Source organism: Coregonus clupeaformis, unplaced genomic scaffold, assembly GCF_020615455.1.
Source record: "Coregonus clupeaformis isolate EN_2021a unplaced genomic scaffold, ASM2061545v1 scaf2109, whole genome shotgun sequence".
In the NCBI taxonomy this organism is placed as follows: domain Eukaryota; kingdom Metazoa; phylum Chordata; class Actinopteri; order Salmoniformes; family Salmonidae; genus Coregonus; species Coregonus clupeaformis.
In genome coordinates this window covers 5932-78020 of record NW_025535563.1, presented here as the reverse complement: position 1 = coordinate 78020, position 72089 = coordinate 5932, and the positions used below count along the sequence as shown (strand labels likewise).

At 44.1% G+C, this 72089-nt stretch overlaps 2 pseudogenes; both read right to left on the bottom strand.

Moving 5' to 3' along the window:
• Window positions 1-5094: 5094 nt before the first annotated feature.
• LOC123488271 lies at window positions 5095-7917 on the bottom strand (annotated as a pseudogene).
• Window positions 7918-37544: 29627 nt separating this feature from the next.
• Window positions 37545-69474, bottom strand: LOC121565212 (annotated as a pseudogene).
• Between the last annotated feature and the right edge of the window lie 2615 nt (window positions 69475-72089).

Here is a 72089-nt window from a genome sequence, read left to right as displayed (position 1 = left end):
TATAGGGTGTAATCATTAGTAGTCCAACAGTTGCAAACTAGAGTTTCTATTGGACAAATTCATGTATGTTTATCCCTGTTTTGTTCCATTTGCTTCCGTTTATGAAACCATTTTCAACAGAATCGGCGGAATGAATACACCCCTGAAACACGTAAACAGAGTTCACTTTCATAACAGACACGTTGTTTTTCCTTCTCTTCCCTTCGCTTGTGGAATTCAATGCACAACACATCAGCTGTATGTGACCAGGCGAAGAAACCTTTCCAAGCCAAACCGCTAAACCCAGCCTACATTGTTGTCCCCATAAGTAACGTCATAGTCAGCATAGCTAATAGAACTAACGCATTAGTAAACACGCTACAATCATGCAGTAACATTAGTGTACAGTCAGTAAGCAGTTACACCGGCGGACCCCAGTGGCAATAAATTAGTAATACCAAAAGCTTATCTTGACTTGGAAGAGTTCCAGTGTTGTGTTGGAAAGTCATAGCCACCTAGCTAACATAGCATCCCTCTGTTTGAGCAGGGTGTTTCAGTATGCTAAACTAGCAAGCTGCATTTCCTAGCTAAGTAAGTGAAAGTGAAAAAGAAATGATGAAATCTCTCTCTCGCTATTTCTCTCGTTTCTCCTTCATTTTGGAAGAAATTATTTTGTTCAAAACTTTTCAACTATTCTCTTTCTCTCTCTTTGAGTCAACTACTCACCACATTTTATATACTGCAGTGCTCGCTAACTGTAGCTTATGCTTTTAGTACTAGATTAATTCTCTGATCCTTTGATTGGATGAACAACATGTTAGTTCATGCTGCAGGAGCTTTGATAGGCTGGAGGACGTCCTTCGGAATTTGTCATAATTACTGTGTAACTCTACGGAAGGGGGTGAGAACTATGAGCCTCCTAGGTTTTGTCAATGTACCCAGTGGAGGACGGAAGCTAGCTGTCCTCTGGCTTCACCATGGTGCTACCCTACATAGTGCTGTTGAGGCTACTGTAGACCTTTGCAAAATACTGTGTTTTAATCAGTTATTTGGTGATGTGATTATATTGAGCATAGTTTTATGTAAAAAGGATCACTTTTTTAATGTTTTACCATTTTAATTTTCATGAAATTCACTGAGGAGGATGGCCCTCCCCTTCTTCCTCTGAAGAGCCTCCACTGGTATTGACTGCAGCTGAAATGCTTCCTGAGGAGACTATAGATGGCATCTGGGTTAGCTAGAATGCCACTATTCCTGATTCCGATTGAGACTACATCTTCTGCTCTTCCCTTGAGATGGATGAGAATCTCTCAGGCCTGTTCCTCTATTTTCATGTGTCCCTTTTTAATAAAGTTTATCATGGCCTCTTCCCATTCATCAAATGTAATTGTGTCTTATCTCTCCCCTCTAAAGTAAGGTGGTTCTTTGACTTTTCTTTGGGCAACTACTTGGACTTGGGAGAAGTCTAGAACTTGGCTAACTGGAGGGTCAGGTCTGTGTCTTGGTTCACTTTGGCTAGTGGCTGTAGCTCCTGTTGGGCTACTAGAACTGAAGTGCATGATAATGCTATCAGCTAGCTGCTGTCCTATCTGTTGGACTATGATACTCATCTGGCCTATTAGCACTGCATCGTCATTGGGGTTAGGAGTGGAGGTGCTAACAACCTGGGGCCTAGGTGAGTTGACTGCATGATGACAATGAGAAGCTGCATTGTCCCCACTGACTAAAGGAACTTCCCTACCATTGACTAAATTTCACTACCATTGACATCACCACACACACTAGGACTACCAGTTGGGAAAGGAATAGATAACCCCAACACACCCCTTCCCCTACCAACATTGACAGGTGTTAGCAAATCTGAAAAACAAATACGGTTGAAACTCATTGTAGTAGCTCAAAATGAAAATTGATAAAAAAAAAATTTTGTAGCAACATTTGAAATTGTGTTTTTTACATTGGATAAAAGTAGAGACTCAGAGCTAGAAAATGGTGTATCATACACTACAGTTGAGGAAAAATTAGAAATTAATTCTGCGTTGAAAATTGGTAAACTTGTAACCTAACTTATGAGAAAATTGCCTTTGAATGTTTTGTACAACTTATTGTTATTTATTTTTATTTTGCTCTTTTGCACCCCAGTATCTCTATTTGCACATAATTGCACATATTTTGCACATAATCTCTTGCACATCAAGCATTCCAGTGTTAATACTATTGTAATTATTTTGCACTATAGCCTATTCATTGCCTTACCTCCATAACTTGCTACATTTGCACCACTGTATATATATTTTCTGTTGTATTTTTGACATTTTTTTTTTTTACCCCATATGTAACTCTGTGTTGTTGTTTTTTCGCACTGCTTTGCTTTATCTTGGCCAGGTCGCAGTTGTAAATGAGAACTTGTTCTCAACTGGCTTACCTGGTTAAATAAAGGTGAAATAAATAAATGGAGACCTCTTCTTTGTCTACACCCATTCAGCATCGTTCACACCCTCTCAAGCTTTAGCCCCACCCATCTCTTTAAGGTATGATCCGAGCGTCCTGTCCTAACAACAGCAGTCAAGCTAACTGGCTAGCTTGCTAGCTACTTCCAGACACAAATGAGAGAACAGCTCACTCTGACCATTTTACTCGCCCTAGAAGAGCTTGTTAGGATGTTTTTATGTTATCCAGAGCGTTGGTGACTGCAACTGTGCTGCTGGCAACAATTTACGCTTTTTTGCAAATGTCTACTGACACCGGCCATATTCCATGGGTGTTGAGCGTTCGTAATTTCAGTTCCAATTTAAAAGCTACATCTATCAACCTTGCCACCAGAGGTCTCTTCACAGTCCCCAAGTCCAGAACAGACTATGGGAGGCACACAGGACTACATAGAGCAATGACTACATGGAACTCTATTCCACATCAGGTAACTGATGCAAGCAGTAGAATCAAATTTAAAACATTTCTAAAAATACACCTTATGGAACAGCGGGATTGTGAAGCAACACAAACATAGGCACAGAAACATGCATACACACACATGATAACATACGTTCTATACACACACGTACACATGGATTTTGTGTTGTAGATATGTGATAGTGGATTATGGGCCTGAGGGGGCACACTTTATGTTGTAAATTCTGTAATGAATGTATTGTAATGTTTTAAAAATTAATTTTGTTGGACCCCAGGAAGAGCTAATGGGCACAAATATCTACCTCAAATACCTTGTAACCCTGCACACTGATCTGGAACTGGTACTCCTTGTATATAGCTTAATTCTTGTGTATTTTATTCCTCGTCAAACATTAAAGGAACAGTTGTCTCCATGTCTCGTCCGTACCTGGTAGGAGTACTCGGGTGGGGGTCCCGCGGAGTTCATCCCATTGGCTGGGGGAGGAGGGTAGGCATAGGCCTCATTGGCCATATATTTTCCAGAGAATCTACCAATTTTCCTTCCTGAGGAAATTGCAAGAAATTCTCGGGCTTCCCGGTATTCCCGTTCAAACCGAAAGTGCTATTTAAAAGCATATAATACCATTAAATAAAATCTGACATGATTATACCACTCTAAATGGAGAAATATGCACAATCTAAAGGGTTCTTTATGTATTTGTTGCAATTTAATCAACAATTTTCCCTCAAAGTCACCACACCATTTCATTGATGTAGCCTAGTTTTAACAGGCCTATGAAGCACTGATGGCCGACGGGTCAAATATGAGGTTAATACAGTAAAAATTAATCTTTTTAGCCTACTTTTGAAAGATGCATTTTGGTACTTTTCTCTCCCCTTGCACCTGGCTATCGAGGGAATTTGGGAAGGTTGTGGCTGTTTATACTTCACTTATTGTTATGATTTTGTCAGAGGAAACTAATCTGAATCTCCAATAATCAAACAGTTAAGCGGAGATTCAACAATGGATAGCGCCGCAGTTGATCAATTGCCCGTGATTCTAAACCCGCATTTAATATGCCATTCTAAGGTAGGCTATATTTTACATAAAATCTTATGAGGCCTACTTACTGCATCTGTTTTCTAGCAATAAAGTAAATGATCATCTCTGAAGTCACAGCATAAATGAAACGTGAGACTTTGGACTACACAAACAGACTATATATTCAAAGTAAATAAACTGCCATTATTACTTTTATTCAATACATAATACTGTTCTCGCATTATTTTTCAACATGAAAAACACTTGGTCAGAAACTAAGTAATTGACACTGACTGATTCCATGTAGCAAACAAAATCATTTGCATAGGCCATACCCGTTTTAACGTGTTGCTTCAAAACAGGCTCAATTCAGGTCGGATTTGCAGTCGGCATAAATGAGTAAAGCTTTGCCACAGACCTTTTGTATTAAAGCAGGTAGGCCTACCGGTAGCTCAAAAGTTGGAGTCAATTTTGTTACTGTATTTCAAGGTTGCGTGTACATGCACTTTGAATTCATGGCGACTAAAAACGGTAGGCTACGACGCACAAACCCTAGGCGCTACAAGCAACTCTGGGAGAGCTAGGACCAGATCGCAGCCTGCCAGCTAAGACAGGTTAACATTGCCTTTAACCTAAAAGTTTGGATTTTTACTGGCATATGCAGACCAACCCCCAAAACGATTGGCTAATGATATGAGAGCTGGTGTTACATGTAAGAATTCACGAGTAGGAAACCAATTGTCCGTAGACTCAAGACTAGTAGACACTCAGCAGAGTAATTTAAATGCAATTTGACAACATTCAGCACTGACACCATTAACCCCAATTCTAGCAACATCCTCATTTACAGACGTGATATGCACCACCCCCAAGCGCTCAGTTCTACAACTCAGTAAACAAACTACATCAGGTTAAATTGACCTAGAACCCATTACATCATTTGATGCTACTAGCATAAGCAAATGTAGCTTAGGAAAGTCCAATGGTAATTTAAACACAAATTGGTCGAAGTAGTAATATATTGCTGATGCCAAAGCATGTTTATAATGCAATAAAACTGTTTTGCCATCACCCCAGTTACTAAAGTCAGGTCATTGAACCTTCAAAACAAAACTAAGGACACAAGTATTAAAGTTACTGTTTAATTGAGGCAAAACACAAACGCAGTTACACACAACCTGGACTAGAGCACCTATGTACGTCCCACTTCAGATATCCATGTTTGTGGTCAACAGGGTCTCAGATGCAGAGGTGAACTGTTCCTCAATGGCATGGTCAGTAACAGAAGGCGCTTGGTCTACAGACTCGTCCCCACTTGTGCTAGAGTATAAATTAACCACAATCAGTAGTTCTCGTGGCTTCAGTAGCCAGTTGTGGCGTCGTCGGACGTGCCAGTTGTGGCTTCTGAAGCGGCGTCGTCGGACGTGCCAGTTGTGGCTTCTGAAGCGGCGTCGTCGGGACGTGCCAGTTGTGGCTTCTGAAGCGGCGTCGTCGGACGTGCCAGTTGTGGCTTCTGAAGCGGCGTCGTCGGACGTGCCAGTTGTGGCTTCTGAAGCGAGCGTCGTCGGACGTGCCAGTTGTGGCTTCTGAAGCGGCGTCGCCGGACGTGCCAGTTGTGGCTTCTGAAGCGGCGTCGTCGGACGTGCCAGTTGTGGCTTCTGAAGCGGCGTCGTCGGGACGTGCCAGTTGTGGCTTCTGAAGCGGCGTCGTCGGACGTGCCAGTTGTGGCTTCTGAAGCGGCGTCGTCGGACGTGCCAGTTGTGGCTTCTGAAGCGGCGTCGTCGGACGTGCCAGTTGTGGCTTCTGAAGCGCGTCGTCGGACGTGCCAGTTGTGGCTTCTGAAGCGGCGTCGCCGGACGTGCCAGTTGTGGCTTCTGAAGCGCGTCGTCGGACGTGCCAGTTGTGGCTTCTGAAGCGGCGTCGTCGGACGTGCCAGTTGTGGCTTCTGAAGCGGCGTCGTCGGACGTGCCAGTTGTGGCTTCTGAAGCGCGCGTCGTCGGACGTGCCAGTTGTGGCTTCTGAAGCGGCGTCGTCGGACGTGCCAGTTGTGGCTTCTGAAGCGCGCTCGCCGGACGTGCCAGTTGTGGCTTCTGAAGCGCGTCGTCGGACGTGCCAGTTGTGGCTTCTGAAGCGGCGTCGTCGGACGTGCCAGTTGTGGCTTCTGAAGCGGCGTCGTCGGACGTGCCAGTTGTGGCTTCTGAAGCGCGCTCGCCGGACGTGCCAGTTGTGGCTTCTGAAGCGGCGCCGCCGGACGTGCCAGTTGTGGCTTCTGAAGCGCGCCGCCGGACGTGCCAGTTGTGGCTTCTGAAGCGGCGTCGTCGGACGTGCCAGTTGTGGCTTCTGAAGCGGCGTCGTCGGACGTGCCAGTTGTGGCTTCTGAAGCGCGCCGCCGGACGTGCCAGTTGTGGCTTCTGAAGCGCGCTCGTCGGACGTGCCAGTTGTGGCTTCTGAAGCGGCGTCGTCGGACGTGCCAGTTGTGGCTTCTGAAGCGCGTCGCCGGACGTGCCAGTTGTGGCTTCTGAAGCGGCGTCGCCGGACGTGCCAGTTGTGGCTTCTGAAGCGGCGTCGTCGGGACGTGCCAGTTGTGGCTTCTGAAGCGGCGTCGTCGGACGTGCCAGTTGTGGCTTCTGAAGCGGCGTTGGCCGGACGTGCCAGTTGTGGCTTCTGAAGCGCGTCGTCGGACGTGCCAGTTGTGGCTTCTGAAGCGGCGTCGCCGGACGTGCCAGTTGTGGCTTCTGAAGCGGCGTCGCCGGACGTGCCAGTTGTGGCTTCTGAAGCGCGTCGTCGGACGTGCCAGTTGTGGCTTCTGAAGCGCGCTGCCGGACGTGCCAGTTGTGGCTTCTGAAGCGCGTCGTCGGACGTGCCAGTTGTGGCTTCTGAAGCGGCGTCGTCGGACGTGCCAGTTGTGGCTTCTGAAGCGGCGTCGTCGGACGTGCCAGTTGTGGCTTCTGAAGCGGCGTCGTCGGACGTGCCAGTTGTGGCTTCTGAAGCGGCGTCGTCGGACGTGCCAGTTGTGGCTTCTGAAGCGCGTCGTCGGACGTGCCAGTTGTGGCTTCTGAAGCGGCGTCGTCGGACGTGCCAGTTGTGGCTTCTGAAGCGGCGTCGTCGGACGTGCCAGTTGTGGCTTCTGAAGCGGCGTCGTCGGACGTGCCAGTTGTGGCTTCTGAAGCGGTTGTGGCAGTAGGAGAGTTTCCATAGTCATCAGACCAGCGTCTCATCTTCTCAGCAGAGGCCAGGTCATCGTTTGCCAGAGAGCTACCATAGTTTGGAGAGTCTTGGGATGCTACTTCATTTGTCTCCAAATACTCTAGAGAAAAAGAGAAGAGGAACATTTGGGTGTTCTACACGGTCTAGGCCAAATTGCCATTTGAATGTTCAGCAACATTGCACCCCACTGAACCCGACGTAGTTCTAAACGAATGTTGCAGGCCTAACATTCTGCAATGGAGACGTCATTTGATGACAGCTCTGAAAAACGTAGGTTCAGGTACACAAGCAAATTATCAAAATCAACAGCAAAGGGTTTGATAACTTCTGGTTTAAAAAAAGATTCTAAACATTTGTTATTTAGACTGGGTTACTCTACGGTGTTGAATTAGTTTAAAACACAGCAGCAAAGAACATTGCTAGAAGGGATGGGATAACATAGGGGAAGAAACGCTTACCTCCAAGTCTCCTCTGCAGAGAGACTTGATCTTGTTTCTGGGACTTGCCAACAGGGGAACAAGAAACTGAGGAGAAAGAGTTGACAGAAGTTGAGTTGACACAAAATAGCTACATATATTTAATAGCAGTGAACAAAAAAGATGACCAACGTGGAAGAAACAGACAGTCAAATTTGAATCTCCAACTTACAAAGTTCAACATGTTTCCCAAACAAAACCCTTCAATCCAAATAAAACATTAGTGAACCAACCTTTGAAGACCCCCACAGTCAGCACAAAGAGCAGAAATTCTCTCACACCTCCCATGATTATGAGAATAGTCTTTATTATCAACAAGTAATGTCATCCCGTGGCCTGTATGAGGCTTATATAGGCCACTAATGACCGTTTACCAGACAAACATGACTTAACGATCAATTAACATGCTTGATTGAGTTGAAACATTCAGATAGAAATAGACCATGTAGAACAGATGTTTCTTTGGAGGGCAGGCAATCTTTTCTACTCTATATATTGCATTTATATCTGCTATGTTTTACCCTTCTGGTCTCAGATCAGCAGTAGAAAGAAGTAGGCCTAATTATTTTAGGTATAATCTTCAAAGATTTTCGGGGAAATAAACACTGTACCCAAATCCACTTTTTATTATGATCCTGGGAAATGGGTAGGCCTCCACCATATGGTCCTTCACAGTTTTACACCTGTGTTATATTCCTTTATTTACATAGATCACATACATAAATATATATGTTAGCTGTTAGTAGCTTTGGGATCAAATTTTCATATTGTATTGTTACTAACCATATATCATATTTTCCTCATTTGCTCTGTAGGAGACTCGGCTGGTGGAGATTCGTCATATGAAGGACATTCAAGTGGATGTGACCCCTAACCTGCAGGACAGGCTCAGCGGGGTGACAGACATCCTGTAACGGATCTCCAAGCTAGTGTCTGAGGACCTGGAGAAGGCTGTGTCTACAGCTGTGGGGCAGGACAAGCAAGGTAACCTAACCTCATCTAACCTCACTGTATGAAGGATTTTATTTTTATGTATAGTCATCTCCAATCTGTTAAAATATATGTCTCTGTATTTCTCGCCCAATCTCTCTCCTCTTCCCCATCCCCTTCACTAGGTTCTCCCCAGGATAAGCACACCATCCTGGCTGTGGTCCCCAGTCCTGCTGCTCCATGACAACTAGCCAGAAAGCAGGGCCTCAGTGAATGTATGTGGTTGTTCCTTACTTTAACATAAAACTCTCATAGATATTAACACAGTAACTGTAAATAATAACAACTATTCTGGGCTATATAATTAGTAACCTGAATGATCTATCACCTTATCCGTTGTTTTAGAGCTAATTTAGACTAATAAGCTGTACACTTAATTGTCTTCTCCCCTGCTCCCTTCCCCCTCCTCCTCCTCCTCAGACCGCTGTACCCTGACCTTTGACCCTCGCACGGTCAACGGTCACCTGCTCCTCTCCAGGGAGAACCTACGGGTGCCTCTTCCCAACATAATCTTTGACCCCTACATCTCTCCCCCAGGTGACCTACGAGGGCATCCCCAGGAAGGAAAAGGGGAAACAGTGTATGGTGTGAATGAACGATCTTCCCTGGAGCCTCCAGCTGGATGAGTGCCAGTTGAGCGCCTGGCACAATGGGTGCCGGGAAACGATGGCTGGCCACTCCCACCACTCCCACGCGGCTGCATGCCTTCCACTGTGCCTTCACTCAGGAGCTGTTCCCTGCCTGTTGGATAGGGACGTCAGCATCACCCTCTGCTTGCCACGATGACAACACGAAAGGGAATGACCGTGACCTAACAATCTCATATGGGATTAGTCTCCATAACCATAGACTTCGATAGACATCGCATCATTGTATCTGTCCCATTATGGTGTCTGCAAGAGAACAGGCAGCGCCATTGAGGCCATCTCAATTTTGAAGTAGTCCATTGTCATTTTCTTCTTCTACTGCTTCTATGAGTTGGCAAACAAACTGAAAGGGTGCACACTGCCACCTAGAGTGTGTTTGAACAGGTATAAAGCCAAGGTTGGCGATTTACTGCCACCTGCAGTTATGGCATTTTTTCTCATGAGTATAATTCATTGGCTGATCCCCCGTGGTGACCTGGATGGAATTCTGTGATCATTCCTTAACCTATAGGAAGTCCCACCCCATCCCCCCTTTTGCCCTCAGAAAAGCCTAAATTTGTCGGGGCATGGACTCTACAGGGATACTGGCCCATGTTACAAACACAAACCAGTGTGCCTGCCACCTAATAACATACCCCGTTCATAGGCACTTAAATGTTTTGTCTTGCCCATTCACTCTCTGAATGGCACACATACACATACACAATCCATGTCTCAATTGTCTCAAGGCTTAACACTCCTTCTTTAACCTGTCTCCTCCCCTTCATCTACACTGATTGAAGTGGATTTAACAAGTGACATCAATAAGGGATCATAGCTTTCACCTGGATTCACCTGGTCAGTCTATGTCATGGAAAGAGTTCTTCATGTTTTGTATACTCAGTGTATATACAGATGATATCTCTATCATTCTCTATGGGCTGGGTAGAGCAAGAACCATATTGTCTATACTTGTGTCACTAACCTTGGTCTAGGGGAGTAATTACATATATAGAGGGAAGCGAGCTAGTTATTTCAATTGAATCCCAGCCCCTGTTCCAGTTGGATACTAGGACACTGATGCCTGGATGGGTGAAAGCAATATGGCCTACCATTATGCTCCGTGGAGTTGCCTCCATATTCCCTTCAACTATCCAGACTTCTAAGATCAGTTAGTTTGGGAAAGTACTAGGATGTATGTAGGATAGTAAGTCATTTAGGCGTTTTACTGTGTATGTGAGACCTTTCCTTCTCCGACTGTAGTCTGCAACACCCATTTTTCCCATAGTGAAATAATTTAGCCAAGTCAGCATTTTAGAAACAAAATCCTTAACCTGGTGAGACCCCAGGTTGCGAAAATGCAACAGGCCCTCAAACTCATGTCAAACACTACATAGTTTATCTCCTTAGACCCGTATGTACACTGAACAAAAATATAAACGCAACATGTAAAGTGTTGGTCAAGGATTATTTATTTTTTTATTCATTGATGTGATGTGGTGGGTGAGTGAGTATGTTCTAGAATGTTCAGAAGAGTGACATTCAGGACATGACATAATAGGCCAACTGCTCTATACACACACACACACACACACACACAGGCAGTAGCAGTAGTAGCATATAGCCAAGATAATCTTTCCATGTACACTGAACAAAAACATATTGTAAACGCAACATGCAAATATTTAAAAGATTTTACTGAGTTACAGTTCATATAAGGAAATCAGTCAATTTAAATACATACATTAGGCCCTAATCTAATCTGTGGCGTTGTGTTGTGTGACAAAACTGCACATTTTAGAGTGGTATTTTATTGTCCCCAGCACAAGGTGCACCTCTGTATTGATCATGCTGTTTAATCAGCTTCTTGATATGCCACACCTGTCAGGTGGATGTATTATCTTGGCAAAGGAGAAATGCTCACTAACAGGGATGTGAACACATTTGTGCACTAATTTTAAGATAAATAATATTTTTGTGCTTATGGAACATTTCTGGGATCTTTTGTTTCAGCTCATGAAAAATGGGACCAACACTTTACGTGTTGCGTTCATATTTTTGTTCAGTATAGTTAGTTGGACTAGGATCAGGGATTCGCTCCTATACTACCTAGACATTATGGTCACTATCAAAACAAAGTTCAAGTTTCATATTACACCATATTCCCTATATACAAGGGTGACATTTCAGATTTGTACCATAAGTCAAACTTCACCAACTCTTATGTATTTAAAAACTGTTTTTTAAGGTTAATTCAGGCTAGTCTCTTTGCAATAACATTTATTTTTCAACAGAGACCTGGTCATATGATCGACTGCTACCCTCTCATATTTAAGTCGTCACATTAAAAACCTGTACAGACAAATAATAAATAAACAAATAATAGTGTCCAGTACAGGCCGTGAGAAGGAGGGGGTGGGAGCTGAGATACAGGCGCTCTTCTTGTCTTCAGCAGGGGAGTAGGGTGGAGGTTTGTCCTGGAGAAGATGTTTTCATACATTCCCCTAATTTATTTGGACAGTGAAGCTAAGACTTTTAATTTGTCTCTATACTCCAGCATTTTGGATCTGAGATCAAGTGTTTCATGTGAGGCGACAGTACAGAATGTCACCTTTTATTTGAGGGTATTTTCATTCATATCTGTTTTAGAAATGAAAGCATTTTATGTATCTCCCCATTTGAATGTATCATAATTAATTGGACAAATCCAATTATAGTGAGTAGTCAAACGTTTAGTGTCAAAAGTTTAGTATTTGGTCCCATATTCCTAGCACGCAATGACAACATCAAGCTTGTGACCAATATTCCCTCTAATCTATTTTAGCACTGAGCAAATTTCAGGTCGGCTGAGCGCAAACTTGAACGTTTTGAAAATTCTGTGCAACTTCCAACGAGTGTTAACTGTGAACACTGAGGCTGTGCCCGCTTTAACTTACTGTTTTAACAGTGGCCAAGTAGGCTACTATGGCTATTTGATCATAATGTAGGCTTCCTGTCAAAAACAATGGAGAAAATGCATCCCATAACATTTAACATGGAAATAGCTGTTCAATCATTCAGCCTACAGAAGAATCCAATGTGTGGTGTTCAAAGTAGGCCTACATTCCATGAGACTTTTGAAAAAAACATGCAGGGCTTGACATTAACCTCTATGAGATCGGTGTCCCGTATACGGGACGGTTGAATTAACGTGCGCTAATGTGATTAGCATGACTGTTGTAAGTATCAGCAAACTTTCCAGGACATAGACATCTATCATATGGGCAGAAAGCTTAAATTCCTGTTAATCTAACTGCACTGTCCAATTTACAGTAGCTATTACAGTGAAAGAATATCATGTTATTGTTTGAGGAGAGTGCACAACAAATGTATCACGGCAACTGGTTTGATCAATTCACCTCTGAAGGTAAATAATGTACTTACATTCAGTAATCTTGCTCTGTTTTGTCATCCTAAGGGTCTCAGAGATAAAATGTAGCATAGTTTTGTTTGATAAAATCAATTTTTATATTCAAATGTAGGAACTGGGTTCTACAGTTTGAACCCCTGCTGTCTCTGGTTCCACACCCCCGCCAGGCCATCTAGATGTGTTAAAGTTAATGTATAAGCTAGTTGTCACGATCGTCATACACAGAGGACCAAGGCGCAGCGTGGAATGCGAACATACTTTTAATTTGAATGATCACACGAACAAAACAACAAACGATACGAAACGTGAAGTCCTTGGTTACAATACAAACCATACGGAACAAGATCCCACAACACACTATGGAAAACAGGCTGCCTAAGTATGGTTCCCAATCAGAGACAACAAGCAACAGCTGAGACACGTTGCCTCTGATTTAGAACCACACCGGCCAACATAGAAACAAAATAACTAGATAATAACCCTAGCACACAATACACATAGAAACCACACACCCTGGCTCAACATAACAGAGTCCCAGAGCCAGGGCGTGACAGTACCCCCCCAAAGGCGCGGACTGCGACCACGCCAAACATAAACCGAACAGGGGAGGGCCGGGTGGGCATTCCTCCTCGGAGGCGGTTCCGGCTCCGGGCTTGACCCCCACCATCCAACCAACCCCCCAAAGCGCCCCTGGTCCGGTCTGGCCCTGCTGGCCGGAGCTGGACTGAACACTGGTGGAGCGGATTGCTCTAGCTCCGGAGTGGAGCAGCTGACCGGTGCCGGACCAGGCACCGGTGGAACAGGCACGGGCTGTGCCGGACTGACGACGTGCACCACAGGCTTGGTGCGGGGAGCAGGGACGGGCTGGACCGGGCTGACGAGGCGCACCATTGGCTTGGTGCGGGGAGCAGGGATGGGCCGAACCGGGCTGACGAAGCGCACCACTGGCTTGGTGCGGGGAGCAGGAACAGGCCGGACCGGGCTGACGAGGCGCACCATTGGCTTGGTGCGGGGAGCAGGGATGGGCCGAACCGGGCTGACGAAGCGCACCACTGGCTTGGTGCGGGGAGCAAGAACAGGCCAGACCGGGCTGACGAAGGCGCACCAAAGGCTTGGTGCGGGGAGCAGGGACGGGCCGAACCGGGCTGACGACGCGCACCACTGGCTTGGTGCGGGGAGCAGGAACAGGCCGGACCGGGCTGACGACGCGCACCACAGGCTTGGTGCGAGGGGCAGGAACATGCCGGACCGGGCTGGCGACGCGCACCATAGGCTCGGTGCGAGGGACAGGAACAAGCCGGACTGTACTGGGGACACACACCACTGGCCCTACGCGGGGATCAGGAACGGGCCGGACCGGACTGGCAACACACCCCAGTACCTCTCGTCGTGCCTCTACATTCTTCTTCCCCCTGGTGACCAGTGACTCCCGTAACCTGGCGGCCTCCTTTGCCAACCCGCTGAACCACTCTATCCCGGCCTCCTGCTGCCCCGTCGTCCACGGCGTGAGCCCCCCCCTAAAAAATTTCTGGGCGTCTCTCCTCCCCATGGGCCAGGCCTCCATGGCTCTCGCCAGACTCTCGCTCCTCTGCTCCAAAGTCCAGCTTCTCTCCTCCTCCCGCGGCTTGACCCAGTCGAGGTTGATATCCTTCAGAGTCACCTCTGGCGTTGGCTCCTGGACACGCTGCTTGGTCCAGTTATGGTGGGATCTTCTGTCACGATCGTCATACACAGAGGACCAAGGCGCAGCGTGGAATGCGAACATACTTTTAATTTGAATGGTCACACGAACAAAACAACAAACGATACGAAACGTGAAGTCCTTGGTTACAATACAAACCATACGGAACAAGATCCCACAACACACTGTGGAAAACAGGCTGCCTAAGTATGGTTCCCAATCAGAGACAACAAGCAACAGCTGATACACGTTGCCTCTGATTGAGAACCACACCGGCCAACATAGAAACAAAATAACTAGATAATAACCCTAGCACACAAAACACATAGAAACCACACACCCTAACTCAACATAACAGAGTCCCAGAGCCAGGGCGTGACACTAGTGATCCATCATGTATGACATTCCTGGGAGCGTGTAAACTTACAATTTGTATTACCATATCATTTTTGTATGTTCTCTATAGTTATGTACTTGAAAATGCATCAATTGACCAATTCGGCACATTTGGGCAGACTTGATACAAAATAGTCCAGTATTGCACTGCTTCACTGGATCAATCTGAAACTTTGCAAACACACTGCTGTGTGGCCAAAATGGGCAAAATCTAAATTGCGCCTAAACTGCAATATTATATTGTGGTCTTTCTCTTGCATTTCAAAAATGATGGAACAAAAAAAGAATAGAAAATGCATGTTTTTTTGTTTGTATTATCTTTTACCAGATCTAATGTGTTAAATTCTCCTACATTAATTTCACATTTCCACAAACTTCAAAGTATTTCCTTTTAAATGGTATCAAGAATATGCGTATCCTTGCTTCAGGTCTTGAGCTACAGGCAGTTAGATGTGGGTGTGTCATTTTAGGAGGAAATTGAAAAAAAGGGTCCGATCCTTAAGAGGTTAACCTGTTTATCCACTTGTCCTTCAGACAAGGAGGTGACTGAACATTTTGTTGTGTTGTTTGATGGAAGATAACACTTTACAAAATAAAATGCATTATTATTCCCATACCATTACTACAGAGAATCAGACAAATTATGCTACACTCTGCCTATTGGCTTGTTAGTTTATTCAAGGCTGTCTGAAAATATAACACTAAGACAAAAAAAGCTCTTTACCTGACTCTCTTTTCAAAGATATCTAGAAATGCACACATGTTGTGCTCTTGTAGGAAGCAACCACTCCCCCATTGTTGACTAGAAATTACCTATAACTGGGCTAATAACACAATAACTAGTGTCGTGTATTGAGATCATGACTGTTTTGGAGGAACAAGGAATGTTGTTTATGTTAGTATCAAGAGGGAATGTTTTAGATGTAATACCACATACCACAGACAGGAGGTGGGTTGTAGACAGGGGAGACTGGTGATTGGCCAGAAGAGGGGGCATCATTGTTTATAAATAGGGGGGAAAACGAAGGAGAAGGCAGAACGAGCAGCCATTCTGAGGCGTCACTCTCCGGGTGTCATGTCACCTGTCACTCATGCTGAAGCTTCTGATCTGAATAAACCTTATGATCAATGTTCAGTATGAGCAGACTCCTTTTGTTCATCAGCAATAATTGCCACCACTCACTCGATACGACAAAATGGCGAGCTTGCCAGGAGGGGTCTGCAATCCTCCTCTGCTGCATTTGGAGTCGCCAAGCTAACTCAAGCTAACTTCGGTCTGGAGTCATGACCCGACCAAACACAGCTAAGTTGTTGGTTTTGTTACTGCTTGTGTACACTGGAGGAATGTACCATTATGACCGTGCCTCTGGTGGCGTTATGGCTGTTGACTAGGAGTCTGAAAAATTTCTAAATTTGGTTGATGGGTAAACGGTAAATAATTTTAGAGCAATCAATGGTAGAGATATTAACGGCAGATATTGGCAGAATGAAGTCAGGAATACGTATGCATTTTAGGGCATTGTCAATCTGGAAAGACCTCGAAACGGGGCGACTCGTAATAATAATAATTATTATTATTGAGTGGGCTACAAATCCTGTGTGAAGTGTTAGACTTGGTCAGGTTGGTTCTGGGAACCATGAATTGAACGATTGTATTTATGTTATACTCCTCCTCTGGCCGACGGGAAATTGGCTGGGGGTAACCTCTCGATATGATATTCATAATTCAAGGCAGCATAAAGTTAGGCGGAGATATGGATATATGGATAATGATTTGGGGACAATGCGAGGTTACTTAGGGCGTGGTAGGCCGCAGTTAGCTAAAGGCTAAGGCTAAATGCTAATTGTGTGGTGTGCTACATGCTAATGTATCCTTAGAGGTCCCGTTGCGATGGACTAAGCCTCTTAAAATATGTATGTGTGTGTAGAATTTAAAGTTTTACGCAAATGTGAGCTCTGTTATGTGTAATTGTGTGATTATAAGGTATAAAATAGTGACGCTGTAGCGTAATGCTATCGTTCTATTGTATGGCAAGCATGGGATTAAAGGGGATGTGCGCATGTGCATGATTTTACGGGGCTAAAACTACGACATGCGGTTGTGTTCAGCCTACAAAACAAAATGGTTGGTTAAGGTCATAGGTCCCATTTGGGAGCTGCAGGGGCAGACAGAGAAACACACGGACAAAGAGACGATATATTTTGACACGAGTATTCTAGTTGTTACATCGGCGGGTTAAAGAGGAAACTTGTTTTGTGACCTATTGAATTTATAAATTAGATATATGGTAACGGATTATAATAAATTGAATTAAATAATTAAATGACGGATTAAAATAAATGTTTTTGAGCAATCTATTTAGTTCTGATTTTAGTCGTAGAGTGAATAATGTAGAACGAACGAATATTGAATGGTTGGAAATACTCAGTGATTGCATTAACTACTAAAATGTGATTCTGTGTCTTTGTTCTTCTGTCATATGAGAGGAACGCTAAGCGAGAGGCGAGAGGAGATACAGGAAGTGCTGACGTGCGTCACGTGACAAGGTGTGACGCGGCAGAGGATCAGATATCAGGCTAGTTCACAAAATATGTGATGGTATGACAATTTCACATAGGCTTGGCAAATGATTCATTAAAAATTGCATTTTGGAGGCTCTGTATCACTGGGGTTTGATTGGAGTTGTGTTGGGAATCAAAGACTGACATTATTCTGTAAAATTTAAGATAATTAGGTGCTTATAGAGCAAGGGCCTATAGAGCAAGGGGGTTTATGGGAATTGTAGTAATAAAGGGGTTGCTTTGAAGTTGACTAACTTACTTTCCTGATGGATTGTGGTAAGATAGACACTAATTGATAAATTGGTGATATAGGAATAAAGATTGGTTTTAATTATTCATGATTTTTAATTGATTTATTTAAAAAAAGAATTAGAGTGGGGAAAGCCATATGCTATATAGTCTAAAATAAGATAGTTCACAATAAAGGAATATAAAAGGGTTGTTACAGTGGGGCAAAAGATATCAGGACTATGAAAGCCAGTACACCGATTGATATAGTGGATAAAATGGTAATCCTTTAACTAAAGTATTGCGAGGTTATCCGGCAAGTGAAACAAAAGTTGCTCTTCATTCTCAAACAAAAATTGATAAAATATTCCAGCGATAAGATAACCAAAGCTATAGAGATAAGGAAAAAGGAGAGTTTAGGGATGTTTATTCTCAGTTTCAGTGATCATCCAGGAGGGTGATTATTGCATCAGAGATGAAGATGAATAATAGATAGAGAACAAGCAGAAACGACGATGAAGATGAATCCAAAACTCCAGAAGGAAGAAAATGAGAGGTCTGGAAGAAAAGAGGGAGGTTAAGGAGGATGGAACTTGAAGGAGATGAGGATGATGAAGATGAGTGATTGAGAAGAGGTCACTCTGTGATCAGAAGGAAGTTGGCAAGAGAGGAAGGAAGAAGGATACACGAGATTTGATCTCTGATGAAAGCAAAGATGAAGAAAGCGATGAAGAGTTGGAGACTGAAGGTGCTTTATGTTCAAGAGGATTTTATCCTACAATGACTAGCAAAGAAGAAATAGAGATATATACCGATGCTTATCATGCCTGGATAAAGCGAATAATTTAGAAGAAGTAACACGACTGGATGAAGATCTCAAGAATTGAAGGAGAAGAATAATACAGTGAGGCCAAAGGAAATGCCACTAGTAAGAAGATGATATTTCAAGGACAGAACGTAGAAGATAACCTTTTGAAGAATACTGATATGTCAACAACGAGAAAGAACAGGACGAAGAAACTCTCGGAAAATTCAATCAAATCAACTGGTGGAGAAGAAGGAGAAGAGAAGCTTTGGTTATGAAGAATCAGAATGAACCAAATCAACAATCACTGTTACAGCTTCAACTGAACAATATCAAATGCAATTGTACCAGCCAAGGGGGGTACCAGGTTATCCATATCCACTGTCAGTTTCTGGACAGACACAGAATTGGAGAGGAAACAACAGAGGAAGATAAAGGAGCAAGTGAAGATCACCTGTTCTTCAGGTGAACCCTAAATATTCTAGAGTGCCTAGAATATTCGGAAGGGGGGTGTCAGCTGATAGCCTCGATTAGAGAAGAAGAGAAAATAGCTAACAATTTAAGTAAAAACAACCGACCATTAGAAGTGATGGTGAATAGTGGAAAAACTTATCTGGGTTCAGCCTAAAGAGGTTAAACATCTCACTAATTGATAACTAATTAGGATAGGGATTTGAGGTAGTAAAACAGTTAATTACTCTTAAGATACTAATATTAGAAGATACTGTTATTGCAGTATTGGAAAGAGATGCATTGGTTATTCTGGGTTACATTCTTACACTAAGGGATTTCAGGCTAGGCTAAAAGGGGTTTAGTTTGCCAAGTCTGTGTGTAAAGAAGTCAGAAGCAGGTGGGAACCTTCCCAATCACATATTCTTAAAATTTGGTGGGAAGGGATTTTGTGAATAAATCAGGGGAAAAAGTTTTAAATGTTATGAGAGAAAACATTAGATTAAAATAAGTTAGGAGTAGATTAGGGTTGAAGGAACTCTGAGACAGTAAGCTAAGTTTCAAAGTTAGTAGTAAGAGAGAGAACAGTGGTGAAGGACATTTTAGAGCAGGGAGATCAAGGTAATTATAGGTGTATTTTTTATAATCAAAAGTTTGAAAGTTTAGAGGTAGGACTGAGAGTTGGGGAAAAAGTGACACTAGTGGTGATAGATGGAAGTACAAGCAAAGACAACTTTTTTCTTTGGGGAAAAACTAGGAGTAACTAAGGACATTAACACTTCAGTCTATTAAAACAACAGTGAGAAGCAATTTAACTCTTTCAACATTGATAGTTATTAAAGTCATAAATATATCGCATTTGATTATAAGGGTCCAGCACCAATTTCAGGGGAAAAAACTGTTATTAGGGTTAGGATGGTGACGTTCCTCCCACATAGAGAGATAATGAGGGAGAAGAAGTATTGTTATCAGGACCAGAAGTAGAAGCTGTTGCACCTAGTCAAGGGGGGTATTATTTTGCGTAATGTTACAGAGAAAGATCAGGGAGAATATATGGGTACTTATCTAGTGCAAGCATTAGAAGTTGTTCCGGTTGAGAATTATTGGTTAAAGGGCTATGTAATTCGTAAAGTGATGCCTATAATGGAAGATTTGAAATCTGTTGAAGCTTCCGCAGTCACCGAAGGAGTTCAGGAAGAATATGTTACAATAGTCACTCCAACAGTGAATAATACACATAGGATATCGGTAGTGAAGGGTGTTAATTCATCAATTAAATCAATTACTTTAATGGTAACTTTGGGAAGGGATTAGTGATACGATGGCAATAGCAAATGTAGGGAGTATGACATCGACAACTTTTCTGAAATTAAAGGGGGTCGCAAGAAGGACTCATGGGTTATGTTACGGATGGAGAGTGCTGTCAATGATAGCAAGACGAATAGGGTTAAAATAGGAGAGCAGATAGTAATAGAAACAATATAGATTCATCTGAAATAGAGAATATAGATTCTTCATGGAGCTGCAGGATGAGGTCTGATTTTGATGACGGACAAGGAGAGGTATCTGATCAGTACCGCTCGTTCTTCTGTTGTGGAAATTAGAGATAGATTAACTCATTCTGTAAGATCAGTGAGGAATCTTGAAGGTCCATGTCTGTTGAGAATTCCAGCACCAAACGTGTTAGAGACGGTCGAGCGACCTCTATCAGGTTTGGGTCAGTCTTATGCTTTGTCATGACTGTGGTATCAGCAACAGTCATTGACAGATAAAGTAATGTCGTTGTCAAAACATTTGTTTAAGCCTAGGTTTAGGTATTCTTGGTTAAATGAATTACCCTATGGGAATTTGTAGACGGTAAGGAAAATCAGGGAACAGCGAATCCTGAATCATTGGAGGTGAAACATTGAGGGCTAAAAATTGTTTTTGTTCTAATAAAACATATGAGGTAAGGGGTATGTTTATGGGAATATCAGATTGTGATGATTATAGGATGACTTTGGATAAGCATGAACATAAGGTTAGAGATGACAAATATAATGTAATTTTTATGTACCAGTTAGTAGGAACAGCAGGACTTTGATGGTTAAAAGATTAGCTTTTGACTGACAATGGGACTATGGGGAATTTTAGAGATATTTGGAGGGTTTGTGGTGATAAAGCATATATATTCTTACATTATGGATGGACAGGATGTTGTTACATGTCAACGTTGAAGCTTCCATATGAGGTTTCTACCATTATAAGAGGGGTAGCACCGAACACAGAAATCTGAAGCTATATTTGAAATTGGATGAAAGAGACATGAAGACATGTCATAGTCTTCAAGCCTATCATTGAAGAAATCTTGGTTGCAAAATCAGGTGGGCAAGTAGGGGCAGTGATGGGTTACATTTTAATGGCAGCTTTGATAGCACTGTGAATTTGTTACTAACCTTTGAGAAAGCTATGATATTGAGATAGGTTGGAGAGTGATGCCTGGAGACAACACTCAGATGCCGGTGTTGACTGTTCCTGATCTGGATAAAGATGGACAAGTGGAACTGATGGATAAATATCATTTTTGATTATTTGATGATTTTTCACAAAAAAAAATTTCAATGTTAGTGTGATTTTTAGTATGATTTATGAATCAAAGGGGGGAATGGATAATGTGATTCATGCATCATTTATATATCATTTTTATATTCTTAGTGGATATTGATGTTTAATTTGAAAGTGTTTGTTTTGCAAAAGATACTGTTTGGTCGTTTATTTTCTTTTCTTCCAGAAGCATTTGGGGGAAGAGTAGAGATTCAAATACTCAAACAAGGAGAATATGAAGGGACAATATGAAACAACAATGACTGGAGGAGAAGAAACAAGGAAGGTGTGGAAAGATTCCGATTCCATCATCAACAATGCATTGGAAGAGGAGACTACGGGGAGATGAAGTGTAGTGGACTACATTCCAGTGTCTGCAATGAAATATAGACATGTGTAATACATAATGTGTCATATTCTTATGTATTAATTTTTGTAGAATGATGTTTGATGTTATTGAATACATGTGAGGATCTTAGATGTTTTTGTTTATTTCGGTGATGCTTAGGGACAGGAATTTAGGCAGGGAGAGGTTCACTGTTAAGGTCCAATGGGTTGACCAGCCTTACAGTGGATATTTATTGGATAGGATTTTGTTTGCAGGGGCTTACATGTGTATTTAATTGCATCATAGTTTCAAATGCATTTACATGATTTATGAGGTTATCTGGAGTACCGAGGTGGTTGCCTGGGGCAGAGGGACCGTGAGAGAATTTTACTGTCTTGATTGATGGATGGAAGGTTGCCGGACAGTTTTTCGCTCTTACACTCCATAAAGATTTATTCATAATTCATAGTAATGTATTCACACTTCATAAACAGTTGTTCATATTTAATAGAAAGGTATTTACACTCTAGAGGAGAATGTTTTTGGTTTAAGGTTAAAGATACTCAATAAGATAAATTGTTACTAGTCATAATCCTATTCTGTTTGGTTTCGAGACGTTTAGTTCGTCTCGAAGGGGGGAATATGTCGTGTATTGAGATTATGACTGTTTTGGAGGAACAAGGAATGTTGTTTATGTTAGTATCAAGAGGGAATGTTTTAGGTGTAATACCACAGACAGGAGGTGGGTTGTAGACAGGGGAGACTGGTGATTGGCCAGAAGAGGGGGCATCATTGTTTATAAATAGGGGGGAAAACGAAGGAGAAGGCAGAACGAGCAGCCATTCTGAGGCGTCACTCTCCGGGTGTCATGTCACCTGTCACTCATGCTGAAGCTTCTGATCTGAATAAACCTTATGATCAACGTTCAGTATGAGCAGACTCCTTTTGTTCATCAGCAATAATTGCCACCACTCACTCGATACGACACTAACAAAGGATATGAACAAAATGTGCACACGTGGCTACATGCAGCTCTTGCTTTGAACTCAAAACAAGCACATCTACTCACGACCAGAGCTGTAAACACAGTCCAGTTCAAAGTAAATGGCACAGATCCATATGTGGCAATGGTCTATTTGCATACAGGCCTACTGCAGCTCTGATTGGTTATACCCACCTCTGTGTAGAGTACGGGCTGAGTCATGTGCAATAGAATCCTACTCCCATGCATTCTGCCTACAGCAAAATCTCTTGAGTATTTTGTTTTGTTTCAGTATGTTGCATTGAAAGTGGCTAATATTGCGTTGATTCGATCACAATTGCCACAGTAAAGGAAAAATGTTGGAAGTGTTAACTAACATGAAAAACTTGTTGAGTGTAGTTCAATCTTGTGCTTCTCTCTGAGGGCTGATATTTCTTCTGAGATCTGCATGAGGCAGTCTCTGGCTACTGCGCGCTCAAACACGCGCTCGCTCAGAGGGAACATTGCTTGTGACTACAATCTTGTTGGCTGCATTTGCAGTTCGTTTTGGTTGTGTTTTGGATTATGTTGTGTCCAATAGAAATATATGTAAATAATGTATTGTGTCATTTTCGAGTCCATTTTCTAGTAAATAAAAATATAACTTGTTTCTGAACACAATCATGAATGAATCATGAATAATAAAGAGCAAGAAAGTTAAAGAGACACAACAATCATACCCCTGAAACATGCTAATGTCTCACCATTACCAATAACAGGGGAGTTTAGCATTTTTTGGTGGGTATGATATTTATGTCTATGTTAATCAATTGTCAATGAATTAATTGTGCTCTTATTTAATACCTTGGCAATATGGGATCACTCACATCATGCTAATTAAACTATCACTACTGAAGGAACTTTACAAGAGTGAGCTAGAGAAAGAGAGATGGCGCAGACTGAGAAGGCTGACATCTTACAGAAAGGACATACTATTGTCACATATGACCGCTAAGCACTTGTGGAAGTCAGATCGACAGTTACTAACCTTGATTTCGACTACAAATCCGACATCAACTCTTACCCAGCTTTTCTCTTGTTCACACCGGACACTATTATTTTGTTTCATGGGCTATAAAGAAACGCTGCAGGCGTAGACATGTTAGTCAGGCTGGCGTCTTCTTAAGACTGAGATGAAGAGAAAATCGACTGGCACTCCCCTCCGTTTCATTGGCAAATATCCAGTCAATCAGGAATAAAATGGATGAGCTTCGTTCGAGAGACTCCTTTCAGAAAGACTTGAAAAGCTGCAATATTATATGCCTTGCAGAAACTTGGCTGACTCAATCTATGAACATGGAACTCAGTGGTTTCTCCATGCAATGGCACGATCGGATGTAGGCAGCCTCGGGAAAGTCCAAAGGAGGAGGAGTGTGCCTCTCCATTAACAACTGGTGCGCTGCTTCCAGTGTGAAGTAAATCTCAAGATTTTGCTCACCTAATATACAATAGCTTATGGTAAGCTGCAGACCTTTTTATCTACCAAGCCAACACAACTTTGGCACTCAACAAACTGTATGGGTGTATGGGGGATGTATTATTCTCCTAATTGATGGGATGACTACCTTAGAAATAATGCATTCTGGACTGTGCTGATGTAGGTTGTGTCACCTGGCAAGCTGTGATTGATGTGAAGAGCTGTGTTAGGGGGTAAAATGAGATAAGGATTTGTGTCTCCAAATACTAGACTATACTGGTTCTTTGTGATCTGTGAACCTTCCTTGGACGTAGGAATGGTGTCTAGGGGAGCTGGCACTTCTCATTATGACAGGTTGTTATGATAAACGTATGCCTGGAAACAGGGATGCGCTAAGAGGCGGGGAACAGCCAGTGCGCCAACGGATTGGCTGAGTAAGTCTAAACCACGCTCAAGCGTCTACTCTGATTGGCCAGCAGAGAGGTGGGAAACTCTCTCTCTGTAAGAGTATTTGAGGAAGAATCTAAAACAATGGATTTAGTTCTCAGAAGTGCCCTCCGAGGTATTTCAAGGAGCCCGTATATACGAAACATCATGTTTACCATTGAAGGTTTTTGCATTAATTAAAATAACTAGTATATCTTAGAAGTCGTGTTGACCTCTTTTGTTCCTAATGCCAGATTTGAATTGGCGCAACTTTGACAATTGGTGACTTCCGACGTGATCTGGTAAATTGACTACGCTGGGTATTTGTCCGGCCCATTTGGTCACCTCTTTCATTGGACTGTGTGTTTCACAAAAAGTCCGGACTACTAAAAAAAAAGGTAAGCAGATACCTATTGTTAAATAACTAAAGATTTGCACATTGGCTTTATTCAAATTAATTTTGTGAAACAACTGTCTGATGTAAGTGAACTAAATTATGAAACTATTATGAGTAGATAAGCACAATATTGTGACATGTAAACCTGTGGTGAATGTGATGTTAAACCTTGGTACCGTAGAGTATTGTTTCACCGGCACGTACCAGAAGGCTAGGTATGGCTAGCATCGGGAAATAGTACTGAAGTCCCCAGGCTAGGATCACCAGGGGTGAGAACTGGAGACACAGGGAATTATTGGCTAAGGGCGTTGGCTACTGACACATATCCATCGAGAAGTGGCTAGGATCAGAGGAGCGCCAAAATTTTAGTTGAGTATGGTTTCTTTGACACATATCAGAGAGATATGGCTAGGTTCTGAGGAAAATACTGAAGTCTCTGGACCACAAATGGTGGAACTGTGAGATACAGGGATTAATTGATCAAAGTGTAACGTTGTGGCACATATCCACTGAGATACGGCTATGATCATAACGGGCACTTACATTTTAGATAGTCATACGCTACTGACACGTATCAGAGGGCTAGATACGGCTAGGATCAGGGGGACACTGGGTGTTGTGGTATGCATGAGTGCGCGAATGATCACAGACGAAATAAAATAGTGAATAGGGGTTATTAAAAATAATAAACCTGTATATTAAGACGTCTGTGGCTGTCCAAACTGTATCATTTGTGAATAACTGTTGGGTTTGTGGTTGCTTAAACCGTATAACCCGTTAATAACAAATGGGAATATGAAGGTAAAATAATGAATAACTAGTATGACTAAACTGAAACGTTTGAACTGATATAATTGAATTGTAATGTTTAATGTTTGACATAGCATAACACTGGTTTTAAATAAGTAAATTGAAGTAATATGGTTTAGCGCTTGATTTGATATAACAACCATTGGTTAAATAATTGAAACACTTTGGTTTATTTGTTTTGATTTACAATTTGATGTGTGGCACTGTAAGAATACTGCTTTCAAACAATTAGACTGAAATAATTCGGTTTATCGTTTTAAATATAAACGTGCACCAACTTTAACTAATTAGGTGGGAATTATTTGATTTAAATAAATAGACTAAAGTACCTTAATTAACGGCAGAATATTGAAAACAAGAAACACAGCTCCTCAGAGGACACGGAAGGTAGAGTTGCGAGGGGAGGGGCTGGAGAGAGCGAAAGTGTGGCTTTTGGAGCCAGGAAAGACTGGGAGTTGGCTGGGAACGCCACACGGGGTGATTATTTGAGAGGTGCATGTGTGTTTTTTGACGAGAGATGTTCTAAACTTGCTCACCCGAACGTAGACGTACGTCATGGGTGAGAAAGTAGAGAACATTTACATTTGCATTTTTGGTAATTTGGCGGACGCTCTTGTCCAGAGCGATTTATGGGAGCAATTGGGGTTGAGTGACTTGCTCGAGGGCACATCGGCAGGTTTTTCGCTTGGTCGGCTCGGGGATTGGAACCGGCGACCTCTCGGTTGTTGGCGCGGCGCTATTGGTCACTAAGCTGCCTGCCGCCCCATATGAGTTTAAGGTTGTGGCGTTGTTGGATCATGTGATGGTGGAATAAACTGACCATAACTAATGTTGTTTTAGACGTAATGTATAATATAGTACAAAGCAGATGGAGGGTTCAATTGAACTAATTATCATGGTAGAGCTAACGTAGTACAGTGAGGGAACTTCATTTTGTGTCAGAGGGTAAGATGAGAAATCATTAATGGTGCTATTGGTGGAAATCTATTTATCATTTCAAGGCATGGAGTAACAATCTGCATTTATGAGTGTACATTCCACTGCTGATGTGTTGATTGAATGGGTACGATGGAGTATTTGGTTGGTTAATGCTAAATGGAAGACTTGGAGCATGGTTGGGGGTTAAAAACTCACTTATTCAATAGGGAATGGGTGGAGAGAGAGAGAGTTTTTACGTGTATTAAAAGTTGCATAAGATAGCTTTAGTAGTATTCTAGATAGGTCTATGAAAATATGTTACAAGTACGAATGACATTATTTCCTAAGAAGGAAGATTGTAGGGAAGTTTCCCGCGCCTCCCTTATAATGTAGGAAGGAGCAGGAGAGGGGGAGGAGATGTAAGAGACAGTACATAGTTCAGATGGTAGGAATGTCATTAAGTGTATGCTGATCAACGATAGCAAGTATTTGTTTTATTAATTAGGGCCTAATCAGAGAGAACAGTTAAAGAAATGGAATAGCGAACTGAAATGGGTTAGTGGGAAAATACAAAATTGTTGGTACATTCTAGAACGATAATTTATTTTGGTTACGGGGATGCAAGTATGCATTGGCTGTTGTGCTGGGGGAATAGCGCCAGCCTGTGGTGGGTTATGGATTGGTGAAACTGGGGGGACAGGAACAATAGAAGGGGAGACAGATTTTCCTAGGGGGTTGAACAAATAATTGATAATGGATCTTTTGAGATGAGATCACATGTAACAGAGTTAGGGTAATCAATTAAATAATCATTGTATACTCGAGGAATTTTTAGTGGTTTAATGGATTAGTTATGAGGAATTAGATTGATACAAACAATTATTGATGGGTTAAGACTGGGGATATCTGTATCATGTTTTGTGTATACTACCATATTTAGATTATAACCAGGAGAAAGAGATTAGCTCATCTCAGTTAGGCAGTATTTAGGTCATAAAAGTGAGCTACCAAATTAAGTGAGGCCTGGCTATTTGTGGTTGTTGTTTTTCAAATTGGGTTAAAATGGGTTCACAGAGCCAGAGGCTGTACAGAGAAAGGTGGAGCTCCCCACGTTGCCCTAGTGAAAGAACATTCAGAGGAATGGTTATCACTAGGTAAATGGATAAAACAGGGGGAAAACATTACTGACTGGCAGAATACACCAAATGGGGATCAGTGTGGCCACTCCACTGCGAGATATAGAAGAAAGTTGAATTGGAGTGCAAAAACCCTGCCCGGGGTCCACCTGGAGATAAGTTTTAACGGATGACAGGAAGAGATTTTCTTAACTAAGGAACAGGAGGCTGAGTTAGCAGCAATTCCGTTCAAATGATGGTCACAAGGACCAGCCGATGTAGGACTAATTAAGGGGGTAGCTCCAGTACAAGTGATTCCTCGATCCAATCATAGACCATACCAAAAGCAATATCCTATGAAACCAGAAGCAATAAAAGGGATAACACCTACATTTGAGCATTTACTTAAGGGAGGGGTGATAATTCCTGGAGATGAGGCACAATGCAACTCTCCAGTATTTCCTGTTAAAAAAGGCGGCACCTAGCTCCAACTGGAGGATGGTCATGGACTTGCAGGGGGTTAATAGAAATATAATTCCCAGAGCTCCATGTGTACCAGATCCACATACATTGCTGAACCAATTGAAACCAGAGAACTCCTATTTTACAGTGATAGATTTAGCTAATGCTTTCTTTAGTATCCCAGTTCATCCGGATAGTCAGGGATGGTTTGGCTTTACTTTTCAGGGAAGGAAATGGACTTACGCTAGGATGCCTCAAGGCTACTCGGAAAGTCTTACAATCTTTGCCCAGGCTATAACTAGGAATTTGGGAAAGTTGGAACCTAGGGAAGGAAGCCAAATGTTAGTTTATGTAGATGATATTCTATTGGCTAATCCCACTCAGGAGGGATGTAAGAGGGATACAATCCAATTGTTAACCTTCCTGGCAGAACAGGGACACAAAGTGAGCAAAAAGAAACTTCAACTTTGGCAGAGCGAGGTCATTTACCTAGGACACACTATAACTCAGGAGGGGCGAATGTTAAACTTATCCAGGAAAACTGCTATACTTGAAGCGCCAAAACCGTTAAACAAAAAACAAATGATGAGCTTTTTGGTAATGATAAACTGCTGTAAAGCTTCGGTACTCCATTATGTACTACATACGGGTAAATTAAGTGATCTTAACTATGGGAAGGCAATGGCAGCCCATGGTAAAATAATTTGGAACTCTAAGGAGGCATACATACATCAGGGATGTTATCCAAATGGTAGAGAGTAAAGAGGGATATGACATTGGTCGTGATTTAAAGATGATGAGGTTTTTTGGTGGGCTATTAGATATAACTGGGTTAATCATGAACATAGAGGTTTTTATTCTTTGTTGCTAGGCAGAAGACTTAGGTGACCTAAATATGGACTTGTCATGTCCAACAATCAGTCTTCAGGTCAAGCCCGGGAGAGCCTGGGTAGAACAGAGTTTGAACTAAACATGAGTGTTTTTACAAGATAAGAGATTGATGATTGGATTACTAATTGATTCTGAACTGGATGAAAGTCGAATTTAGCTGCCATAAAAGACAAAGGAAGTGGGAGGAGCAATAAAGAAGCAAAAGACAATCTCAAAAATGAAAGGCATGGCAATTGGATGATAAATTACATAAGGGATTGTTTAGGAAGGTAGTAATATTGACACATGGGCAAATCATGTGTCAAAAAAGGGGGAGTGATAGGATTAAATAATAATGATAGGATTAAATAATAAATATTTAAAAAAAAAACAACAATAGAAATTGAGAGCTGAACATGTATGTGTGAAGATAGTTTATTAACCACACCCGTATGTCAGAGGTGTGCTGACATCCGATGGTTGTGTGGTGATAACTGATTGTGAACTCACCTACATATGTAAACAATCAAACGTGTCAGAGACTGGTGAGTTGTCACGTAGAAAGTGGGACCTCCTCCCGGGAGCCCCACAGGTGAACTAAAGGAGAAGGTGACCCACTCTATCTCACCAGGAGACTGGGTGAGCATCCAGTCCCTAAAAGAAGAAAAACTGGAAGCAGGCCTGTTGGGAAGGGCCCTATCAAGTCCTATTAGATCCACCTGGGTGCATGTCACACACTGCAAAAAGGTAAACCCAGTTACACCTGACGAACAAACACAGAGTTAGGAGAAAGAACCGATCACCACTAGGGCTCGGGGGTTGGCTCCTTAACGAAGATTCCCTTACCCTGTCTGATCATCCCTGTGTGAGTTCGGTAGAAGGTGAAGCAATGGGTTGGCGTCTGACATGTTCTCAGGGCGAGGTGGGGATTCACAGGTCTCCTGACGGTAGGTAGCTGTCTGATTGTGGGGGCCATATTCCTAACACACTCAAACCCTCCTGATCAGCCAGAAGTAGTAGTTAACCTAACACAAGTAGATAAAATAATACCTGAGCACAGTCTACGAAGGCATAGGAGACAGCTAGACGTAGGGAAAGGGGAAGTATTAGGGACTTTAGGGAAGGACATCACCATATGTATATCAGCATGTACATCCTGGGATTATGTAGTTGCTCATACCAAGCAGGGGGGGATATGTCAATCTCCATACACAGTTTAGGGACAGGTGTAGTATTGTGAAAGTAGGGAATTACCAGAAATGGCAGTGCGACCCATATAAGGGTAGGTACTGTCTGAAAGTCTGAATTATGCTAAAACAGGTTACAGACCTGAACAAGTGAGATATCCTCTTCAACTGGGGCACCCTATAGAGTAAACCTCTCTAAGGGAGGTAGTGAGACCGGGGCTGTGGTAAAGATAGTACAAACCGTAGGAATCTTGACCGGTGGTTGGAATGGATTTAGTATACGGCAAGAAATGTCTAAAGAGGACTGTTATGCCTGTGGGACAGCCAAACCAAGGTTAACAACTACTCCGTTCCCCTTGACAGGCTTTAACTCTCTGTCAGGTTTATCCTCCATGCAAGCCACCTGGGAATGTGGTGAAAGAGTCTTGTAGTAACTTGAACTATCTGTATCCCCCGAAAAACGAAGTCATTCCGACCTAGGTTGCCTCCGTTTGAAGTCTCAGGGGGTTCTAATTGTTTTTCTAGGACTGGTAAGACAGGATACAGAGTAGGGCATCTTAGCTCCTGCTCCCACACAGAGAATATCACAACTAAAAGAGACCATGACTAATCTCTCCTCTTTGTTGCAGCCAGAGGATTTTAGGATCCAAAACCAGGCCCGTGCTGACATCTGATGGTTGTGTGGTGATAACTGATTGTGAACTCACCTACATATGTAAACAATCAAACGTGTCAGAGACTGGTGAGTTGTCACGTAGAAAGTGGGACCTCCTCCCGGGATCCTTTGATGAAAGGATATATATATTGATGGGATAGGAGTACCTCTAGGGGTTCCAGAACAATTCAAAGCTAGGAATCAGATCGCAGCTGAGTTTGAATCAAGTATTTTTTGGTGGTCAACAATTAATAAAAACGTAGATTGGATAAATTATATTTACTATAACCAGCAAAGATTTATAAACCACACTCGTGATGCATTAAAGGGATTAGCTGAGCAGACAGCGGCAACTAGCTTAATGACATGGCAGAATAGAATAGCTTTAGATATGCTTTTGGCTGAGCGGGGCGGAGTTTGTGTTCTGTTTGGATCTATGTGCTGTATTTTCATCCTCAAACAACATAGCACCGGACGGGTCCGTGACAAAAGAGCTTCAGGGGAGTAACTACGCTGACGAAACGAACTGGCTGAGAACTCTGGTATTGATAGCTCCATAAACGGTTGGTTTGATAACATATTTGGTAAATGGAAAACTATTGTTGTAACTATTCTGGGTGAAGTTATAGCTTCTATGGGTATACTTGTTCTTTGTGGATGTTGTCTTATTTCCTGTGTCTGAGGTTTGGTGAGAAAGGAGATGGGGAAGGTGGATTCCCAACAGATGGTGAGATGCGGCCCAATCCTGGACTCCGACCTAAGGAATTAAGGATATGACCTACCAGGCTTGGTGGAGTGACACTAGAGGGTGTCTAAAGGGGGCCAAAATATACTTCTCTGTTTGTGTTTTATGTTTTAATAGTCTTATGTTTTGTGTTCTATTAATCCTGTGTTTTATGGTTTGAAGTTCCTTGGTGACTGGTAACAATTTGCAAGTTGGGTGTAGATGGACTGAGGGTTTTTATTTTTTAGTATCATCATAGCCTATTAATAAAAGTGTGATTATTTTTGTTTGTATTGTATTACAATGAATGACACCCTCTGTTTTCTTATTTTGAATCACACCCAGTGGGAGTGAAAAGGGGGATTATGGGGGATTTATTATTCTCCTAATTGATGGGATGACTAACTTAGAAAGAATGCATTCTGGACTGTGCTGATGTAGGTTGTGTCACCTGGCAAGCTGTGATTGATGTGAAGAGCTGTTTTAGGGGGTAAAATTAGATAAGGATTTGTGTCTCCAAATACTAGACTATACTGGTTCTTTGTGATCTGTGAACCTTCCTTGGACGTAGGAATGGTGTCTAGGGGAGCTGGCACTTCTCATTATGACAGGTTGTTATGATAAATGTATGCCTGGAAACAGGGATGCGCTAAGAGGCGGGGAACAGCCAGTGCGTCAACGGATTGGCTGAGTAAGTCTAAACCACGCTCAAGCGTCTACTCTGATTGGCCAGCAGAGAGGTGGGAAACTCTCTCTCTGTAAGAGTATTTGAGGAAGAATCTAAAACAATGGATTTAGTTCTCTGAAGTGCCCTGCAAGGTATTTCAAGGAGCCCGTATTTACGAAACATCATATTTACCATTGAAGGTTTTTGCATTAATTAAAATAACTAGTATATCTTAGAAGTCGTGTTGACCTCATTTGTTCCTAATGCCAGATTTGAATTGACGCAACTTTGACAGGTGATAAACAAACAATAAACCGCACACCCAGAGGCAGCGTTTCTAGTGGGCAGAGACTTTAACGCGGAGAGACTTACAGTACAACCGTTCTACCTCACTTCTACCAACACGTCTCTGCACATGTCGAGAGACAAATTTGAGGTGACAGAGAGTGACATTCAATACCGCCTTACACACTCTTGCCTGCATCTAGCTGATATAGGGTGTAATCATTAGTAGTCCAACAGTTGCAAACTAGAGTTTCTATTGGACAAATTCATGTATGTTTATCCCTGTTTTGTTCCATTTGCTTCCGTTTATGAAACCATTTTCAACAGAATCGGCGGAATGAATACACCCCTGAAACACGTAAACAGAGTTCACTTTCATAACAGACACGTTGTATTCCTTCTCTTCCCTTCGCTTGTGGAATTCAATGCACAACACATCAGCTGTATGTGACCAGGCGAAGAAACCTTTCCAAGCCAAACCGCTAAACCCAGCCTACATTGTTGTCCCCATAAGTAACGTCATAGTCAGCATAGCTAATAGAACTAACGCATTAGTAAACACGCTACAATCATGCAGTAACATTAGTGTACAGTCAGTAAGCAGTTACACCGGCGGACCCCAGTGGCAATAAATTAGTAATACCAAAAGCTTATCTTGACTTGGAAGAGTTCCACTGTTGTGTTGGAAAGTCATAGCCACCTAGCTAACATAGCATCCCTCTGTTTGAGCAGGGTGTTTCAGTATGCTAAACTAGCAAGCTGCATTTCCTAGCTAAGTAAGTGAAAGTGAAAAAGAAATGATGAAATCTCTCTCTCGCTATTTCTCTCGTTTCTCCTTCATTTTGGAAGAAATTATTTTGTTCAAAACTTTTCAACTATTCTCTTTCTCTCTCTTTGAGTCAACTACTCACCACATTTTATATACCGCAGTGCTCGCTAGCTGTAGTTTATGCTTTTAGTACTAGATTAATTCTCTGATCCTTTGATTGGATGAACAACATGTTAGTTCATGCTGCAGGAGCTTTGATAGGCTGGAGAACGTCCTTCGGAATTTGTCATAATTACTGTGTAACTCTACGGAAGGGGGTGAGAACTATGAGCCTCCTAGGTTTTGTCAATGTACCCAGTGGAGGATGGAAGCTAGCTGTCCTCCGGCTACACCATGGTGCTACCCTACATAGTGCTGTTGAGGCTACTGTAGACCTTTGCAAAATACTGTGTTTTAATCAGTTATTTGGTGATGTGATTATATTGAGTATAGTTTTATCTAAAAAGGATCACTTTTTTAATGTTTTACCATTTTAATTTTCATGAAATTCACTGAGGAGGATGGCCCTCCCCTTCTTCCTCTGAAGAGCCTCCACTGGTATTGACTGCAGCTGAAATGCTTCCTGAGGAGACTATAGATGGCATCTGGGTTAGCTAGAATGCCACTATTCCTGATTCCGATTGAGACTACATCTTCTGCTCTTCCCTTGAGATGGATGAGAATCTCTCAGGCCTGTTCCTCTATTTTCATGTGTCCCCTTTTAATAAAGTTTCTCATGGCCTCTTCCCATTCATCAAATGTAATTTTGTCTTATCTCTCCCCTCTAAACGAAGGTGGTTCTTTGACTTTTCTTTGGGCAACTACTTGGACTTGGGAGAAGTCTAGAACTTGGCTAACTGGAGGGTCAGGTCTGTGTCTTGGTTCACTTTGGCTAGTGGCTGTAGCTCCTGTTGGGCTACTAGAACTGAAGTGCATGATAATGCTATCAGCTAGCTGCTGTCCTATCTGTTGGACTATGATACTCATCTGGCCTATTAGCACTGCATCGTCATTGGGGTTAGGAGTGGAGGTGCTAACAACCTGGGGCCTAGGTGAGTTGACTGCATGATGACAATGAGAAGCTGCATTGTCCCCACTGACTAAAGGAACTTCCCCTGCAATTTCACTACCATTGACATCACCACACACACTAGGACTACCAGTTGGGAAAGGAATAGATAACCCCAACACACCCCTTACCCTACCAACATTGACAGTTGTTAGCAAATCTGAAAAACAAATACGGTTGAAACTCATTGTAGTAGCTCAAAATGATAGTTGATAAAAAAAATATTTTGTAGCAACATTTGAAATTGTGTTTTTTACATTGGATAAAAGTAGAGACTCAGAGCTAGAAAATTGTGTATCATACACTACAGTTGAGGAAAAATTTGAAATTAATTCTGCGTTGAAAATTGGTAAACTTGTAACCTAACTTATGAGAAAATTGCCTTTGAATGTTTTGTACACCTTATGGAGACCTCTTCTTTGTCTACACCCATTCAGCATCGTTCAGCTTTAGCCCCACCCATCTCTTTAAGGTATGATCCGAGCGTCCTGTCCTAACAACAGCAGTCAAGCTAACTGGCTAGCTTGCTAGCTACTTCCAGACACAAATGAGAGAACAGCTCACGCTGACCATTTTACTCGCCCTAGCAGAGCTGGTTAGGATGTTTTTATGTTTTCCAGAGCGTTGGTGACTGCAACTGTGCTGCTGGCAACAATTTACGCTTTTTTGCAAACGTCTACTGACACCGGCCATATTCCATGGGTGTTGAGCGTTCGTAATTTCGTCAGTTATTATGCGCTCTGGCACACTCAGACGAGAGTTCTCTGAAATCGGAGTAGATAGCCAGAGCGAATTTAAAAGCTACATCTATCAACCTTGCCACCAGAGGTCTCTTCACAGTCCCCAAGTCCAGAACAGACTATGGGAGGCACACAGGACTACATAGAGCAATGACTACATGGAACTCTATTCCACATCAGGTAACTGATGCAAGCAGTAGAATCAAATTTAAAACATTTCTAAAAATACACCTTATGGAACAGCGGGATTGTGAAGCAACACAAACATAGGCACAGACACATGCATACACACACATGATAACATACGTTCTATACACACACGTACACATGGATTTTGTGTTGTAGATATGTGATAGTGGATTATGGGCCTGAGGGGGCACACTTTATGTTGTAAATTCTGTAATGAATGTATTGTAATGTTTTAAAAATTAATTTTGTTGGACCCCAGGAAGAGCTAATGGGTACAAATATCTACCTCAAATACCTTGTAACCCTGCACACTGATCTGGAACTGGTACTCCTTGTATATAGCTTTATTCTTGGGTATTTTATTCCTCGTCAAACATTAAAGGAACAGTTGTCTCCATGTCTCGTCCGTACCTGGTAGGAGTACTCGGGTGGGGGTCCCGCGGAGTTCATCCCATTGGCTGGGGGAGGAGGGTAGGCATAGGCCTCATTGGCCATATATTTTCCAGAGAATCTACCAATTTTCCTTCCTGAGGAAATTGCAAGAAATTCTCGGGCTTCCCGGTATTCCCGTTCAAACCGAAAGTGCTATTTAAAAGCATATAATACCATTAAATAAAATCTGACATGATTATACCACTCTAAATGGAGAAATATGCACAATCTAAAGGGTTCTTTATGTATTTGTTGCAATTTAATCAACAATGTTCCCTCAAAGTCACCACACCATTTCATTGATGTAGCCTAGTTTTAACAGGCCTATGAAGCACTGATGGCCGACGGGTCAAATATGAGGTTAATACAGTAAAAATTAATCTTTTTAGCCTACCTTTGAAAGATGCATTTTGGTCCTTTTCTCTCCCCTTGCACCTGGCTATGGAGGGAATTTGGGAAGGTTGTGGCTGTTTATACTTCACTTATTGTTATGATTTTGTCAGAGGAAACTAATCTGAGTCTCCAATAATCAAACAGTTAAGCGGAGATTCAACAATGGATAGCGCCGCAGTTGATCAATTGCCCGTGAATCTAAACCCGCATTTAATATGCCATTCTAAGGTAGGCTATATTTTACATAAAATCTTATGAGGCCTACTTACTGCATCTGTTTTCTAGCAATAAAGTAAATGATCATCTCTGAAGTCACAGCATAAATGAAACGTGAGACTTTGGACTACACAAACTTATATTCAAAGTAAATAAACTGCCATTATTATTTTATTCAATACAAAATACAGTTCTTGCATTATTTTTCAACAGGAAAAACACTTGGTCAGAAACTAAGTAATTGACACTGACCGATTCCATGTAGCAAACAAAATCATTTGCATAGGCCATACCCGTTTTAACGTGTTGCTTCAAAACAGGCTCAATTCAGGTCGGATTTGCAGTTGGCCTCGTTGGCATGAATGAGTAAAGCTTTGCCACAGACCTTTTGTATTAAAGCAGGTAGGCCTACCGGTAGCTCAAAAGTTGGAGTCAATTTTGTTACTGTATTTCAAGGTTGCGTGTACATGCACTTTGAATTCATGGCGACTAAAAACGGTAGGCTACGACGCACAAACCCTAGGCGCTACAAGCAACTCTGGGAGAGCTAGGACCAGAGCGCAGCCTGCCAGCTAAGACAGGTTAACATTGCCTTTAACCTAAACGTTTGGATTTTTACTGGCATATGCAGACCAACCCCCAAAACGATTGGCTAATGATATGAGAGCTGGTGTTACATGTAAGAATTCACGAGTAGGAAACCAATTGTCCGTAGACTCAAGACTAGTAGACACTCAGCAGAGTAATTTAAATGCAATTTGACAACATTCAGCACTGACACCATTAACCCCAATTCTAGCAACATCCTCATTTACAGACGTGATATGCACCAACACCAAGCGCTCAGTTCTACAAACTACATCAGGTTAAATTGACCTAGAACCCATTACATCATTTGATGCTACTAGCATAAGCAAATGTAGCTTAAGAAAGTCCAATGGTAATTTAAACACCTTAACCACAAATTGGTCGAAGTAGTAATATATTGCTGATGCCAAAGCATGTTTATAATGCAATAAAACTGTTTTGCCATCACCCCAGTTACTAAAGTCAGGTCATTGAACCTCCAAAACAAAACTAAGGACACAAGTATTAAAGTTACTGTTTAATTGAGGCAAAACACACAAACGCAGTTACACACAACCTGGACTAGAGTACCCATGTACGTCCCACTTCAGATATCCATGTTTGTGGTCAACGGGGTCTCAGATGCAGAGGTAAACTGTTCCTCAATGGCATGGTCAGTAACAGAAGGCGCTTGGTCTACAGACTCGTCCCCACTTGTGCTAGAGTATAAATTAACCACAATCAGTAGTTCTCGTGGCTTCAGTAGCCAGTTGTGGCGTCGTCGGACGTGCCGGTTGTGGCTTCTGAAGCGGCGTCGTCGGACGTGCCAGTTGTGGCTTCTGAAGCGGCGTCGTCGGACGTGCCAGTTGTGGCTTCTGAAGCGGCGTCGTCGGACGTGCCAGTTGTGGCTTCTGAAGCGGCGTCGTCGGACGTGCCAGTTGTGGCTTCTGAAGCGGCGTCGTCGGACGTGCCAGTTGTGGCTTCTGAAGCGGCGTCGTCGGACGTGCCAGTTGTGGCTTCTGAAGCGCGCCGTCGGACGTGCCAGTTGTGGCTTCTGAAGCGCGCTCGTCGGACGTGCCAGTTGTGGCTTCTGAAGCGGCGTCGTCGGACGTGCCAGTTGTGGCTTCTGAAGCGGCGTCGTCGGACGTGCCAGTTGTGGCTTCTGAAGCGGCGTCGTCGGACGTGCCAGTTGTGGCTTCTGAAGCGGCGTCGTCGGACGTGCCAGTTGTGGCTTCTGAAGCGGCGTCGTCGGACGTGCCAGTTGTGGCTTCTGAAGCGGTTGTGGCAGTAGGAGAGTTTCCATAGTCATCAGTCCAGCGTCTCATCTTCTCAGCAGAGGCCAGTTCATCGTTTGCCAGAGAGCTACCATAGTTTGGAGAGTCTTGGGATGCTACTTCATTTGTCTCCAAATACTCTAGAGAAAAAGAGAAGAGGAACAGTTGGGTGTTCTACACGGTCTAGGCCAAATTGCCATTTGAATGTTCAGCAACATTGCACCCCACTGAACCCGACGTAGTTCTAAACGAATGTTGCAGGCCTAACATTTTCTGGCTTCTTTAGCATCAGACCCTATGGATCGGAGCATGTGCAATGGAGACGTCATTTGATGACAGCTCTGAAAAACGTAGGTTCAGGTACACAAGCAAATTATCAAAATCAACAGCAAAGGGTTTGATAACTTCTGGTTTAAAAAAAGATTCTAAACATTTGTTATTTAGACTGGGTTACTCTACGGTGTTGAATTAGTTTAAAACACAGCAGCAAAGAACATTGCTAGAAGGGATGGGATAACATAGGGGAAGAAACGCTTACCTCCAAGTCTCCTCTGCAGAGAGACTTGATCTTGTTTCTGGGACTTGCCAACAGGGGAACAAGAAACTGAGGAGAAAGAGTTGACAGAAGTTGAGTTGACACAAAATAGCTACATATATTTAATAGCAGTGAACAAAAAAGATGACCAACGTGGAAGAAACAGACAGTCAAATTTGAATCTCCAACTTACAAAGTTCAACATGTTTCCCAAACAAAACCCTTCAATCCAAATAAAACATTAGTGAACCAACCTTTGAAGACCCCCACAGTCAGCACAAAGAGCAGAAATTCTCTCACACCTCCCATGATTATGAGAATAGTCTTTATTATCAACAAGTAATGTCATCCCGTGGCCTGTATGAGGCTTATATAGGCCACTAATGACCGTTTACCAGACAAACATGACTTAACGATCAATTAACATGCTTGATTGAGTTGAAACATTCAGATAGAAATAGACCATGTAGAACAGATGTTTCTTTGGAGGGCAGGCAATCTTTTCTACTCTATATATTGCATTTATATCTGCTATGTTTTACCCTTCTGGTCTCAGATCAGCAGTAGAAAGAAGTAGGCCTAATTATTTTAGGTATAATCTTCAAAGATTTTCGGGGGAAATAAACACTGTACCCAAATCCACTTTTTATTATGATCCTGGGAAATGGGTAGGCCTCCACCATATGGTCCTTCACAGTTTTACACCTGTGTTATATTCCTTTATTTACATAGATCACATACATAAATATATATGTTAGCTGTTAGTAGCTTTGGGATCAAATTTTCATATTGTATTGTTACTAACCATATATCATATTTTCCTCATTTGCTCTGTAGGAGACTCGGCTGGTGGAGATTCGTCATATGAAGGACATTCAAGTGGATGTGACCCCTAACCTGCAGGACAGGCTCAGCGGGGTGACAGACATCCTGTAACGGATCTCCAAGCTAGTGTCTGAGGACCTGGAGAAGGCTGTGTCTACAGCTGTGGGGCAGGACAAGCAAGGTAACCTAACCTCACCTAACCTCACTGTATGAAGGATTTTATTTTTATGTATAGTCATCTCCAATCTGTTAAAATATATGTCTCTGTATTTCTCGCCCAATCTCTCTCCTCTTCCCCATCCCCTTCACTAGGTTCTCCCCAGGATAAGCACACCATCCTGGCTGTGGTCCCCAGTCCTGCTGCTCCATGTCACCTAGCCAGAAAGCAGGGCCTCAGTGAATGTATGTGGTTGTTCCTTACTTTAACATAAAACTCTCATAGATATTAACACAGTAACTGTAAATAATAACAACTATTCTGGGCTATATAATTAGTAACCTGAATGATCTATCACCTATCCGTTGTTTTAGAGCTAATTTAGACTAATAAGCTGTACACCTAATTGTCTTCTCCCCTGCTCCCTTCCCCCTCCTCCTCCTCCTCAGACCGCTGTACCCTGACCTTTGACCCTCGCACGGTCAACGGTCACCTGCTCCTCTCCAGGGAGAACCTACGGGTGCCTCTTCCCACCATAATCTTTGACCCCTACATCTCTCCCCCAGGTGACCTACGAGGGCATCCCCAGGAAGGAAAAGGGGAAACAGTGTATGGTGGGAATGAACGATCTTCCCTGGAGCCTCCAGCTGGATGAGTGCCAGTTGAGCGCCTGGCACAATGGGTGCCGGGAAACGATGGCTGGCCACTCCCACCACTCCCACGCGGCTGCATGCCTTCCACTGTGCCTTCACTCAGGAGCTGTTCCCTGCCTGTTGGATAGGGGCGTCAGCATCACCCTCTGCTTGCCACGATGACAACACGAAAGGGAATGACCGTGACCTAACAATCTCATATGGGATTAGTCTCCATAACCATAGACTTCGATAGACATCGCATCATTGTATCTGTCCCATTATGGTGTCTGCAAGAGCACAAGCAGCGCCATTGAGGCCATCTCCATTTTGAAGTAGTCCATTGTCATTTTCTTCTTCTACTGCTTCTATGAGTTGGCAAACAAACTGAAAGGGTGCACACTGCCACCTAGAGTGTGTTTGAACAGGAATAAAGCCAAGGTTGGCGATTTACTGCCATCTGCAGTTATGGCATTTTTTCTCATGAGTATAATTCATTGGCTGATCCCCGTGGTGACCTGGATGGAATTCTGTGATCATTCCTTAACCTATAGGAAGTCCCACCCCATCCCCCCTTTTGCCCTCAGAAAAGCCTAAATTTGTCGGGGCATGGACTCTACAGGGATACTGGCCCATGTTAACTCCAATGCTTTCCACAGTTGTGTCAAGTTGGCTGGGTGTCCTTTGGGTGGTGGACAATTCTTGATACACACGGGAAACCCCAGCAGTGTTACAGTTCTTGACACAAACCAGTGTGCCTGCCACCTAATAACATACCCCGTTCATAGGCACTTAAATGTTTTGTCTTGCCCATTCACTCTCTGAATGGCACACATACACATACACAATCCATGTCTCAATTGTCTCAAGGCTTAACACTCCTTCTTTAACCTGTCTCCTCCCCTTCATCTACACTGATTGTAGTGGATTTAACAAGTGACATCAATAAGGGATCATAGCTTTCACCTGGATTCACCTGGTCAGTCTATGTCATGGAAAGAGTTCTTCATGTTTTGTATACTCAGTGTATATACAGATGATATCTCTATCATTCTCTATGGGCTAGGTAAAGCAAGAACCATATTGTCTATACTTGTGTCACTAACCTTGGTCTAGGGGAGTAATTACATATATAGAGGGAAGCGAGCTAGTTATTTCGATTGAATCCCAGCCCCTGTTCCAGTTGGATACTAGGACACTGATGCCTGGATGGGTGAAAGCAATATGGCCTTCCATTATGCTCTGTTGAGTTGCCTCCATATTCCCTTCAACTATCCAGACTTCTAAGATCAGTTAGTTTGGGAAAGTACTAGGATGTATGTAGGAAAGTAAGTCATTTAGGCGTATTACGGAACTATCCTGTGTATGTGAGACCTTTCCTTCTCCGACTGTAGTCTGCAACACCCATTTTTCCCATAGTGAGATAATTTAGCCAAGTCAGCATTTTAGAAACAAAATCCTTAACCTGGTGAGACCCCAGGTTGCGAAAATGCAACAGGCCCTCAAACTCATGTCAAACACTACATAGTTTATCTCCTTAGACCCGTATGTACACTGAACAAAAATATAAACGCAACATGTAAAGTGTTGGTCAAGGATTATTTATTTTTTTATTCCTTGATGTGATGTGGTGGGTGAGTGAGTATGTTCTAGAATGTTCAGAAGAGTGACATTCAGGACATGACATAATAGGCCAACTGCTCTATACACACACACACACACACAGGCAGTAGCAGTAGTAGCATATAGCCAAGATAATCTTTCCATGTACACTGAACAAAAACATATTGTAAACCAACATGCAAACATTTAAAAGATTTTACTGAGTTACAGTTCATATAAGGAAATCAGTCAATTTAAATACATGAATTAGGCCCTAATCTAATCTGTGGCGTTGTGTTGTGTGACAAAACTGCACATTTTAGAGTGGTATTTTATTGTCCCCAGCACAAGGTGCACCTCTGTATTGATCATGCTGTTTAATCAGCTTCTTGATATGCCACACCTGTCAGGTGGATGTATTATCTTGGCAAAGGAGAAATGCTCACTAACAGGGATGTGAACACATTTGTGCACTAATTTTAAGATAAATAATATTTTTGTGCGTATGGAACATTTCTGGGATCTTTTGTTTCAGCTCATGAAAAATGGGACCAACACTTTACGTGTTGCGTTCATATTTTTGTTCAGTATAGTTAGTTGGACTAGGATCAGGGATTCGCTCCTATACTACCTAGACATTATGGTCCCTATCAACACAAAGTTCAAGTTTCATATTACACCATGTTCCCTATATACAAGGGTGACATTTCAGATTTGTACCATAAGTCAAACTTCACCAACTCTTATGTATTTAAAAACTGTTTTTTAAGGTTAATTCAGGCTAGTCTCTTTGCAATAACATTTATTTTTCAACAGAGACCTGGTCAGATGATCGACTGCTATCCTCTCATATTTAAGTCGTCACATTAAAAACCTGTACAGACAAATAATAAATAAACAAATAATAGTGTCCAGTACAGGCCGTGAGAAGGAGGGGTGGGAGCTGAGATACAGGCGCTCTTCTTGTCTTCAGCAGGGGAGTAGGGTGGAGGTTTGTCCTGGAGAAGATGTTTTCATACATTCCCCTAATTTATTTGGACAGTGAAGCTAAGACTTTTAATTTGTCTCTATACTACAGCATTTTGGATCTGAGATCAAGTGTTTCATGTGAGGCGACAGTACAGAATGTCACCTTTTATTTGAGGGTATTTTCATTCATATCTGTTTTAGAAATGAAAGCATTTTATGTATCTAGTCCCCCCATTTGAATGTATCATAATTAATTGGACAAATCCAATTATAGTGAGTAGTCAAACGTTTAGTGTCAAAAGTTTAGTATTTGGTCCCATATTCCTAGCACGCAATGACAACATCAAGCTTGTGACCAATATTCCCTCTAATCTATTTTATGCACTGAGCAAATTTCAGGTCGGCTGAGAGCAAACTTGAACGTTTTGAAAATTCTGTGCAACTTCCAACGAGTGTTAACTGTGAACACTGAGGCTGTGCCCGCTTTAACTTACTGTTTTAACAGTGGCCAAGTAGGCTACTATGGCTATTTGATCATAATGTAGGCCTACTGTCAAAAACAATGGAGAAAATGCATCCCATAACATTTAACATGGAAATAGCTGTTCAATCATTCAGCCTACAGAAGCAGCCAATGTGTGGTGTTCAAAGTAGGCCTACATTCCATGAGACTTTTGAAAAAAACATGCAGGGCTTGACATTAACCTCTATGAGATCGGTGTCCCGTATACGGGACGGTTGAATTAACGTGCGCTAATGTGATTAGCATGACTGTTGTAAGTATCAGCAAACTTTCCAGGACATAGACATCTATCATATGGGCAGAAAGCTTAAATTCCTGTTAATCTAACTGCACTGTCCAATTTACAGTAGCTATTACAGTGAAAGAATACCATGTTATTGTTTGAGGAGAGTGCACAACAAATGTATCACGGCAACTGGTTTGATCAATTCACCTCTGAAGGTAAATAATGTACTTACATTCAGTAATCTTGCTCTGTTTTGTCATCCTAAGGGTCTAAGAGATAAAATGTAGCATAGTTTTGTTTGATAAAATCAATTTTTATATTCAAATGTAGGAACTGGGTTCTACAGTTTGAACCCCTGCTGTCTCTGGCTCCACACCCACACCGCCAGGCCATCTAGATGTGTGAAAGTTAATGTATAAGCTAGTTGTCACGATCGTCATACACAGAGGACCAAGGCGCAGCGTGGAATGCGAACATACTTTTAATTTGAATGATCACAAGAACTAAACAACAAACGATACGAAACGTGAAGTCCTTGGTTACAATACAAACCATACGGAACAAGATCCCACAACACACTATGGAAAACAGGCTGCCTAAGTATGGTTCCCAATCAGAGACAACAAGCAACAGCTGAGACACGTTGCCTCTGATTGAGAACCACACCGGCCAACATAGAAACAAAATAACTAGATAATAACCCTAGCACACAAAACACATAGAAACCACACACCCTGGCTCAACATAACAGAGTCCCAGAGCCAGGGCGTGACAGTACCCCCCCCCCAAAGGCGCGGACTGCGACCACGCCAAACATAAACCGAACAGGGGAGGGCCGGGTGGGCATTCCTCCTCGGAGGCGGTTCCGGCTCGGGCTTGACCCCCACCCTCCAAACAACCCCCAAAGCGCCCTGGTCCGGTCTGGCCCTGCTGGCCGGAGCTGGACTGAACACTGGTGGAGCGGATTGCTCTAGCTCCGGAGTGGAGCAGCTGACCGGTGCCGGACCAGGCACCGGTGGAACGGGCACGGGCTGTGCCGGACTGACGACGCGCACCACAGGCTTGGTGCGGGGAGCAGGGACGGGCCGGACCGGTTGACGACGCGCACCATTGGCTTGGTGCGGGGAGTAGGGACGGGCCGAACCGGGCTGACGAAGCGCACCACAGGCTTGGTGCGGGGAGCAGGGACGGGCCGAACCGGGCTGACGAAGCGCACCACTGGCTTGGTGCGGGGAGCAGGAACAGGCCGGACCGGGCAGACGACGCGCACCACAGGCTTGGTGCGAGGGGCAGGAACATGCCGGACCGGGCTGGCGACGCGCACCATAGGCTCGGTGCGAGGGACAGGAACAAGCCGGACTGTACTGGGGACACACACCACTGGCCCTACGCGGGGATCAGGAACGGGCCGGACCGGACTTGCAACACACCCCAGTACCTCTCGTCGTGCCTCTACATTCTCCTTCCCCCTGGTGACCAGTGACTCCAGTAACCTGGCGGCCTCCTTTGCCAACCCGTTGAACCACTCTATCCCGGCCTCCTGCTGCCCCGTCGTCCACGGCGTGAGCCCCCCCCTATAAAATGTCTGGGCGTCTCTCCTCCCCATGGGCCAGGCCTCCATGGCTCTCGCCAGACTCTCGCTCCTCTGCTCCAAAGTCCAGCTTCTCTCCTCCTCCCGCGGCTTGACCCAGTCGAGGTTGATATCCTTCAGAGTCACCTCTGGCGTTGGCTCCTGGACACGCTGCTTGGTCCAGTTATGGTGGGATCTTCTGTCACGATCGTCATACACAGAGGACCAAGGCGCAGCGTGGAATGCGAACATACTTTTAATTTGAATGATCACACGAACAAAACAACAAACGATACGAAACGTGAAGTCCTTGGTTACAATACAAACCATACGGAACAAGATCCCACAACACACTGTGGAAAACAGGCTGCCTAAGTATGGTTCCCAATCAGAGACAACAAGCAACAGCTGATACACGTTGCCTCTGATTGAGAACCACACCGGCCAACATAGAAACAAAATAACTAGATAATAACCCTAGCACATAAAACACATAGAAACCACACACCCTGGCTCAACATAACAGAGTCCCAGAGCCAGGGCGTGACACTAGTGATCCATCATGTATGACATTCCTGGGAGCGTGTAAACTTACATTTTGTATTACCATATCATTTTTGTATGTTCTCTATAGTTATGTACTTGAAAATGCATCAATTGACCAATTCGGCACATTTGGGCAGACTTGATACAAAATAGTCCAGTATTGCACTGCTTCACTGGATCAATCTGAAACTTTGCAAACACACTGCTGTGTGGCCAAAATGGGCAACATTTAAATTGCGCCTAAACTGCAATATTATATTGTGGTCTTTCTCTTGCATTTCAAAAATGATGGAACAAAAAAAGAATAGAAAATGCATGTTTTTTTGTTTGTATTATCTTTTACCAGATCTAATGTGTTAAATTCTCCTACATTAATTTCACATTTCCACAAACTTCAAAGTATTTCCTTTTAAATGGTATCAAGAATATGCGTATCCTTGCTTCAGGTCTTGAGCTACAGGCAGTTAGACGTGGGTGTGTCATTTTAGGAGGAAATTGAAAAAAAGGGTCCGATCCAAAGGGGGAGGAGTGTGCCTCTCCATTAACAACTGGTGCGCTGCTTCCAGTGTGAAGTAAATCTCAAGATTTTGTTCGCCTAATATACAATAGCTTATGGTAAGCTGCAGACCTTTTTATCTAACAAGCCAACACAACTTTGGCACTCAACAAACTGTATGGGTGTATGGGGGATGTATTATTCTCCTAATTGATGGGATGACTAACTTAGGAATAATGCATTCTGGACTGTGCTGATGTAGGTTGTGTCACCTGGCAAGCTGTGATTGATGTGAAGAGCTGTGTTAGGAGGTAAAATGAGATAAGGATTTGTGTCTCCAAATACTAGACTATACTGGTTCTTTGTGATCTGTGAACCTTCCTTGGACGTAGGAATGGTGTCTAGGGGAGCTGGCACTTCTCATTATGACAGGTTGTTATGATAAATGTATGCCTGGAAACAGGGATGCGCTAAGAGGCGGGGAACAGCCAGTGCGCCAACGGATTGGCTGAGTAAGTCTAAACCACGCTCAAGCGTCTACTCTGATTGGCCAGCAGAGAGGTGGGAAACTCTCTCTCTGTAAGAGTATTTGAGGAAGAATCTAAAACAATGGATTTAGTTCTCTGAAGTGCCCTGCGAGGTATTTCAAGGAGCCCGTATATACGAAACATCATGTTTACCATTGAAGGTTTTTGCATTAATTAAAATAACTAGTATATCTTAGAAGTCGTGTTGACCTCTTTTGTTCCTAATGCCAGATTTGAATTGATGCAACTTTGACAATTGGTGACTTCCGACGTGATCTTGTAAATTGACTATGCTGGGTATTTTCCGGCCCATTTGGTCACCTCTTTCATTGGACTGTGTGTTTCACAAAAAGTCCGGACTACTAAAAAAAAAGGTAAGCAGATACCTATTGTTAAATAACTAAAGATCTGCACATTGGCTTTATTCAAATTAATTTTGTGAAACAACTGTCTGATGTAAGTGAACTAAATTATGAAACTATTATGAGTAGATAAGCACAATATTGTGACATGTAAACCTGTGGTGAATGTGATGTTAAACCTTGGTACCGTAGAGTATTGTTTCACCGGCATGTACCAGAAGGCTAGGTACGGCTAGCATCGGGAAATAGTACTGAAGTCCCCAGGCTAGGATCACCAGGGGTGAGAACTGGAGACACAGGGAATTATTGGCTAAGGGCGTTGGCTACTGACACATATCCATCGAGATATGGCTAGGATCAGAGGAGCGCCAAAACTTTAGTTGAGTATGGTTTCTTTGACACATATCCAGAGAGATATGGCTAGGTTCTGAGGAAAATACTGAAGTCCCCAGGCTAGGATCACCAGGGGTGAGAACTGTGGACACAGGGAATTATTGGCCAAGGGGGCTGGCTACTGACACATATCCATCGAGATATGGCTAGGATCAGAGGAGCGCCAACATTTTAGTTGAGTATGGTTCCTTTGACACATATCCAGAGAGATATGGCTAGGTTCTGAGGAAAATACTGAAGTCTCTGGACCACAAATGGTGGAACTGTGAGATACAGGGATGAATTGATCAAAGTGTAACGTTGTGGCACATATCCACTGAGATACGGCTAGGATCATAACGGACACTTACATTTTAGATAGTGTTACGCTACTGACACGTATCAGAGGGCTAGATACGGCTAGGATCAGGGGGACACTGGGTGTTGTGGTATGCATGAGTGCGCGAATGATCACAGACGAAATAAAATAGTGAATAGGGGTTATTAAAAATAATAAACCTGTATATTAAGACGTCTGTGGCTGTCCAAACTGTATCATTTGTGAATAACTGTTGGGTTTGTGGTTGCTTAAACCGTATAACCCGTTAATAACAAATGGGAATATGAAGGTAAAATAATGAATAACTTTATGACTAAACTGAAACGTTTGAACTGATATAATTGAATTGTAATGTTTAATGTTTGACATAGCATAACACTGGTTTTAAATAAGTAAATTGAAGTAATATGGTTTAGCGCTTGATTTGATATAACAACCATTGGTTAAATAATTGAAACACTTTGGTTTATTTGTTTTGATTTACCATTTGATGTGTGGCACTGTAAGAATACTGCTTTCAAACAATTAGACTGAAATAATTCTGTTTATCGTTTTAAATATAAATGTGCACCAACTTTAACTAATTAGGTGGGAATTATTTGATTTAAATAAATAGACTAAAGTACCTTAATTAACGGCAGAATATTGAAAACAAGAAACACAACTCCTCAGAGGACACGGAAGGTAGAGTTGCGAGGGGAGAGGCTGGAGAGAGCGAAAGTGTGGCTTTTGGAGCCAGGAAAGACTGGGAGTTGGCTGGGATCGCCACACGGGGTGATTATTTGAGAGGTGCATGTGGGTTTCTGACGAGAGATGTTCTAAACTTGCTCACCCGAACATAGACGTACGTCATGGGTGAGAACTAGATACGGCTAGGATCAGGGGGACACTGGGTGTTGTGGTATGCATGAGTGCGCGAATGATCACAGACGAAATAAAATAGTGAATAGGGGTTATTAAAAATAATAAACCTGTATATTAAGACGTCTGTGGCTGTCCAAACTGTATCATTTGTGAATAACTGTTGGGTTTGTGGTTGCTTAAACCGTATAACCCGTTAATAACAAATGGGAATATGAAGGTAAAATAATGAATAACTTTATGACTAAACTGAAACGTTTGAACTGATATAATTGAATTGTAATGTTTAATGTTTGACATAGCATAACACTGGTTTTAAATAAGTAAATTGAAGTAATATGGTTTAGCGCTTGATTTGATATAACAACCATTGGTTAAATAATTGAAACACTTTGGTTTATTTGTTTTGATTTACCATTTGATGTGTGGCACTGTAAGAATACTGCTTTCAAACAATTAGACTGAAATAATTCGGTTTATCGTTTTAAATATAAACGTGCACCAACTTTAACTAATTAGGTGGGAATTATTTGATTTAAATAAATAGACTAAAGTACCTTAATTAACGGCAGAATATTGAAAACAAGAAACACAGCTCCTCAGAGGACACGGAAGGTAGAGTTGCGAGGGGAGTGTCACGATCGTCTTCTTTTGAGATATTGGACCAAGGCGCAGCGTGTGCAAAATACATCTCTTTATTTTGGAAGAGAGAAAAACACGAAACCGAACACTATCCAAAACTAACAAAACAACAAACGACCGTGAAGCTAAATAACGTAAGTGCACAGACAAGCAACAAAACGTTCAACATAGACAATTACCCACAAACACATGATGCCCATGACTGCCTTAAATATGGCTCCCAATTAGAGACAATAAACCACAGCTGTCTCCAATTGAGAACCAATCCAGGCAGCCATCAACATACAAACACCTAGACAAGACATTACCCCATTAAACCTACAAACCCCTAGACAAACCAAAACACATACTTCACCATGTCACACCCTGACCTAACTAAAATATAAATGAAAACAAAGATAACTAAGGCCAGGGTGTGACATAACCCCCCCCTTAAGGTGCGAACTCCGGGCGCACCAGCATAAAGTCTATGGGAGGGTCTGGGTGGGCGTCTGTCCACGGTGGCGGCTCTGGCACTGGTCGTGGTCCCCACCCCACCTTAGTCACTACCCGCTTTCGTAGCCTCCTCCAAATGACCACCCTCCAACTTAACCCCACTGGATTAAGGGGCAGCACCGGACTAAGAGGCAGCCCCGGACTAAGGGGCAGCACCAGGATAAGGGGCAGCACCAGGATAAGGGGCAGCACCGGGCTAAGGGGCAGCACCGGACTGAATGGCGGATCCTGGCTGGCTGGCTCTGGCGGATCCTGGCTGGACGGCTCATGGCTGGCTGACGGATCTGGCTGCTCATGGCTGGCTGACGGATCTGGCTGCTCATGGCTGGCTGACGGATCTGGCTGCTCATGGCTGGCTGAATGATCTGGCTGCTCATGGCTGGCTGACGGATCTGGCTGCTCATGGCAGGCTGACGGATCTGGCTGCTCATGGCTGGCTGACGGATCTGGCTGCTCATGGCTGGCTGACGGATCTGGCTGCTCATGGCTGGCTGACGGATCTGGCTGCTCATGGCTGGCTGACGGATCTGGCTGCTCATGGCTGGCTGACGGATCTGGCTGCTCATGGCTGGCTGACGGATCTGGCTGCTCATGGCTGGCTGACGGATCTGGCTGCTCATGGCTGGCGGAAGGCTCTGGCTGCTCCTGTCTGGCGGAAGGCTCTGGCTGATCCTGTCTGGCGGAAGGCTCTGGCTGATCCTGTCTGGCGGAAGGCTCTGGCTGATCCTGTCTGGCGGAAGGCTCTGGCTGATCCTGTCTGGCGGAAGGCTTCGGCTGCTCCTGTCTGGCGGAAGGCTTTAGCGGCTCCGGTCTGGCGGACGGCTCTGAAGGCTCATGGCAGACGGGCGGCTTAGCAGGCTCAGTACAGACGGGCAGTTCATGCAGCGCTTGGCAGACGGACAGTTCAGACGGCGTTGGGCAGACGGGCAGTTCAGGCGCCGTTGGGCAGACGGCAGACTCTGGCCGGCCGAGACGCACTATAGGCCTGGTGCGTGATGCCGGAACTGGAGGTACCGGGCTGAGGACACGCATCTCAGGGCTAGTGCGGGGAGAAGGAACAGGGCATGCTGGACCCTGTGGACGCACATAAGGCCTAGTGCGTGGTGCCGGAACTGGTGGTCCCGGGCTGAGGACACGCATCTCAGGGCTAGTGCGGGGAGAAGGAACAGGGCATGCTGGACCCTGGGGACGCACATAAGGCCTAGTGCGTGGTGCCGGAACTGGTGGTCCCGGGCTGAGGACACGCATCTCAGGGCTAGTGCGGGGAGAAGGAACAGGACGCACAGGACTCTGGGGACACACAGGAGGCTTGGTGCGTGGTGTAGGCACTGGTGGTACTGGGCTGGAGCGGGGAGGTGGCGCCGGAAATACCGGACCGTGCAGGCTTACTGGCTCCCTTGAGCACTGAGCCTGCCCAACCTTACCTGGTTGTATGCTCCCCGTCGCCCGACCAGTACGGGAAAGTGGAATAACCCGCACCGGGCTATGTAGGCGAACCGGGGACACCATGCGTAAGGCTGGTGCAATGTAAGCCGGCCCGAGGAGACGCACTGGTGACCAGATGCGTTGGGCCGGCTTCATGACATCCGGCTCAACGCTCAATCTAGCCCGGCCGATACGTGGAGCTGGAATGTACCGAACCGGGCTATGCACGCGGACAGAAGAAACCACCTCAACTGGACCAAGCAGCGAGTCGAGGAGCCATCGCCAGGGAAAGCGCTGGCAGATCTCCGTGGCAGCTTCGACTGGGTCAAGCCCATTGAGGAGCTGAGTGACGAGGGTTGGAGACAGAGGAGCGAGAGGTGGGCGAGAATGATGGAGGCCTGGCCCACGGGGAGGAGAGAACCCCAGAAAATTTTTAGGGGGGGGCTCACGACGTCGGACCAGCAGGAGGCCGCGATAGAGCGGCCCAGTGGGTTGCCGGAGGAGGCCGCCGGGTTACGGGGGCCACTGGTCGAAGAGGGGATGGAGGAAGTAGAGGCACGGCGAGAGGTACTGGCGTGTGTTGCCAGTCCGGTCCGGCCCGTTCCAGATTCCGGTGTAGGGCCAGTGGTGTGTGTCCCCAGTACAGTCCGGCCCATCCAAGCTCCCCGCACCAAGCCAGTGGTGTGCGTCGTCAGCCCTGTCCGGCCCGTTCCTGCTCTCCGCACCAAGTCTGTGGTGCGCGTCGCCAGCCCTGTCAGGCCCGTGCCTGCTCTCCGCACCAAGTCTATGGTGCGTTTCGTCAGCCCTGTCCGGCCCGTTCCTGCTCTCCGCACCAAGTCTGTGGTGCGCGTCGCCAGCCCAGTCCGGCCCATCCAAGCTCCCCGCACCAGGACAGTGGTGCGCGTCGCCAGCCCTGTCCGGCCCGTGCCTGCTCTCCGCACCAAGTCTATGGTGCGTTTCGTCAGCCCTGTCCGGCCCGTTCCTGCTCTCCGCACCAAGTCTGTGGTGCGCGTCGCCAGCCCAGTCCGGCCCATCCAAGCTCCCCGCACCAGGTCGGTGGTGCGCGTCGTCTGCCCGGTCCGGCTCATTCCTGCTCCCCGCACCAAAGCAGGGGTGCGCTGCGTCAGCCCGGTCCGGCCCGTTCCTCCTCCACGCATCAGGCCAGGGGTGTGCGTCGTCAGTCCGGCACAACCCGTGCCTGGGTCATGTCCGGAGCCGGATCCGCCGCCGAGGCGGAGTGCCCACCCGGTCCCTCCCCTGTTGTGGTTGTTTGGCGCGGCCGGAGTCCGCGCCTTTGGGGGGGGGTACTGTCACGCCCTGGCTCTGGGGACTATGTTATGTTGAGCCAGGGTGTGTAAGTCTATGTTTTGTATATCTATGTTGGCCTGAGTGACTCCCAATCAGAGGCAACGAGTCAGCTGGTTGTCTCTGATTGGGAGCCATATTTAACTATCGGTCTTTTCACTTTGTGTTGTGGTTTCTTGTTCCTTTTGGTTTGTGTATCGAAGGACTTCACGTTTCGTTCATTGTTTTGATCGTGTGATATAGTTAATAAATATAAATATGTTCACCCGCAACGCTGCGCCTTGGTCCTCCTCCTTAAGCGAACGTGACAGGGAGGGGCTGGAGAGAGCGAAAGTGTGGCTTTTGGAGCCAGGAAAGACTGGGAGTTGGCTGGGATCGCACACGGGGTGATTATTTGAGAGGTGCATGTGGGTTTCTGACGAGAGATGTTCTAAACTTGCTCACCCGAACGTAGACATACGTCATGGGTGAGAAAGTAGAGAACATTTACATTTGCATTTTTGGTAATTTGGCGGACGCTCTTGTCCAGAGCGATTTATGGGAGCAATTGGGGTTGAGTGACTTGCTCGAGGGCACATCGGCAGGTTTTTCGCCTGGTCGGCTCGGGGATTGGAACCGGCGACCTCTCGGTTGTTGGCGCGGCGCTATTGGTCACTAAGCTGCCTGCCGCCCCATATGAGTTTAAGGTTGTGGCGTTGTTGGATCATGTGATGGTGGAATAAACTGACCATAACTAATGTTGTTTTAGACGTAATGTATAATATAGTACAAAGCAGATGGAGGGTTCAATTGAACTAATTATCATGGTAGAGCTAACGTAGTACAGTGATGGAACTTCATTTTGTGTCAGAGGGTAAGATGAGAAATCATTAATGGTGCTATTGGTGGAAATCTATTTATCATTTCAAGGCATGGAGTAACAATCTGCATTTATGAGTGTACATTCCACTGCTGATGTGTTGATTGAATGGGTACGATGGAGTATTTGGTTGGTTAATGCTAAATGGAAGATTTGGAGCATGGTTGGGGGTTAAAAACTCACTTATTCAATAGGGAATGGGTGGAGAGAGAGAGAGTTTTTACGTGTAATAAAAGTTGCATAAGATAGCTTTAGTAGTATTCTAGATAGGTCTATGAAAATATGTTACAAGTACGAATGACATTATTTCCTAAGAAGGAAGATTGTAGGGAAGTTTCCCGCGCCTCCCTTATAATGTAGGAAGGAGCAGGAGAGGGGGAGGAGATGTAAGAGACAGTACATAGTTCAGATGGTAGGAATGTCATTAAGTGTATGCTGATCAACGATAGCAAGTATTTGTTTTATTAATTAGGGCCTAATCAGAGAGAACAGTTAAAGAAATGGAATAGCGAACTGAAATGGGTTAGCGGGAAAATACAAAATTGTTGGTACATTCTAGAACGATAATTTATTTTGGTTACGGGGATGCAAGTATGCATTGGCTGTTGTGCTGGGGGAATAGCGCCAGCCTGTGGTGGGTTATGGATTGGTGAAATTGGGGGGACAGGAACAATAGAAGGGGAGACAGATTTTCCTAGGAGGTTGAACAAATAATTGATAATGGATCATTTGAGATGAGATCACATGTAACAGAGTTAGGGTAATCAATTAAATAATTATTGTATACTCGAGGAATTTTGAGTGGTTTAATGGATTAGTTATGAGGAATTAGATTGATACAAACAATTATTGATGGGTTAAGACTGGGGATATCTGTATCATGTTTTGTGTATACTACCATATTTAGATTATAACCAGGAGAAAGAGATTAGCTCATCTCAGTTAGGCAGTATTTAGGTCATAAAAGTGAGCTACCAAATTAAGTGAGGCCTGGCTATTTGTGGTTGTTGTTTTTCAAATTGGGTTAAAATGGGTTCACAGAGCCAGAGGCTGTACAGAGAAAGGTGGAGCTCCCATGTTGCCCTAGTGAAAGAACATTCAGAGGAATGGTTATCACTAGGAAAATGGATAAAACAGGGGGAAAACATTACTGACTGGCAGAATACACCAAATGGGGCTCAGTGTGGCCACTCCACTGCGAGATATAGAAGAAAGTTGAATTGGAGAGCAAAAACCCTGCCCGGGGTCCACCTGGAGATAAGTTTTAACGGATGACAGGAAGATATTTTCTTAACTCAGGAACAGGAGGCTGAGTTAGCAGCAATTCCGTTCAAATTATGGTCACAAGGACCAGCCGATGTAGGACTAATTAAGGGGGTAGCTCCAGTACAAGTGATTCCTCGATCCGATCATAGACCATACCAAAAGCAATATCCTATGAAACCAGAAGCAATAAAAGGGATAACACCTACATTTGAGCATTTACTTAAGGGAGGGGTGATAATTCCTGGAGATGAGGCACAATGCAACTCTCCAGTATTTCCTGTTAAAAAGGCGGCACCTAGCGCCAACTGGAGGATGGTCATGGACTTGCAGGGGGTTAATAGAAATATAATTCCCGAGGTCCATGTGTACCAGATCCACATACATTGCTGAACCAATTGAAACCAGAGAACTCCTATTTTACAGTGATAGATTTAGCTAATGCTTTCTTTAGTATCCCAGTTCATCCGGATAGTCAGGGATGGTTTGGCTTTACTTTTCAGGGAAGGAAATGGACTTACGCTAGGATGCCTCAAGGCTACTCGGAAAGTCTTACAATCTTTGCCCAGGCTATAACTAGGAATTTGGGAAAGTTGGAACCTAGGGAAGGAAGCCAAATGTTAGTTTATGTAGATGATATTCTATTGGCTAATCCCACTCAGGAGGGATGTAAGAGGGATACAATCCAATTGTTAACCTTCCTGGCAGAACAAGGACACAAAGTGAGCAAAAAGAAACTTCAACTTTGGCAGAGCGAGGTCATTTACCTAGGACACACTATAACTCAGGAGGGGCGAATGTTAAACTCATCCAGGAAAACTGCTATACTTGAAGCGCCAAAACCGTTAAACAAAAAACAAATGATGAGCTTTTTGGTAATGATAAACTGCTGTAAAGCTTCGGTACTCCATTATGTACTGCATACGGGTAAATTAAGTGATCTTAACTATGGGAAGGCAATGGCAGCCCATGGTAAAATAATTTGGAACTCTAAGGAGGCATACATACATCAGGGATGTTATCCAAATGGTAGAGAGTAAAGAGGGATATGACATTGGTCGTGATTTAAAGATGATGAGGTTTTTTGGTGGGCTATTAGATATAACTGGGTTAATCATGAACATAGAGGTTTTTATTCTTTGTTGCTAGGCAGAAGACTTAGGTGACCTAAATATGGACTTGTCATGTCCAACAATCAGTCTTCAGGTCAAGCCCGGGAGAGCCTGGGTAGAACAGAGTTTGAACTAAACATGAGTGTTTTTACAAGATAAGAGATTGATGATTGGATTACTAATTGATTCTGAACTGGATGAAAGTCGAATTTAGCTGCCATAAAAGACAAAGGAAGTGGGAGGAGCAATAAAGAAGCAAAAGACAATCTCAAAAATGAAAGGCATGGCAATTGGATGATAAATTACATAAGGGATTGTTTAGGAAGGTAATAATATTGACACATGGGCAAATCATGTGTCAAAAAAGGGGGAGTGATAGGATTAAATAATAATGATAGGATTAAATAATAAATATTTAAAAAAAAACAACAATAGAAATTGAGAGCTGAACATGTATGTGTGAAGATAGTTTATTAACCACACCCGTATGTCAGAGGTGTGCTTACATCTGATGGTTGTGTGGTGATAACTGATTGTGAACTCACCTACATATGTAAACAATCAAACGTGTCAGAGACTGGTGAGTTGTCACGTAGAAAGTGGGACCTCCTCCCGGGAGCCCCACAGGTGAACTAAAGGAGAAGGTGACCCACTCTATCTCACCAGGATCCAGTCCCTAAAAGAAGAAAAACTGGAAGCAGGCCTGTTGGGAAGGGCCCTATCAAGTCCTATTAGATCCACCTGGGTGCATGTCACACACGGCAAAAAGGTAAACCCAGTTACACCTGACGAACAAACACAGAGTTAGGAGAAAGAACCGATCACCACTAGGGCTCGGGGGTTGGCTCCTTAACGAAGATTCCCTTACCCTGTCTGATCATCCCTGTGTGAGTTCGGTAGAAGGTGAAGCAATGGGTTGGCGTCTGACATGTTCTCAGGGCGAGGGTGGGGATTCACAGGTCTCCTGACGGTAGGTAGCTGTCTGATTGTGGGGGCCATATTCCTAACACACTCAAACCCTCCTGATCAGCCAGAAGTAGTAGTTAACCTAACACAAGTTGATAAAAGAATACCTGAGCACAGTCTACGAAGGCATAGGAGACAGCTAGACGTAGGGAAAGGGGAAGTACTAGGGACTTTAGGGAAGGACATCACCATATGTATGTCACCATGTACATCCTGGGATTATGTAGTTGCTCATACCAAGCGGGGGGATATGTCAATCTCCATACACAGTTTAGGGACAGGTGTAGTATTGTGAAAGTATGGAATTACCAGAAATGGCAGTGCGACCCATATAAGGGTAGGTACTGTCTGAAAGTCTGAATTATGCTAAAACAGGTTACAGACCTGAACAAGTGAGATATCCTCTTCAACTGGGGCACCCTATAGAGTAAACCTCTCTGAGGGAGGTAGTGAGACCGGGGCTGTGGTAAAGATAGTACAAACCGTAGGAATCTTGACCGTTGGTTGGAATGGATTTAGTATACGGCAAGAAATGTCTAAAGAGGACTGTTATGCCTGTGGGACAGCCAAACCAAGGTTAACAACTACTCTGTTCCCCTTGACAGGCTTTAACTCTCTGTCATGTTTATCCTCCATGCAAGCCACCTGGGAATGTGGTGAAAGAGTCTTGTAGTAACTTGAACTATCTGTATCCCCCGAAAACAAAGTAATTCCGACCTAGGTTGCCTCCGTTTGAAGTCTCAGGGGGTTCTAATTGTTTTTCTAGGACTGCTAAGATAGGATACAGAGTAGGGCATCTTAGCTCCTGCTCCCACACAGAGAATATCACAACTAAAAGAGACCATGACTAATCTCTCCTCTTTGTTGCAGCCAGAGGATTTTAGGAACCAAAACCAGGCCCGTGCTGACATCTGATGGTTGTGTGGTGATAACTGATTGTGAACTCACCTACAATGTAAACAATCAAACGTGTCAGAGACTGGTGAGTTGTCACGTAGAAAGTGGGACCTCCTCCCGGGATCCTTTGATGAAAGGATATATATATTGATGGGATAGGAGTACCTCGAGGGGTTCCAGAACAATTCAAAGCTAGGAATCAGATCGCAGCTGAGTTTGAATCAAGTATTTTTTGGTGGTCAACAATTAATAAAAACGTAGATTGGATAAATTATATTTACTATAACCAGCAAAGATTTATAAACCACACTCGTGATGCATTAAAGGGATTAGCTGAGCAGACAGCGGCAACTAGCTTAATGACATGGCAGAATAGAATAGCTTTAGATATGCTTTTGGCTGAGCGGGGCGGAGTTTGTGTTCTGTTTGGATCTATGTGCTGTATTTTCATCCTCAAACAATATAGCACCGGACGGGTCCGTGACAAAAGAGCTTCAGGGGAGTAACTACGCTGACGAACAAACTGGCTGAGAACTCTGGTATTGATAGCTCCATAAACGGTTGGTTTGATAACATATTTGGTAAATGGAAAACTATTGTTGTAACTATTCTGGGTGAAGTTATAGCTTCTATGGGTATACTTGTTCTTTGTGGATGTTGTCTTATTTCCTGTGTCTGAGGTTTGGTGAGAAAGGAGATGGGGAAGGTGATTTCCCAACAGATGGTGAGATACGGCCCAATCCTGGACTCCGACCTAAGGAATTAAGGATATGACCTACCAGGCTTGGTGGAGTGACACTAGAGGGTGTCTAAAGGGGGCCAAAATATACTTCTCTGTTTGTGTTTTATGTTTTAATAGTCTTATGTTTTGTGTTCTATTAATCATGTGTTTTATGGTTTGAAGTTCCTTGGTGACTGGTAACAATTTGCAAGTTGGGTGTAGATGGACTGAGGGTTTTTATTTTTTAGTATCATCATAGCCTATTAATAAAAGTGTGATTATTTTTGTTTGTATTGTATTATAATGAATGACACCCTGTGTTTTCTTATTTTGAATCACACCCAGTGGGTGTGAAAAGGGGGATTATGGGGGATTTATTATTCTCCTAATTGATGGGATGACTAACTTAGAAAGAATGCATTCTGGACTGTGCTGATGTAGGTTGTGTCACCTGGCAAGCTGTGATTGATGTGAAGAGCTGTTTTAGGGGGTAAAATGAGATAAGGATTTGTGTCTCCAAATACTAGACTATACTGGTTCTTTGTGATCTGTGAACCTTCCTTGGACGTAGGAATGGTGTCTAGGGGAGCTGGCACTTCTCATTATGACAGGTTGTTATGATAAACGTATACCTGGAAACAGGGATGCGCTAAGAGGCGGGGAACAGCCAGTGCGCCAACGGATTGGCTAAGTCTAAACCACGCTCAAGCGTCTACTCTGATTGGCCAGCAGAGAGGTGGGAAACTCTCTCTCTGTAAGAGTATTTGAGGAAGAATCTAAAACAATGTATTTAGTTCTTTGAAGTGCTGTCACGATCGTCAGAGTGAGTGGACCAAGGCGCAGCGTGATGAACGAACATACTTCTTTATTTAATGAATGCACGAACAACAAAACAATAAACGATACCGTGACGTCCTATGTAAACCAAAAGGAACACACCGAAAGGAACAAGATCCCACAACTATTGTGGGAAAACAGCCTCTATGTCACGAACGTCTGAGGAAGCGGACCAATACGCAGCGCGTTGAGTGAACATGATGACTTTATTTAAACAAAGCAACCACGAAAACAAATAGACGAATGACGATAGTGAAGTCCACAGTGACAAATGACTGTACATGGAACAAAAACCCACAACCACAAGGTGAACACAGGCAGTTTAAATATGGCTCCCAATCAGAGATAACGAGCCGACAGCTGACACTCGTTACCTCCGATTGGGAGTCACTGACCAAACACGGAAAACAAAACCAATACCAAACACAACAAATGAACACACCCTATACCCAACACAACCAAATGAATACACCCTGGCTCAAACAACACAGTCCCGGAGCCAGAGCGTGACAGTACCCCCCCCTAAAGGCGCGGACTGCGACCGCGCCTCAATAAGGCTAAACAAGGGAGGGCTGGGTGGGCATACCTCTTCGGCGGTGGTTCTGGCTCTGGTCGTGGTCCCCACCCCACCATAGTCACTACCCGCTTCCGTAGCCTCCTCCACATGACCACCCCCCAACTAAACCCCACTGGATTAAGGGGCGGCACCGGACTAAAGGGCAGCACCGGACTAAGCGGCAGCACCGGACTAAGGGGCAGCACCGGACTGAATGGCAGATCCTGGCTGGACGGCTCATGGCTGGCTGAAAGATCTGGCTGCTCATGGCTGGCTGACGGATCTGGCTGCTCATGGCTGGCTGACGGATCTGGCTGCTCATGGCTGGCCGACGGATCTGGCTGCTCATGGCTGGCCGACGGATCTGGCTGCTCATGGCTGGCTGACGGATCTGGCTGCTCATGGCTGGCTGAAGGCTCTGGCTGATCCTGTCTGGCGGAAGGCTCTGGCTGATCCTGTCTGGCGGACGGCTCTGGCTGATCCTGTCTGGCGGAAGGCTCTGGCTGATCCTGTCTGGCGGAAGGCTCTGGCTGATCCTGTCTGGCGGAAGGCTCTGGCTCCTGGCAGACGGGCGGCTCATGCAGCGCTTGGCAGACGGACAGTTCAGACGGCGTTGGGCAGACGGGCAGTTCAGGCGCCGTTGGGCAGACGGGCAGTTCAGGCGCCGTTGGGCAGACGGCAGACTCTGGCCGTCTGAGGCGCACCGTAGGCCTGGTGCGTGGTGCCGGAACTGGAGGTACCGGGCTGAGGACACGCATCTCAGGGCTAGTGCGGGGAGAAGGAACAGGGCATGCTGGACCCTGGGGACGCACATAAGGCCTAGTGCGTGGTGCCGGAACTGGTGGTCCCGGGCTGAGGACACGCATCTCAGGGCTAGTGCGGGGAGAAGGAACAGGCCGGACCGGGCTGGCGACGCGCACCGTAGGTTTGGTGCGAGTGGCCGGAACAGGCCGGGCAGGGCTGTCGACGCGCACCGTATCCTTGGTGCGTGGAGCAGGAACAGGCCGGGCAGGGCTGTCGACGCACACCGTATCCTTGGTGCGTGGAGCAGGAACAGGCCGGGCTGGGCTGGCGACGCACACCGTAGGTTCTGTGCGTGGAGCAGGAACAGGCCGGGCTGGGCTGGCGACGCACACCGTAGGTTCTGTGCGTGGAGCAGGAACAGGCCGGGCTGGGCTGGCGACGCACACCGTAGGTTCTGTGCGTGGAGCAGGAACAGGCCGGGCTGGGCTGGCGACGCACACCGTAGGTTCTGTGCGTGGAGCAGGAACAGGCCGGGCTGGGCTGGCGACGCACACCGTAGGTTCTGTGCGTGGAGCAGGAACAGGCCGGGCTGGGCTGGCGACGCACACCGTAGGTTCTGTGCGTGGAGCAGGAACAGACCGGGCTGGACTGGCGACGCACACCGTGGGCTTGATGCGTGGAGTAGGAACAGGCCGGTCCGTACTGGGAACACACACCACTGGCTTTAACTGGGGATCAGGAACGGGCCGGACCGGACTGGTAACACACATCAGTCTCTCACGCCGTGCCGCAACAACTTCCCTTCCTCTACTCGCCAATGGCTCCCGTAATCCGATAGCCTTCTCTCCACGTCTCCCTGTGGCAGCCTTCTGCTGCCCAGCCGCCCAAGCCATGTGCCCCCCCCAAAAAACTTTTTGGGGTTGCCTCTCGTCCCTCCGATGATGGCCCTGCTGACGCCGTTGCTCCTCTCCTGCCAGGTTCTCCCCCTTCATCGCCCTCCGGTACCGGACGGCCTCCTCCTGCGTAATATGTCCCCAGCCGAGGAGGACATCCACCAGCGTTCTCTCCTGCGGGTGTTCCTGGATACGCTGCTTGGTCCTTTGATGGTGGGTTTTTCTGTCACGAACGTCTGAGGAAGCGGACCAATACGCAGCGCGTTGAGTGAACATGATGACTTTATTTAAACAAAGCAACCACAAAAACAAATAGACGAATGACGATAGTGAAGTCCACAGTGACAAATGACTGTACATGGAACAAAAACCCACAACCACAAGGTGAACACAGGCAGTTTAAATATGGCTCCCAATCAGAGATAACGAGCCGACAGCTGACACTCGTTACCTCCGATTGGGAGTCACTGACCAAACACGGAAAACAAAACCAATACCAAACACAACAAATGAACACACCCTATACCCAACACAACCAAATGAATACACCCTGGCTCAAACAACACAGTCCCGGAGCCAGAGCGTGACACTCTATAAATATGGCTCCCAATCAGAGACAACCAGCAACAGCTGACACTCGTTGCCTCTGATTGGGAACCACTCTGGCCAACACAGAAATACAATACATAGAATAAACACACCCTGGCTCAACATATAGAGTCCCAGAGCCAGGGTGTGACAAGTGCCCTGCGAGGTATTTCAAGAAGCCCGTATATACGAAACATCATATTTACCATTGAAGGTTTTTGCATTAATTAAAATAACTAGTATATCTTAGAAGTCGTGTTGACCTCTTTTGTTCCTAATGCCAGATTTGAATTGACGCAACTTTGACAGGTGATAAACAAACAATAAACCGCACACCCAGAGCCAGCGTTTCTAGTGGGCAGAGACTTTAACGCGGAGAGACTTACAGTACAACCGTTCTACCTAACTTCTACCAACACGTCTCTGCACATGTCGAGAGACAAATTTGAGGTGACAGAGAGTGACATTCAATACCGCCTTACACACTCTTGCCTGCATCTAGCTGATATAGGGTGTAATCATTAGTAGTCCAACAGTTGCAGACTAGAGTTTCTATTGGACAAATTCATGTATGTTTATCCCTGTTTTGTTCCATTTGCTTCCGTTTATGAAACCATTTTCAACAGAATCAGCGGAATGAATACACCCCTGAAACACGTGAACAGAGTTCACTGTCATAACAGACACGTTGTATTACTTCTCTTCCCTTCGCTTGTGGAATTCAATGCACAACACATCAGCTGTATATGACCAGGCGAAGAAACCTTTCCAAGCCAAACCGCTAAACCCAGCCTACATTGTTGTCCCCATAAGTAACGTCATAGTCAGCATAGCTAATAGAACTAACGCATTAGTAAACACGCTACAATCATGCAGTAACATTAGTGTACAGTCAGTAAGCAGTTACACCGGCGGACCCCAGTGGCAATAAATTAGTAATACCAAAAGCTTATCTTGACTTGGAAGAGTTCCAGTGTTGTGTTGGAAAGTCATAGCCACCTAGCTAACATAGCATCCCTCTGTTTGAGCAGGGTGTTTCAGTATGCTAAACTAGCAAGCTGCATTTCCTAGCTAAGTAAGTGAAAGTGAAAAAGAAATGATGAAATCTCTCTCTCGCTATTTCTCTCGTTTCTCCTTCATTTTGGAAGAAATTATTTTGTTCAAAACTTTTCAACTATTCTCTTTCTCTCTCTTTGAGTCAACTACTCACCACATTTTATATACTGCAGTGCTCGCTAGCTGTAGTTTATGCTTTTAGTACTAGATTAATTCTCTGATCCTTTGATTGGATGAACAACATGTTAGTTCATGCTGCAGGAGCTTTGATAGGCTGGAGGACGTCCTTCGGAATTTGTCATAATTACTGTGTAACTCTACGGAAGGGGGTGAGAACTATGAGCCTCCTAGGTTTTGTCAATGTACCCAGTGGAGGACGGAAGCTAGCTGTTCTCCGGCTTCACCATGGTACTACCCTACATAGTGCTGTTGAGGCTACTGTAGACCTTTGCAAAATACTGTGTTTTAATCAGTTATTTGGTGATGTGATTATATTGAGCATAGTTTTATGTAAAAAGGATCACTTTTTTAATGTTTTACCATTTTAATTTTCATGAAATTCACTGAGGAGGATGGCCCTCCCCTTCTTCCTCTGAAGAGCCTCCACTGGTATTGACTGCAGCTGAAATGCTTCCTGAGGAGACTATAGATGGCATCTGGGTTAGCTAGAATGCCACTATTCCTGATTCCGATTGAGACTACATCTTCTGCTCTTCCCTTGAGATGGATGAGAATCTCTCAGGCCTGTTCCTCTATTTTCATGTGTCCCTTTTTAATAAAGTTTATCATGGCCTCTTCCCATTCATCAAATGTAATTGTGTCTTATCTCTCCCCTCTAAAGGAAGGTGGTTCTTTGACTTTTCTTTGGGCAACTACTTGGACTTGGGAGAAGTCTAGAACTTGGCTAACTGGAGGGTCAGGTCTGTGTCTTGGTTCACTTTGGGTAGTGGCTGTAGCTCCTGTTGGGCTACTAGAACTGAAGTGCATGATAATGCTATCAGCTAGCTGCTGTCCTATCTGTTGGACTATGATACTCATCTGGCCTATTAGCACTGCATCGTCATTGGGGTTAGGAGTGGAGGTGCTAACAACCTGGGGCCTAGGTGAGTTGACTGCATGATGACAATGAGAAGCTGCATTGTCCCCACTGACTAAAGGAACTTCCCTACCATTGACTAAATTTCACTACCATTGACATCACCACACACACTAGGACTACCAGTTGGGAAAGGAATAGATAACCCCAACACACCCCTTCCCCTACCAACATTGACAGGTGTTAGCAAATCTGAAAAACAAATACGGTTGAAACTCATTGTAGTAGCTCAAAATGAAAGTTGATAAAAAAAATATTTTGTAGCAACATTTGAAATTGTGTTTTTTACATTGGATAAAAGTAGAGACTCAGAGCTAGAAAATGGTGTATCATACACTACAGTTGAGGAAAAATTAGAAATTAATTCTGCGTTGAAAATTGGTAAACTTGTAACCTAACTTATGAGAAAATTGCCTTTGAATGTTTTGTACAACTTATTGTTATTTACACATAATTGCACATATTTTGCACATAATCTCTTGCACATCAAGCATTCCAGTGTTAATACTATTGTAATTATTTTGCACTATAGCCTATTCATTGCCTTACCTCCATAACTTGCTACATTTGCACCACTGTATATATATTTTCTGTTGTATTTTTGACTTTTTTTTTTTTTTTTACCCCATATGTAACTCTGTGTTGTTTTTTTTCGCACTGCTTTTGCTTTATCTTGGCCAGGTCGCAGTTGTAAATGAGAACTTGTTCTCAACTTTCTTACCTGGTTAAATAAAGGTGAAATAAATAAATGGAGACCTCTTCTTTGTCTACACCCATTCAGCATCGTTCACACCCTCTCAAGCTTTAGCCCCACCCATCTCTTTAAGGTATGATCCGAGCGTCTTGTCCTAACAACAGCAGTCAAGCTAACTGGCTAGCTTGCTAGCTACTTCCAGACACAAATGAGAGAACAGCTCACTCTGACCATTTTACTCGCCCTAGCAGAGCTGGTTAGGATGTTTTTATGTTATCCAGAGCGTTGGTGACTGCAACTGTGCTGCTGGCAACAATTTACGCTTTTTTGCAAACGTCTACTGACACCGGCCATATTCCATGGGTGTTGAGCGTTCGTAATTTCGTCAGTTAGTTCAGTTAGACGAGAGTTCTCTGAAATCTGAGTAGATAGCCAGAGCGAATTTAAAAGCTACATCTATCAACCTTGCCACCAGAGGTCTCTTCACAGTCCCCAAGTCCAGAACAGACTATGGCAGGGACACAGGACTACATAGAGCAATGACTACATGGAACTCTATTCCACATCAGGTAACTGATGCAAGCAGTAGAATCAAATTTAAAACATTTCTAAAAATACACCTTATGGAACACAAACATAGGCACAGAAACATGCATACACACACATGATAACATACGTTCTAAACACACACGTACACATGGATTTTGTGTTGTAGATATGTGATAGTGGATTATGGGCCTGAGGGGGCACACTTTATGTTGTAAATTCTGTAATGAATGTATTGTAATGTTTTAAAAATTAATTTTGTTGGACCCCAGGAAGAGCTAATGGGTACAAATATCTACCTCAAATACCTTGTAACCCTGCACACTGATCTGGAACTGGTACTCCTTGTATATAGCTTTATTCTTGGGTATTTTATTCCTCGTCAAACATTAAAGGAACAGTTGTCTCCATGTCTCGTCCGTACCTGGTAGGAGTACTCGGGTGGGGGTCCTGCGGAGTTCATCCCATTGGCTGGGGGAGGAGGGTAGGCATAGGCCTCATTGGCCATATATTTTCCAGAGAATCTACCAATTTTCCTTCCTGAGGAAATTGCAAGAAATTCTCGGGCTTCCCGGTATTCCCGTTCAAACCGAAAGTGCTATTTAAAAGCATATAATACCATTAAATAAAATCTGACATGATTATACCACTCTAAATGGAGAAATATGCACAATCTAAAGGGTTCTTTATGTATTTGTTGCAATTTAATCAACAATTTTCCCTCAAAGTCACCACACCATTTCATTGATGTAGCCTAGTTTTAACAGGCCTATGAAGCACTGATGGCCGACGGGTCAAATATGAGGTTAATACAGTAAAAATTAATCTTTTTAGCCTACCTTTGAAAGATGCATTTTGGTACTTTTCTCTCCCCTTGCACCTGGCTATCGAGGGAATTTGGGAAGGTTGTGGCTGTTTATACTTCACTTATTGTTATGATTTTGTCAGAGGAAACTAATCTGAATCTCCAATAATCAAACAGTTAAGCGGAGATTCAACAATGGATAGCGCCGCAGTTGATCAATTGCCCGTGATTCTAAACCCGCATTTAATATGCCATTCTAAGGTAGGCTATATTTTACATAAAATCTTATGAGGCCTACTTACTGCATCTGTTTTCTAGCAATAAAGTAAATGATCATCTCTGAAGTCACAGCATAAATGAAACGTGAGACTTTGGACTACACAAACAGACTATATATTCAAAGTAAATAAACTGCCATTATTACTTTTATTCAATACAAAATACTGTTCTCGCATTATTTTTCAACAGGAAAAACACTTGGTCAGAAACTAAGTAATTGACACTGACTGATTCCATGTAGCAAACAAAATCATTTGCATAGGCCATACCCGTTTTAACGTGTTGCTTCAAAACAGGCTCAATTCAGGTCGGATTTGCAGTCGGCATAAATGAGTAAAGCTTTGCCACAGACCTTTTGTATTAAAGCAGGTAGGCCTACCGGTAGCTCAAAAGTTGGAGTCAATTTTGTTACTGTATTTCAAGGTTGCGTGTACATGCACTTTGAATTCATGGCGACTAAAAACGGTAGGCTACGACGCACAAACCCTAGGCGCTACAAGCAACTCTGGGAGAGCTAGGACCAGATCGCAGCCTGCCAGCTAAGACAGGTTAACATTGCCTTTAACCTAAAAGTTTAGATTTTTACTGGCATATGCAGACCAACCCACAAAACGATTGGCTAATGATATGAGAGCTGGTGTTACATGTAAGAATTCACGAGTAGGAAACCAATTGTCCGTAGACTCAAGACTAGTAGACACTCAGCAGAGTAATTTAAATGCAATTTGACAACATTCAGCACTGACACCTTTAACCCCAATTCTAGCAACATCCTCATTTACAGACGTGATATGCACCAACCCCAAGCGCTCAGTTCTACAACTCAGTAAACAAACTACATCAGGTTAAATTGACCTAGAACCCATTACGTCATTTGATGCTACTAGCATAAGCAAATGTAGCTTAAGAAAGTCCAATGGTAATTTAAACACAAATTGGTCGAAGTAGTAATATATTGCTGATGCCAAAGCATGTTTATAATGCAATAAAACTGTTTTGCCATCACCCCAGTTACTAAAGTCAGGTCATTGAACCTCCAAAACAAAACTAAGGACACAAGTATTAAAGTTACTGTTTAATTGAGGCAAAACACACAAACGCAGTTACACACAACCTGGACTAGAGCACCCATGTACGTCCCACTTCAGATATCCATGTTTGTGGTCAACGGGGTCTCAGATGCAGAGGTGAACTGTTCCTCAATGGCATGGTCAGTAACAGAAGGCGCTTGGTCTACAGACTCGTCCCCACTTGTGCTAGAGTATAAATTAACCACAATCAGTAGTTCTCGTGGCTTCAGTAGCCAGTTGTGGCGTCGTCGGACGTGCCAGTTGTGGCTTCTGAAGCGGCGTCGTCGGACGTGCCAGTTGTGGCTTCTGAAGCGCCGTCGTCGGACGTGCCAGTTGTGGCTTCTGAAGCGCCGTCGTCGGACGTGCCAGTTGTGGCTTCTGAAGCGCCGTCGTCGGACGTGCCAGTTGTGGCTTCTGAAGCGCCGTCGTCGGACGTGCCAGTTGTGGCTTCTGAAGCGCCGTCGTCGGACGTGCCAGTTGTGGCTTCTGAAGCGCCGTCGTCGGACGTGCCAGTTGTGGCTTCTGAAGCGCCGTCGTCGGACGTGCCAGTTGTGGCTTCTGAAGCGGCGCCGTCGGACGTGCCAGTTGTGGCTTCTGAAGCGGCGTCGTCGGGACGTGCCAGTTGTGGCTTCTGAAGCGGCGTCGTCGGACGTGCCAGTTGTGGCTTCTGAAGCGGCGTCGTCGGACGTGCCAGTTGTGGCTTCTGAAGCGGCGTCGTCGGACGTGCCAGTTGTGGCTTCTGAAGCGGCGTCGTCGGACGTGCCAGTTGTGGCTTCTGAAGCGGCGTCGTCGGACGTGCCAGTTGTGGCTTCTGAAGCGGCGTCGTCGGACGTGCCAGTTGTGGCTTCTTTTGCGGCGTCGTCGGACGTGCCAGTTGTGGCTTCTTTTGCGGCGTCGTCGGACGTGCCAGTTGTGGCTTCTGAAGCGGTTGTGGCAGTAGGAGAGTTTCCATAGTCATCAGACCAGCGTCTCATCTTCTCAGCAGAGGCCAGGTCATCGTTTGCCAGAGAGCTATCATAGTTTGGAGAGTCTTGGGATGCTACTTCATTTGTCTCCAAATACTCTAGAGAAAAAGAGAAGAGGAACAGTTAGGTGTTCTACACAGTCTAGGCCAAATTGCCATTTGAATGTTCAGCAACATTGCACCCCACTGAACCCGACGTAGTTCTAAACGAATGTTGCAGGCCTAACATTTTCTGGCTTCTTTAGCATCAGACCCTATGGATCGGAGCATGTGCAATGGAGACGTCATTTGATGACAGCTCTGAAAAACGTAGGTTCAGGTACACAAGCAAATTATCAAAATCAACAGCAAAGGGTTTGATAACTTCTGGTTTAAAAAAAGATTCTAAACATTTGTTATTTAGACTGGGTTACTCTACGGTGTTGAATTAGTTTAAAACACAGCAGCAAAGAACATTGCTAGAAGGGATGGGATAACATAGGGGAAGAAACGCTTACCTCCAAGTCTCCTCTGCAGAGAGACTTGATCTTGTTTCTGGGACTTGCCAACAAGGGAACAAGAAACTGAGGAGAAAGAGTTGACAGAAGTTGAGTTGACACAAAATAGCTACATATATTTAATAGCAGTGAACAAAAAAGATGACCAACGTGGAAGAAACAGACAGTCAAATTTGAATCTCCAACATGTTTCCCAAACAAAACCCTTCAATCCAAATAAAACATTAGTGAACCAACCTTTGAAGACCCCCACAGTCAGCACAAAGAGCAGAAATTCTCTCACACCTCCCATGATTATGAGAATAGTCTTTATTATCAACAAGTAATGTCATCCCGTGGCCTGTATGAGGCTTATATAGGCCACTAATGACCGTTTACCAGACAAACATGACTTAACGATCAATTAACATGCTTGATTGAGTTGAAACATTCAGATAGAAATAGACCATGTAGAACAGATGTTTCTTTGGAGGGCAGGCAATCTTTTCTACTCTATATATTGCATTTATATCTGCTATGTTTTACCCTTCTGGTCTCAGATCAGCAGTAGAAAGAAGTAGGCCTAATTATTTTAGGTATAATCTTCAAAGATTTTCGGGGGAAATAAACACTGTACCCAAATCCACTTTTTTATTATGATCCTGGGAAATGGGTAGGCCTCCACCATATGGTCCTTCACAGTTTTACACCTGTGTTATATTCCTTTATTTACATAGATCACATACATAAATATATATGTTAGCTGTTAGTAGCTTTGGGATCAAATTTTCATATTGTATTGTTACTAACCATATATCATATTTTCCTCATTTGCTCTGTAGGAGACTCGGCTGGTGGAGATTCGTCATATGAAGGACATTCAAGTGGATGTGACCCCTAACCTGCAGAACAGGCTCAGCGGGGTGACAGACATCCTGTAACGGATCTCCAAGCTAGTGTCTGAGGACCTGGAGAAGGCTGTGTCTACAGCTGTGGGGCAAGACAAGCAAGGTAACCTAACCTCACCTAACCTCACTGTATGAAGGATTTTATTTTTATGTATAGTCATCTCCAATCTGTTAAAATATATGTCTCTGTATTTCTCGCCCAATCTCTCTCCTCTTCCCCATCCCCTTCACTAGGTTCTCCCCAGGATAAGCACACCATCCTGGCTGTGGTCCCCAGTCCTGCTGCTCCATGACAACTAGCCAGAAAGCAGGGCCTCAGTGAATGTATGTGGTTGTTCCTTACTTTAACATAAAACTCTCATAGATATTAACACAGTAACTGTAAATAATAACAACTATTCTGGGCTATATAATTAGTAACCTGAATGATCTATCACCTATCCGTTGTTTTAGAGCTAATTTAGACTAATAAGCTGTACACCTAATTGTCTTCTCCCCTGCTCCCTTCCCCCTCCTCCTCCTCCTCAGACCGCTGTACCCTGACCTTTGACCCTCGCACGGTCAACGGTCACCTGCTCCTCTCCAGGGAGAACCTACGGGTGCCTCTTCCCAACATAATCTTTGACACCTACATCTCTCCCCCAGGTGACCTACGAGGGCATCCCCAGGAAGGAAAAGGGGAAACAGTGTATGGTGGGAATGAACGATCTTCCCTGGAGCCTCCAGCTGGATGAGTGCCAGTTGAGCGCCTGGCACAATGGGTGCCGGGAAATGATGGCTGGCCACTCCCACCACTCCCACGCGGCTGCATGCCTTCCACTGTGCCTTCACTCAGGAGCTGTTCCCTGCCTGTTGGATAGGGGCGTCAGCATCACCCTCTGCTTGCCACGATGACAACACGAAAGGGAATGACCGTGACCTAACAATCTCATATGGGATTAGTCTCCATAACCATAGACTTCGATAGACATCGCATCATTGTATCTGTCCCATTATGGTGTCTGCAAGAGCACAGGCAGCGCCATTGAGGCCATCTCCATTTTGAAGTAGTCCATTTTCATTTTCTTCTTCTACTGCTTCTATGAGTTGGCAAACAAACTGAAAGGGTGCACACTGCCACCTAGAGTGTGTTTGAACAGGTATAAAGCCAAGGTTGGCGATTTACTGCCACCTGCAGTTATGGCATTTTTTCTCATGAGTATAATTCATTGGCTGATCCCCCGTGGTGACCTGGATGGAATTCTGTGATCATTCCTTTAACCTATAGGAAGTCCCACCCCATCCCCCTTTTGCCCTCAGAAAAGCCTAAATTTGTCGGGGCATGGACTCTACAGGGATACTGGCCCATGTTACAAACACAAACCAGTGTGCCTGCCATCTAATAACATACCCCGATCATAGGCACTTAAATGTTTTGTCTTGCCCATTCACTCTCTGAATGGCACACATACACATACACAATCCATGTCTCATTTGTCTCAAGGCTTAACACTCCTTCTTTAACCTGTCTCCTCCCCTTCATCTACACTGATTGAAGTGGATTTAACAAGTGACATCAATAAGGGATCATAGTTTTCACCTGGATTCACCTGGTCAGTCTATGTCATGGAAAGAGTTCTTCATGTTTTGTATACTTAGTGTTTATAAAGATGATATCTCTATCATTCTCTATGGGCTAGGTAGAGCAAGAACCATATTGTCTATACTTGTGTCACTAACCTTGGTCTAGGGGAGTAATTACATATATAGAGGGAAGCGAGCTAGTTTTTTCGATTGAATCCCAGCGCCTGTTCCAGTTGGATACTAGGACACTGATGCCTGGATGGGTGAAAGCAATATGGCCTTCCATTATGCTCCGTTGAGTTGCATCCATATTCCCTTCAACTATCCAGACTTCTAAGATCAGTTAGTTTGGGAAAGTACTAGGATGTATGTAGGAAAGTAAGTCATTTAGGCGTATTACGGAACTATCCTGTGTATGTGAGACCTTTCCTTCTCCGACTGTAGTCTGCAACACCCATTTTTCCCATAGTGAGATAATTTAGCCAAGTCAGCA